Source organism: Haematobia irritans, chromosome 3 (genome assembly GCF_050003625.1).
Source record: "Haematobia irritans isolate KBUSLIRL chromosome 3, ASM5000362v1, whole genome shotgun sequence".
Taxonomy (NCBI): Eukaryota; Metazoa; Arthropoda; class Insecta; order Diptera; family Muscidae; genus Haematobia; species Haematobia irritans.
The window spans coordinates 155227899-155299987 of NC_134399.1; the positions used below are offsets into that span (position 1 = coordinate 155227899).

A 72089-nucleotide genomic window follows, 5' to 3' on the forward strand; every position below is an offset into this window, starting at 1 on the left:
ATATATATGGGAGCTATATCTAAATCTGAACCGATTTCTTCCAAAATCAATAGGGATCTATTCTATACACATACTTGTACCAAATTTGAAGTCGATTGGACTAAAACTGCGACCTAGACTTTGATTACAAAAATGTGTTCACGGACAGACGGACATCGCTATATCGACTCAAGAGCCCACCCTGAGCATTTTTGCCAAAGACACCATGTATCTATCTCGTCTCCTTCTGGGTGTTGCAAACATATGCACTAACTTATAATACCCTGTTCCACAGTGTGGAGCAGGGTATAAAAATATTTCTATAGTAATAAAATTTTAAATAAAATTTTTATAGAATTAAAATTTTGACAAAATTTGCTATAGAAATAAAATTTTGACAAAACTTTTTATAGAAATAACATTTTGACAAAATTTTCTATAAAAACAACTTTGAAAAAATGTTCTGCCAATATTCCACATATGTATATTGCCTTAAAATAAAATAAAAATAATATCGATTGTTCGAAACATTTCAAATAAATTGATATTGGCATTAAAATGGATCGATCCAGCCCATCTGCTAGTCAAACATTCTAGGAAACATAAAAAGATAGCCGTAATTGGAAGTTGATTTTCATTTACAATCATGCTGTACATTGATCGAATGAATAACGCAATGGAAACTAATTTGCGTAAAAACTTGCTTAGTTACAAATATGTGAAGTGTTTTAAAAAATTTGGTTCAGCCGGAGTCGGAGTCGAGCAAAATTTTTACGACTCCGAATCCGACTCCAGCAAAATCTTCAGACTCCGACTCCACAGCCCTGGGATTTACATTTACGAAAATTGGACAATAGGTTCGTATGGGAAATTTTCGAATAAAAGTTATTCAGTATAAACTTGCAAGACAGTTATAATGGGTTTTATTCTCTTGGGTAATATTAGGAGAAGTGTACACGTTCACGAATTTATCATTAATTCAGTTAAAACGAAATATATGGATATTTTCTAATGCAGTTCTATGTGACATTGGACTTGTTGATGATTAACCAGCTGATAATTGCAAGTTTACCGGGACAAAAGTTTTTACTAGGAAATATAAATGAAGGACTTCCAGTAAAAATTTGTGATAGTAATCAAAATGTATCGAGTACGCAAACAGAGCTAATATGACTAAAATTTTCTTACAGTCTCACAGAAATGGAAATAAAATGAATACAATTAAAATAATATGCATTTTAAGTGAAATAAAGCCTTTAAGATTGTTAAATTTCAATCAAAAATGTGACTTTTGATACAAAAAAATTAGCTTTTTATACCCTCCATCATAGGATGGGGGTATATTAACTTTGTCATTCCGTTTGTAACACATCGAAATATTGCTCTAAGACCCCATAAAGTATATATATTCTGGGTCGTGGTGAAATTCTGTGTCGATCTAAGCATGTCCGTCCGTCCGTCCGTCCGTCTGGTGAAATCACGCTAACTTCCGAACGAAGCAAGCTATCGACTTGAAACTTGGCACAAGTAGTTGTTATCGATGTAGGTCGGATGGTATTGAAAATGGGCCATATAGGTCCACTTTTACGTATAGCCCCCATATAAAGGGACCCTCAGATTTGGCTTGTGGAGCCTCTAACAGAAGCATATTTCATCCGATCCGGCTGAAATTTGATATATGGTGTTGGTATATGGTCTCTAACAACCATGCAAAAATTGGTCCACATCGGTTCATAATTATATATAGCCCCCATATAAACCGATCCCCAGATTTGGATTGCGGAGCCTAAAAGAGAATCAAATTTCATCCGATCCGGCCGAAATTTGGTACATGGTGTTGGTATATGGTCTCTAACAACCGTGCAAAAATTGGTCCATATCGGTCCTTAATTATATATAGCCCCCATATAAACCGATCCCCAGATTTGGCTTGTGGAGCCTCTAAAAGAAGCAAATTTCATCCGATCAGGCTGAAATTTGGTACATGGTGTTGGTATATGGTCTCTAACAACCGTGCAAAAATTGGTCCATATCGGTCCTTAATTATATATAGCCCCCATATAAACCGATCCCCAGATTTGGCTTGTGGAGCCTCTAAAAGAAGCAAATTTCATCCGATCCGGCTGAAATTTGGTACATGATGTTGGTATATGGTCTCTAACAACCATGCGAAAATTGGTCCATATCGGTCCATAATTATATATAGCCCCCATATAAACCGATCCCCAGATTTGGCTTGCGGAGCCTCAAAGAGAAGCAAATTTCATCCGATCCGGCTGAAATTTGGTACATGATGTTGGTATATGATCTCTAACAACCATGCAAAAATTGGTCCACATCGGTCCATAGTTATATATAGACCCCATATAAACCGATCTCCAAATTTGGCTTGCGAAGCCTCAAAGAGAAGCAAATTGCATCCGATCCGGCTGAAATTTGGTACATGGTATTGGTATATGGTCTCTAACAACCGTGCAAAAATTGGTTCACATCGGTCCATATATATATATATATATATAGCGCCCATATAAACCGATCCCCAGATTTGGGTTGCGGAGCCTCAAAGAGAAGCAAATTTCATCCGATCCGCCTGAAATTTGGTACATGATATTGGTATATGGTTTCTAACAACCATGCAAAAATTGGTCCACATCGGTTCATTTGGCTTGCGAAGTCTCCAAGAGAAGCAAATTTCATCCAATCCGGTTGTAATTTGGAACATGGTGTTTGTATATGATCTTTAACAGCCGTGGCAGAATTGCTCCATATCGGTCCATAATTATATATAGCCATCATATAAAACGTTCTCCAGATTTGACATCCGGAGCCTCTTGGAGGAACAAAATTCATCCGATTCAATTTAGGAACGTGGTGTTAGTATATGGTCGCTAACAACCATACCAAAATTGGTCCAATCACACAAAATATCGGTTGATAATCATGGTTGCCACTAGAGCCAAAAATAATCTACCAAAATTTTATTTCTAGAGAAAATTTTGTCAAAATTTTATTTCTAGAGAAAGTTTTGTTAAAATTTTATTCGGTTCATAATAAAATTTTCATCTTTGTCAAAATTTTATTTCTATAGAAAATTTTGTCAAAATTTTATTTCTATAGAAGATTTTGTTCAAATTTTATTCGGTTCATAATCATGGTTGCCACTCGAGCCAAAAATAATCTACCAAGATTTTATTTATATAGAAAATTTTGTCAAAAGTTTATTTCTATAGAAAATTTTGTTAAAATAATATTTCTGTAGAAAATTTTGTAAAAATTTTCTTTCTATAGAAAATTTTGTCAAAATTTTTATTTCTATAGAAAATTTTGTGAAAATTTTATTTCTGTAGAAAATGTTGTCAAAATTTTATGACTACTTTGTCAAACTGAATTATATACGTATTGCACGCAAAAAAATAATTCTTTCCTCCCAAACGAAATTTTAGACAAACAAAGTTCGTTTCTCATTTGCTTTTCGTTGAAACGAAGTGTATTTGGAAGAAAAGTATATTCTTTTTGTGATAAACGTTTATTCTTTTCCAGGATGTAATAACAATTTCATAAAGACTAACTCAAACAAATTTTTTTCTGGCTAATTGCATTTTCCCTCACATCTTTCTCACTTCCACGAAGTTTTTTATTTCTTAGCACCTTTTTCTGTAATACAAGCAATGTAGAAGAAATTATACGATTTTATAAATTTTAAATTTTTTTTACCTTTCGCCTGGACGGAGAATCGAACCGCGGACCATGCAATTTGTAAGCCAACACACTATCCACTGAGCTATGTAGCCGTTATAGTCATCAATAGACAATTACCCATATAAGTTATATTTATATAGCATAGCTTGCGGCGCCCACGAGCCGATTAAACAAAGTTTAGTTAACAGAAAAATACATTTAGTTGGGCACCGTGGTGCAGTGGTTGCTACGTCCGACTTGCATGCCAAGGGTCGTGGGTTCGATCCCTGCTTCGACCAAAGTTTTTTTTTTTTGTTTTTACATATATTCCAGAGATGGTCGAAAGATTCCGAAAAAATGTTCAACATTACATTCTACTATATTAAATTTTACTATGAACTTTAAAATGTGTCTTATTAAAGACCTAAAGTCAGAAAAGAACAGTGTTTGAGATAAACGAAATGGACTGTGTTTTTGGTTCAAAAATAACTTTTTTTATTCAAAAAATAAAAATTTTGTACCAAATGAATTTTTTTGGTGATAAAAGTGTATACTTTTCGAAGCAATTCAAAAAACTCTAACAAAAGAAAAACGTTTTCGGTACACGTTTTCCAAACGTTTTTTTTCTTTGCGTGTGGATCGATCTTTTTTGATTTAATATATATCACGTATGGACTTACATCAATTTAGAAGATGGTGTTAGGAGGTTTTAAGATACCTTGCCATCGGCAAGCGTTACCGCAACTTAAGTAATTCGATTCTGGATGGCAGTGTTTAGAAGAAGTTTCTACGCAATCCATGATGGAGGGTACATAAGCTTCGGCCTGGCCGAACTTACGGCCGTATATACTTGTTTCTAGCTATTTTTTAACATTTTTTAGCTAGTTTTTTGGACAAATCTAGCGGTTTTTGGTGAAACAATTCTGGCAACGCTGTATAACATACACATATAAATTCGATGAAAAACTCTATTCCTCAAATAATTGAAGTCAGTATTCATTTGGAAGAATTAGATTATATGACACTTTGTAACCTGTTGCACAAAAAAAAAAAATCAGGTAAATTCATCAATAGCCTGTGAAAATAAATTTCATGTTAGTGCATTATTGCAGTAACAACAAGCTATACGGCCGTAAGTTCGGCCAGTCCGAATCTTATGTACCCTCCACCATGGATTGCACAGAAACTTCTTCTAAACACTGCCATCCACAATCGAATTACTTAAGTTGCGGTAGCGCTTGCCAATGGCAAGGTATCTTAAAATCACTTAACTAATTGGAAAAATTTTCGTGAAATTTTTTTCTGTATACACTCAAAAAAAAGTTTACTTGGATCCAAAGATTTTGACCTTCCTTTAAGGATTTTAGGTATTGATTCCGAGCCAAACGTGCGGCTTCTTTAAAATAAAGACATTTTTTACAGACCTCCCTGGCTTTAAATCTAGGATCGACAAAATTAAAATTGGATACAGATCTCATTTATCGAATTTTTATTCTCAGATTGCGACATATTAATAAAGGTATTCATGTACAAACAAATTCCAGTTTCAAAATTCAAATTATGCCAAGTACCTCAAAGTAAAAACTGTTTTCTTAATGCTAAAAAAAAAACTTTAAACCAAAGATGCAAATCCTTAAAATAAATCTTAGCCTATATTTGAAGCGTTTTTATCTTAAATTTAAAAATTCAATATGTCAGTAGAGTTAAAGACGATTTCTTTATATTGAAAATGTTTTTCCTTATTTTAAGGAACATTTGCCTTACTTCAAAGATCTACAACTTCAACAGAGGGACGCAAAATTTCAAGATTTGTGTCCTAAATTAAATAAAAAAAATTTTGAATCAAGGATTATAAACTTTCTTTTAATTAAAATATCATTATTTTAAAGAATTTTGTCCTTATCATTGCGTAAATTTCGAGTCCTAAAATTTAAGATACATAATCTTCCTTATTAGGTCAATATTTTTTTCAGTGTACCGAAAATCAATTTTATTCGACATTGAAGCGAAATATTAAATTTTCCATAAGTCGATGTGTATGAAATTAGTTACTATTGTATCGATCATTTTTCCATATTCCCCCCAATTATTAGCTATTACTGATTAATTCATTTTTTCTTTATAAGTATAAAATTGGTCAATACGTACCCAAATATTTGGCAGTTGAAGATTGTATGAATTCAGCATGTAAAATTAGTGGACTATTGCCTCGACGTACATATAATGCGCTGAAAATGTATCTCTATTTATATTTTGCAGGGACCACTAATGCCACAACAATTGCCTGCAAGAGGCAAATGCACTTACAAACACATAACACTTTTGCAATCACTCACACACACTTACAGGCATTTTTGTTGGTTATAGCCTAGGGTACATGAATATAACATTTAGCATAAACCAAAACACCTTTTATGGTTTACTTGTATGTCGAACATCCGATGTATAAACCACCAAACAATATCTGCTCCATATTCAAAAACCAAAATTTTCTGTTACGATTTGCTTCGTTAGTTCATGGATGGTTCGTATAACAACATCCGGTGAAAAAAAAAAAGAATCCTCCCAAAATCACTACAATTTGATAATCACTGGTGAACGTTGATAATATTTTTCTAAAGCGGGAATTTGTATGGAGTCCCTTCGCCTAACTCAGTTTTTCGACATGTCCATGTGAATAATGACCCTTAGGGTATGCGTACGCGTAAATATCCGCTTATGAGAGGCTTTAAAGCATTTAGTGCTATGCATGCATTTCCTGTTTCCGTTGTAAATTATGTTGGCTCACATTTATGTTGAGAGCATGGCACGCACACACACACACAAATATATTCACAAACGCGCACACACACTCATTCACTCACTAATATCCTCTAAATAAACTTTGCGTTTTTGGGGGCAAAAAACGGAAGGAAATTGTCCCCTTCCTAACACAAATAACACGAACAAAACAAAACCGTTTAGAACATTTGCTAAATGTCACCGACAATAAAACTAAAAGACCGCAACGAAACCATAACGACATACAATGAACATAACAATTAAAACTAAAAGTTTAACTTATTTCGTTTTTGCACTTTGCTTTTAGCGGATGACTGTTGTCGTGTGGTAGATTATTTTTGCTTTGGTGCATTAGTCAAGTGGTTGAGAAAATCTTTTAATGCAATTAGGGGTCAATGTATTGTCGTGAGAATAATGAATTTAAGCAGTTACCAAGAATGCCATCACTATTAAGTAGATTTGCGAATTGCGCGCTTTTTCTTCATATCCGGTTTAACGACCATTATTAAAGGTCCATAATAAAGCTTACGCGCTTTTTATTTAATTGATTTTTCATATCAGTCCTCTTTCACAATTTCCTTGTTACCTTAGCATAGTCCTTTACACTTAAGTACTCATAATTAATGGAGCTAATCAATTTGTTTTGATTTCGACTTCCTTGGAGGGTGTTATTATTTTTCCATTCATTTGTTACCATTGATTTTTATTTGTTGTTTTTTTTTTTTTCTATGCCTCACTATTTAATGGGTTGACCGAGTAAGTTTTTGTTTTGTTTTCCTCACTTCAACACCTCCAACTCCAGTTAAGGACAAGGTAAACATTCCTTTACAATAAACCAAAACCCCTATGGAAATTCACCAAAGTCGTAAAGCAATTTCACTCCGTTTTATTTAAGCGCTATAAACGTCCTTTCATTGGCAATACCGTTTATGAACTAAACACTTGTTATCCTTAGATATCCTGTGTGATATCGTAACTTACAATTCGTGTAGTGTGTTGGTGTGTGTGCGCGCATTTTTGTTAAAAGGAATCTACGTTCATTCGTTGTTGTGTGTGCCTCGTAAGGTCTTACGACCTTTCGAACGAATACCACTGGCTGGCCGAATGTCACATCTGTTTACTTGTGGTTAGGTAACGCATGCTCATTTAATCGAACTACAACTCACCACACTTTCCTATGGGCCAATTTAGCTAAGCTATTGTCTTTGATTCTCTTTGTCCTTATAAATGAGAGTGTTCCGGAGAGTGTGTTTATGTTTTCTCTTTTTGGAATACGAGATTGTTGAAGTTGTCCATTGGAAACATGTGCGTTTTCCAATGTCTATTGCAATGCAGGGAAATTTGGAAAGTTTTTTTGTTGTTTCATGCCGTTGACTTTAGTTAAAGTTGGTTATCTGAGGAGATAAATTGTTGGTTAGTCTTGTTTTGTTATACCCGCAACCATAGGAATGAAATTGAAATTTTATTTGTAAAATATTTGTTTCCAACCATACGAGCATTGCCTTTTATATTTCGGGTTTAGAGAACAGAAATAAATTTAAATCTTCGAAAATTGCTTAGTTTTTCCAAAATATTCATTCCAGAATATTCAGCTTTCAGCTGAAAATGTATATTCGTTTGTTCATCCCAAAATCGGCAATTTAAAACCAAAATGTTTTAAAAAGTTCTCATTTGGCAAAACGCTGATTACCACTAACTAACGGAAAAAGGTTTAAACACCCTGTCGATGATATATATATATATATATATATATATATATATATATATATATATATATATATATATATATATATATATATATATATATATATATATATATATATATATATATATATATATATATATATATATATATATATATATATATATATATATATATATATATATATATATATATATATATATATATATATATATATATATCCCATAGAAATATTGCTCTAACACCCCATAAAGTATATATTTGCTATATAGTGTTGGTATATGGTCTCTAATAGCCATGCAAAAATTGGTCCACATCGGTCCATAATTATATATAGCCCCCATATAAACCGATCCCCACATTTGGCTTGTGGAGCCTCTAACAGAAGCATATTTCATCCGAACCTGTTGAAATTTGGTACATAGTGTTAGTATATGGTCTCTAACAACCATGCAAAAATTGGTCCACATCGGTCTATAATTATATATAGCCCCCATATAAACCGATTCACAGATTTGGCTTGCGGAGCCTCAAAGAGAAGAAAATTTCATCCGATCCGTCTGAAATTTGGTACATGATGTTGGTATATGGTCTCTAACAGCCATGCAAAAATTGGTCCATATCAGTCCTTAATTATATATAGCCCCCATATAAACCGATCCCCCGATTTGGCTTACGGAGCCTCTAAGAGAAGCATATTTCATCCGATCCGGCTGAAATTTGGTACCTGGTGTTGGTATATGGTCTCTAACAATCATGCAAAAATTGGTCCACATCGGTCCATAATTATATATAGCCCCCATATAAACCGATCCCCAGATTTGGTTTGCGGAGCCTCAAAGAGAAGCAAATTTCATCCGATCCGCCTGAAATTTGGTACATGATATTGGTATATGGTCTCTAACAACCATGCAAAAATTGGTCCACATCGGTTCATAATTATATATAGCCCCCATATAAACCGATCCCCAGATTTGGCTTGCGAAGTCTCCAAGAGAAGCAAATTTCATCCAATCCGGTTGTAATTTGGAACATGATGTTAGTATATGATTTGGCTTACGGAGCCTCTAAGAGAAGCATATTTCATCCGATACGGCTGAAATTCGGTACATGATGGTGGTATATGGTCTCTAACAACCATGCAAAAATTGGTCCACATCCGTCCATAATTATATATGGACCCCATATAAACCGATCTCCAGATTTGGCTTGCGCAGCCTCAAAGAGAAGCAAATTGCATCCGATCCGGTTGAAATTTCGTACATGGTGTAGGTATATGGTCTCTAACAACCGTGCAAAAATTGGTCCACATCGGTCCATAATTATATAAAGCGCTCATATAAACCGATCCCTAGATTTGGGTTCCGGAGCCTCAAAGAGAAACAAATTTCATCCGATCCGCCTGAAATTTGGTACATGATATTGGTATATGGTCTCTAACAACCATGCAAAAATTGGTCCACATCGGTTCATAATTATATATAGCCCCCATATAAACCGATCCCCAGATTTGGCTTGCGAAGTCTCCAAGAGAAGCAAATTTCATCCAATCCGGTTGTAATTTGGAACATGATGTTAGTATATGATCTTTAACAAGCGTGCCAGAATTGGTCCATATCGGTCCATAATTATATATAGCCCCCATATAAAACGTTCTCCAGATTTGACCTCCGGAGCCTCTTGGAGGAGCAAAATTCATCCGATCCGATTCAAATTTGGAACGTGGTGTTAGTATATGGTCGCTAACAACCATACCAAAATTGGTCCAATCACACAAAAATTGGTCCATATCGGTTCATAATCATGGTTGCCAAAAATAGTCTACCAAAATTTTATTTCTATAAAAAATTTTGTCAAAATTTTATTTCTATAGAAAATTTTGTCAAAATTTTATTTCTAGAGAAAATTTTGTTAAAATTTTATTCGGTTCATAATAAAATTTTCATCATTGTCAAAATTTTATTTCTATAGAAAATTTTCTTTAAATTTTATTCGGTTCATAATCATGGTTGCCACTCGAGCCAAAAATAATCTACCAAGATTTTATTTCTATAGAAAATTTTGTCAAAAGTTTATTTCTATAGAAAATTTTGTGAAAATTTTATTTCTATCGAAAATTTTGTTAAAATTTTATTTCTGTAGCGTTACCGCAACTTAAGTAATTCGATTGTGGATGGCAGTGTTTAGAAGAAGTTTCTACGCAATCCATGATGGAGGGTACATAAGCTTCGGCCTCTCCGAACTTACGGCCGTATATACTTGTTTTTATTGTTGTTTCATGTCGTTGACTTTAGTTAAAGTTGGTTGTCTGAGGAGATAAATTGTTGGTTAGTTTTGTTTTGCTATATACCCGCAACCATAGGAATAAAATTGAAATTTTATTTGTAAAATATTTGTTTCCAATCATACATTGCCTTTTATATTTCGGGTTTAGATAACAAAAATAAATTATAATCTTCGAAAATTGTTTTATTTTTTTCAAAAATATTCATTCCAGAATATTCAGCTGAAAATGTATATTCGTTTTTTCATCCCAAAATCGGCAATTTAAAACCAAAATGATTTAAAAAGTTCTCATTTGGCAAAACGCTGATTACTAAGCCGATTTCTTTTCTAAAAAGCCTCGTAATTCCTCTAAATAACGGAAAAAGGTTTAAAATATAGCGTTTTCTTAAAATATATGTCCCCACTTTGGGGATTTTTGATACGACTTTCAGGAATGTTATATTCAAACTAGTTTCGCTGCAAACTCTATAAAAATCGTAATGATAACATAATTTGATCAAAAGTTTAAATTCATATTTTTAATTCCCAAAAACTTTTTGTAAAAAAATGGTTCCTTGCACCAAAACCTTTCAATTTTCGGATTTTTTTTTATGATTACATAATAAGAAAATTCTCTGAAATACCGTTCACTATACCTCACTAACGCGGGTGAATGAATACCCAAATCTTAACCGCTTCGTACCAAGTTTGGTACACTTGACGATACCCTCACATATATTCCTAGTGCAAAATTTGAATTTGCATATTGTGCGAACATTTGGTCTCGGATGTTCGTATGAGTCTAACTCAGGCAGAAGATTTATATGGGAGCTAGTTATACCTAAATCTAAAATGAAGTCCACTAAATTTAGCACACTTAATTATATTACTAATTGTACTGTAAAATATATTTTCTATTGAAATAAAATTTTGACAATATTTTCTATAGAAATAAAGAAACAAAATAAAATTTTGACAAAATTTTCTATAGAAATAAAATTTTGATAAAATTTTCTATAGAAAAAAATTTTTGACAATATTTTCCATTGAAATAAAATTTTGATTAAATTTTCTATGGAAAAAAAAAAATTAACAAAATTTTCTATATATAATCTTGACACAATTTTGTATATTTTTTTTTACCAAAATGTTCTACGTAGAATAAAATTTTGACGAAATTTTATATAGAAATACAATTTTGACATAATTTTTTATGAAAAAAAAAATTGTCAAAATGTTCTACATAGAATAAAATAAAGAAAAAAAATCTACAGAAATAAAATTTTGACGATATTTTCTATCGAAATAAAATTTTAACAAAATTTTCTATAGAAATAAAATGTTGATAAAATTTTCTATAGAAATAAATTTTTGATAAAATTTTCTATAGAAATAAAATTTTGATAAAATTTTCTATAGAAATAAAATTTTAACTATACAATTATTTTTCGAGCTTTATGGACAGATATAGATTAAGGAACATGGTTCTATTAACCATGTTCCTTAATCTATATCTGTCCATAAAGTTCGAAAAATAATTGTATAATTAGATATAATGCATTTGGACGTCAATTGCCTGTTTCGGTATCAGGCTAACATGTAATATAATAAAATTTTAACAAAATTGTCTATATGTATAAAATTTTAACAAAATTTTGTATGGAAAAATTGTTTAATCAAAATGTTCTACATAAAATAATATTTTGACAACATTTTCCATAGAAATAAAATTTTGATAAAATTTTCTATAGAAATAAAATTTTAACAAAATTTTCTATGTATATAATTTTGACACAATTTTGTATGGAATTTTTTTTTATTAAAATATTCTACATAGAATAAAATTTTGACAAAATTTTAAATAGAAATAAAATTTTTACAAAATTTTCTATGAAAAAAAAATTGTCCAAATGTTCTACATAGAATACCATTTTGAAAAAACTTTCTATAGAAATAAAATTTGACAGAATTTTATATAGACATAAAATTTTGGCAAAATTTTTTATAGAAATAAGATTTTGACAAAATTTTCTATGAAAAAAAATTGTCAAAAGGTTCTACACAGAATACCATTTTGAAAAAAATTTCTATAGAAATAAAATTTTCGTTTTGTTTGTTATTGTTGGCTTCTCTTCAATCGTTATTGTTGTTCTTGATCTCAGCTTAAAGCCATGCATTGACTAAACTACAAGTGTAGCTTAACCAACAGAGGAAAAGTATGCTTGTCAAATTTATTTGGGCAAAGCCCTATAGGCTGCAAGATTGTTGGATGTAAAGGAAAAGAGATATGCTGGCAAATTTGTTTAGGCAGTAGCGGACTATCAAATCCTTTTTCGGGAGGTTCAAGTGTAGTTCACTTTGGGTTGAGTGAATTACCCGAATTTATTCTGATAATTGGTTGATAGTTTTGCTGCAAGTAGAGGATGCTGATGTGGAATGTGGTAATTCCGAAACAGCTGTACATCGAACCATATTGCAGTCTATAGGGCTTTGCCCAAATAAATTTGACAAGCATACTTTTCCTCTGTTGGTTAAGCTACACTTGTAGTTTAGTCAATGCATGGCTTTAAGCTGAGATCAAATACAACAATAACGAAATAAAATTTTGACAAAATTTTCTATAGAAATGAAATTTTGACAAAATTTTCTATGAAAAAAAATTGTCAAAATATTCTACATAGAATAAAATTTTGACAAAATTTTCTATAGGCAGAAAATATTGGCAAAATTCTCTACAGAAATCAAATTTTGACAAGATTTTCTGTAGAAATAAAATTTTGACAAATTTTTCTATAGAAATAACTTTAACAAAATTTTCTACAGGAATACAATTTTGACAATATTTTCTATAGAAATAAAATTTTTAAAAAAAGTTTCTATAGAAATAAAATTTTCACAAAATTTTCTACAGAAATAACATTTTGACAAAACGTTCGATAGAAATAAAATTTTGGCAAAAATTTCTATAGAAATAAAATTTTGAAAAAATTATCTATAGAAGTAAAATTTTTACAAAATTTTATATAGAAATGAAATTTTTACAAAATTTTCAATAGAAATAAAATTTTGACAAAATTTTCAAAAGAAATAAAATTTTGACAAAATTTTCTATAGAAATAAAATTTTGACAAAATTTTCTATAGAAAATTTTATATAATTAATACATTTATATAATAAAATTTTGACAACATTTTCTATGAAAAAAATTGTCAAAATTTTCTACATAGAATACCATTTTGAAAAAAATTTTCTATAGAAATAAAATTTTGACAAAATTTTCTATAGAAATAAAATTTTGACAAAATTTTCCATAGAAAATTTTATATAATTAATACATTTATATAATAAAATTTTAACAAAATTTTCTATATATATAATTTTGACACAATTTTGTATGGATTTTTTTTATCAAAATGTTTTACATAGAATACAATTTTGACAAAATTGTTTATAGAAATAAAATTTTGACAAAATTTTCTATGAAAAAAAATTGTCAAAATGTTCTACATAGAATAAAATTTTGACAAAATTTTCTATAGGCAGAAAATGTTGGCAAAATTCTCTACAGAAATCAATTTTTGACAAGTTTTTCTGTAGAAATAAAATTTTGACAAATTTTTCTATAGAAATAACTTTAACAAAATTTTCTACAGGAATACAATTTTAACAATATTTTCTATAGAAATAAAATTTTTAAAAAAAGTTCCTATAGAAATAAAATTTTCTCAAAATTTTCTACAGAAATAAAATTTTGACAAAACGTTCAATAGAAATAAAATTTTGAAAAAAATTTTCTATAGAAATAAAATTTTCACAAAATTTTCTACAGAAATAAAATTTTGACAAAACGTTCGATAGAAATAAAATTTTGACAAAATTTTATATAGAAATGAAATTTTTACAAAATTTTCTATAGAAATAAAATTTTGACAATATTTTCTATAGAAATAAAATTTTGACAATATTTTCTATAGCAATAAAATTTTGACAAAATTATCTGTAGAAATACATGAACAAAAACTTTAAACAACATTTTGTATAGAAATAAACAAATTTCTAAGAAATAACATTTTGACAATTTTTTTTTTCCAAAATGCAAAATAAGATTTTTTCTTGTTTGGTAGTTTTTGGTAGAATTTACTTCCAATTTTGGTAGATTATTTTTGACTCGAGTTGCAACCGTGGTTCCAATGCGTCAATTGAAGCTGGCTTGTCTTTATAGACATGAGGTTTAACATAGCCCAACAAATGTCCAAAATGTCCAATGGCGTTACATCGCACGGTCAAGGCGACAAATTGATCGGCTCCCAACGTGTTCACCGAACTTGCCTCTCAATAAGATAACACAAAAATTTTCACTTTCAGTTTCATTTGTTTTTCACTTTTGTTTATTAATCAATAAAATTGTGTCATCTTCACTATTTGGTGGTGGAATCAATGAATTTGAGATGCTGTTTCGCAAAACTATCACTTATTAATTCATTTATTTTGATAAGTGCTTTTTGTGTTGCCTTTCGGGGAAAAAATGCAAACATGTCAGGTATATGGCTGCAAACATGTAAAATGTAGCCATTTAAGTTGAGGTCTATTTTGTACATGAACAACAATTGCGGTAAATATAAGGCCTTTGCAAATGACATTTTGACACAAATTCTTCGAAAGGAAATTTTTCACGAACAAAAAAGTATTTTCGTTAAGTCAAGTATTAAATATTAATGTACGACAGAAGGTGGGTCTGGCCGAATCTTGAATACCTACTACCATGAATCGAATATAATAGTTTCCTTTGAAAACTCATCATCGTAGCGGATTTCTTTCAAATAGATATTTTAATATATTTCCCTGATCGAGAATATATAAACGCTACAGCTGTTGCAAAAACTCGTCCCTTTTCTACAGAGAAGTTAAGTTCGAAGATAGGTTATATCGGTCCAAGTTTCGACATAGCCCCCATATAGACCGATTTCCCTTCAACTATACTAACCAAGAATATTTCGGTTGGGAAATTTTGTGATAAACGAAAGATTTGAGTTAATTTGATTTGATCCCTCAATCCGAATTTGATTCTTTTCCAATTATATTAAGTCCATTAATGTAACTCATCTTTATAAAGGCCTCATGAATCGAATTTTTGCCAATTTATATAACTAATACCATTCCACACGCTTATAATGTCCCATGTTTGCCATTGTGTTCCTTCTTCATCTAGATATTCTATGTTTTGGTCACTACCAAATTCACCAAATTCGAAGAGGACTACAACGTAAACTGCGAAAATATTTTTTCAAGTTTTAGTCAAATACACTTCAATTCCATAAAATGTTCTAAAGCAAACAATATAATACATTCACATAAAGTTGAACTCATGTACACACACACACACACGCGCACAGTCACACACATATATTGCCTAAATGAAGAAAAATATTTTATTTTCAGCGAAAGTAGAAAAACCGAAAGCTTCCCTATAATTGAGGTGTTTTGAGCACAAATATGCTTAGCTGCAGTAGGGAGAAATGTAAAATGAATTGCAATTGGTATAGCATTCTGCCGACGAAGTTGATGGTATGCCGGCTGGTCTCCGGTAACCCATCACCTCCAAACCATATGTACAGCAAACAAAAGTATGTATGTTTAGTTACTAACTTCAAAAAAATAAATTGCCAACTGGATTCCCTGGGGGTGGTATGGTCCAGTAGGTTTATTGAGCTTCACATATTAAAAGGAATATAAAACAAGTGAGTAAAGAAGAAAGTCGGGCGGGGCCGACTATATCATACCCTGAATCACCCCTACTGAATTATTAAACATTGTTTGGGGGGTATGAGTGGTATAGAATTGGGAGATAACCCGCATTTCCATATGTAAAAACATGGTTATGGGAGTTTTATCACAATCTCAATAGAAATGTCTGATATTAGGAGCTATAGTTGATTCTGAACCTACAGAGTTTGTATGCCACTAATATTGCTTCCATTATTAAACAAGTAAGTAAAGTAGAAAGTCGGGCGGGGCCGACTACATCATACCCTAAACCACCATTACAGAATTAGTAATCATAAGCATTTGTGGGGTAAGATATAGGTCTGGGAGATAAATCGCAGTTGCATATTTAAGAAAATTAAGGGGTACATGTCTATGGGTGCTTTGTGTCAATCTGACTGTAGCTCATAGTCAATGTTGCCACGGAAAATGTTCGGTTTACCCTACAAGGGCAAAAAGTTCCCTACTTTCCCATACATTCCCAAACAATTTTCCCTACTATATTTTTCGTTAATTTTAAAAAATTTTACAAAACAAAAATGGTTCTAAGTACTTTATTACCTTAAAACATGAATATGCAACGTATATAACTTAGAATATAAATTTGTATTACCACCACGGTTGCCACAGTTTGTAGAATTCTACCCAAATTAGTAATCTTTTTTGCTAAATCTCTATAAAAATAAAATTTTGGAAAAAAGTTTCTATAAACAAATTTTTGTAAGAAATTTTTCTATAGAAATAAAATTTTGACAATAAAATCTATAGAAATAAAATTTTGAGACAAAATTCCACAGAAATAAAATTTTGAGAAAAAATTTTATAGAAATAATATTTTGAAAAAAATTTCTATACAAATACAATTTTGACAAAATGTTCTATATAAATAAAATGTAAATGTAAAGTTTACCACACATTGTTAAAGATCAAGCCTTGCCGGCTTCTAATTTCATCCTCTAGAGCCACCAAAATATAAAACGTATTACAAATTGTGTTGAGTGAAAATGTCCTACATTGTGGCCCTACGTCCCTACAAGACGCTAAATATTGGAAAACCCTACATATAGGGAATTTCCCCTACTTCTACTTGAGCCCATTATTAAAAAAGAGAAAATCGTTAAATTAGTGTGGGTAATAAATACAAATTTGTAAAAATCGAGCAACATTCTTATGTAAGAGCTACAAGTACATATAAGTACGATCGGCTAGTACATCAAAATTTGAAATTTGAGTAACATTGGTTAATAAATAAGAGTACTATGGCCAAATTTGGGAAAATGTGGAAGCTATATCTAAATCTGAACCAATTTGCATAATATTTTGCGGGTTTGATTAATACTACCTTGGTTACCTTGTGCAAGATTTGAGTAAGATCAGTTAAGAAATGAGGCCTGTATGGTCAAACATAAGGTTATTAGAGGCGAATTTTTCAAAATCGGGTGATACATATATGGGAGCTATATCTACATCTGAACCGATTTCGATGAAATTTTGCACATATAGTTAGTACTATAGAGGACTGGATCTAGCCAACTTTTAGTAAGATCGGTTAATAAATAAGGGTTCTATGGCCAAATTTGGGATAATCGGGCTATACATATATATGGGAGCTATATCTAAATCTGAACCGATTTCGATGATTTTTTGCACATAAAGTTAGTGCTAAAGAAGACTACATTTATTTTATAATTTGGGTAAGATCGGTTGATAAATAAGGGTTTTATGGCCAAATTTAGAAAAATCGGGCGGTACATATATATGGGAGCTATAGCTAAATCTGAACCGATTTCGATGATTTTATGCACATATAGTTAGTGCTGTAGAAGATTATATTTAGCCAACTTTGAGTAAGATCGGTTGATAAACAAAAGGTTTTGTGGCCAAATTTGGGAAAATCGGGCGATACATATATATGAGAGCTATATCCAAATCTGAACCGATTTGGATGAAATTTTGCAGACTTGAAGGGCGATGGAAAAGATTACCTTTTGCGAAATTTGGTGACGATCCGTTTGAAAAAACGCGCAACGTGACCCCATTTGTCGAAATGGGGCGATACGTATATATGGGAGCTATATCTAAATTTGATCCGATTTCTTCTAAATTCAATAGCGTTCGTCCTTGTGCCCAAAAAACTCCCTGTACCAAATTTCATCAACATCGGTTAATAATTGCGACCGGAATCGTGTGAACAACAAATACATGGACAGACGGACGGACGGACACCAAGCGTTAGATCGGCTCAGGAGGTGATTCTGAGTCGATCGGTATATATTTTATGGGGTCTAAAATCAATATTTCTGGTAGGCACATTTTTTGGCCGATCAAACTTATTATACCCTGACCACTATGTGGTTTAGGGTATAAAAAGAGGAAATCGCTCAATTAGTTTGGGTAGCAAATCCAAATTTGTGCAAATTGGCCAATATAAAAGGTTGGCTGATAAGTCCCCGGTCTAACAAAGAAAAACATACTTTTTTTTTGTCAAAATTCGTTTTTATTATTCAACATAGTTCCCTTCAAGAGCGATACAACGATTATAACGACCTTCCAATCTTTTGATACCATTTTGGTAGTACTCCTTCGGTTTTGCCGCAAAATAGACCTCAGTTTCGGCGATCACCTCTTCATTGCAGCCAATTTTTTTTCTTTGCGAGCATCCTTTTGAGGTCTGAGAACAAGAAAAAGTCACTGGGGGCCAGATCTGGAGAATACGGTGGGTGGGGAAGCAATTCGAAGCCCAATACATGAATTTTTGCCCTCCTTCTCAATGACTTGTGGCAAGGTGCGTTGTCTTGGTGGAACAACACTTTTTTCCTCTTCATATGGGGCCGTTTTGCCGCGATTTCGACCTTCAAACGCTCCAATAACGCCATATAATAGTCACTGTTGATGGTTTTTCCCTTCTCAAGATAATCGATAAAAATTATTCCATGCCCATCCCAAAAAACAGAGGCCATTACTTGCCAGCGGACTTTTGAGTCTTTCCACGCTTCGGAGACGGTTCACCGGTCGCTGTCCACTCAGCCGACTGTCGATTGGACTCAGGAGTGTAGTGATGGAGCCATGTTTCATCCATTGTCACATATCGACGGAAAAACTCGGGTCTATTACGAGCTATCAGCTGCAAACACCGCTCAGAATCATCAACACATTGTTGTTTTTGGTCAAATGTGAGCTCGCGCGGCACCCATTTAGCACAGAGCTTCCGCATATCCAAATATTGATGAATGATATGACCAACACATTCCTTTGATATCTTTAAGGCCTCTGCTATCTCGATCAACTTCATTTTACGCTCATTCAAAATCATTTTGTGGATTTTTTTGATGTTTTCGTCGATAACCACCTCTTTCGGGCGTCCACTGCGTTCACCGCCCCATGCTCATTTCACTCCGCTTGAATTTTGCATACCAATCAATTATTGTTGGTTTCCCTGGGGCAGAGTCCGGAAACTCATTATCAAGCCAAGTTTTTGCTTCCACCGTATTTTTTCCCTTCAGAAAACACGAAATTCCTTTTTTTCCATTTTTTCACAATAACAAAAGTTGCTTCACAAAAGACGATCTATCTCACAAACTAATTGACTTACAGACGTCAAATTTTGACACGAATCATTTGAAGGTTGGTACTATATAAAAATAATATGCATTTAATACTAGCGACGCCATCTATGTGTCAGACCGGGGACGTATCAGCCAACCTGTTATTTATGTACATGCTACACGTATGGCTAAATACTGTCGTCTAATATATCAAAATTTGAAATTTGGTTAACGTTGGTTAATAAATAAGAGTATTATGACCAACTTTGAGAAAATCGAGCGATATGGGAGCTTTATCTAAATCTGAACCAATTTGGATAATATTTGGCAAGATTGCTTGATACTACATAAGGTTACCTTGTGCTAAATTTGAGTAAGATCTGATAATAAATGAGGCCTCTATGGTCAAAAATATAGTTATTAGGTGCAAATTTTTCAAAATCGTGTAATACCTATATGTGGGAGCTATATCTAAATTTGAACCGATTTTGATAATATTTGGCAGATTTGATTGATGCAATAGAAGGTTATCTTGTGCTAAATTTTAGTAAGATCGGGTAATAAATAAGGCTATTTTGGTACAAAATAGGGTTATTAGGGGAATTTTTTGAAAATCGGGCTATACATATATATGGGAGCTATATCTAAATCTGGACCGATTTAGATGATATTTGGCAGGTTTGATTGATGCTACGTAAGGTTACCTTTTGCTAAATTTGAGTAAGATCGGGTAATAAATAATGATTTTATGACCAATTTTTTGAAAATCGGGCGAATCATATATATGGGAGCTATATCTAAATCTGAACCGATTTAGATGATATTTGGCAGGTTTGGTTGATACTTCGTAAGGTTACCTTTTGCTAAATTTGAGTAAGATCGGGTAATAAATAATGATTTTGTGGCGAGATTGGTGAAAATCGGGCGATACATACATATGGGAGCTATATGTAAATCTGAACCGATTTCGATTAAATTTTGCACGCTTGAAGGGTGATGAAAAAAGATTAATTTGTGCCAAATTTTACGATAATCGGTTAGTAAAAAAACGCAACGTAACCCCATTTGTCGAAATCGGGCGATACATTTATATGGGAGCTATATCTAAATTTGATCCGATTGCTTCCAAATTCAACAGCGTTCGTTCTTGTACCCAAGAAACACCCTGTACCAAATTTCATCAAAATCGGTTAATAATTGCGACCGGAATCCTGCGAACAACAAATACAAGGACAGACAGACGGACGGACACCAAGGGCTAAATCGACTCAGGAGGTGATTCTGATATTTCTGATTCAATATTTCTGGTAGGCACATTTTTTGGCAGATCAAAGCTAATATAACCTGACCACTATTTGGTTTAGGGTAGAGGTGTGCGCGTGACTGAAATTTCACTCACGCACATTCACGAAGCATAATGTTTATTCACACACGCTCACGCACGATATGTGTGGTAGCCAATCCCACTCACGTACATTCACGAAATGAAAATCAGTACTCTCGCACGCTCACGTACGAACTACTTTTAAAGACTCACGTTCATGGACGATTTACGACAATTCACGTGAATCACGACAAATTCACGAGACTTACCACATTTTCTAAACGGAAATCAGCAAATTCAAAAGAAGTAAGGAAAGTCTAAAGTCGGGCGGGCCGACTATATTATACCCTGCACCACTTTGTAGATCTAAATTTTCGATACCATATCACATCCGTCAAATGCGTTTGTCCCAAATACATACATTTAAATATCACTCGATTTGGACAGAATTTGATAGACTTTTACAAAATCTATAGACTCAAAATTTAAGTTGGCTAATGCACTAGGGTGGAACACAATTTTAGTAAAAAATAACTTATAATACCCTGTTCCGCAGTGTGGCGCAGAAATCAGAAAAACATATATATGGGAGCTATATCTAAATGTGAACTGATTTCAATAAAATTTGGCACACATGACTATATTACTAATTGTACTCCTAGTGCAAAATTAGCATTGTTGCTATGCGTGCCAAATTTGGTTGAAATCGGTTCAGATTTAGATATAGCTCCCATATATATGTTTTTCAGATTTCGACAAAAATGGTCAAAATACCAACATTTTCCTTGTTAAATCGCCACTGTTTAGTCGAAAAGTTGTAAAAATGACTCTAATTTTCCTAAACTTCTAATACATATTTATCGAGCGATAAATCATAAATAAACTTTTGCGAAGTTTCCTTAAAATTGCTTCAGATTTAAATGTTTCCCATAGTTTTTTACTAAAATTGTGTTCCACCCTACTGCATTAAATAGCGAACTTAAATTTTGAGTCTATAGATTTTGTAAAAGTCTATTAAATTCTGTCCAAATCGAGTGATATTTAAATGATATTGATATTTAAACACATTTGACGAATGTGATATGGTATCGAAAATTTTGATCTACGAAGTGGTGCAGGGTATAATATAGTTGGCCCCGCCCGACTTTCCTTACTTGGTTTTTTAATAAAATAATATTTGCCATTAAAAATAAAATTTTGTTCGGAAATAATTAGTTTATACATAACTACTATTCATTAGTTAATTACAGTTTGATTGAAATCCCAAGAAAAATTCTTAAGAGAGTACTAGATCGTATAAATTAATATAAAATTATAAGAAAATTATGTCATCTAAAAGTAAAGTAATTATAAATAATCATAATACAATAAATAATTTTATCTATTAAATATTTAATTGAGTTTTGTGACCAAAAGCAACTAAACTTTTAACTGATATAAGGTGCCGATTAAATATATTATTTGTGTAATCAAGAATAGTTTTTATTTCCAATTCATTCTGGTGCTATATTCTTCATGATTAAAGCAATTTCAATTAAATTAAATTAATTGAATCAATTACTTCCGTGGTTGAATCGGGAAAAAAATCTGTGTATCGATAAATAAAAATCATATGGATTTAATTATCGTAGTCGGAGCGTGAATCTTTCAGTGGACTTATTATTAACCCTTTCACTACCGATGTCCACTACAGGAGACATTTGAAAAATTAGTTTCGTATGACCAGTTGGTCACAATTCAATAATAAAGTTTACAGAACAAACGCATATAGCTTTATAAATAATTGAGGTAGGCCTTCCAAATTGAAATATTTTTATACTTGCTGTTAGTACAAGTAGAAGCAGAGGAAAAATGAAAGTTTTTAACATTAGGTTTAATTCGGTAGTGAAAGGGTTAATGGATGCCATAGCCACCATACCTAACCAAAGTCCCTCTTATATTATCCCTGTATAAAGTAACCGATATGTGTATTGCCGATTTAATGTTGTTTCAAATCGTATCTTGATTTCCTACTCTTCCTATTTTGATCATACTACCCCATATTCTAATATCCCAAAGAGGATCGCCACTTAATACAAAGATATTTTTGAATGTTAGTAAAAAGCTAACAAAACTTTTCAAAACGAAAAAAAAAATAATAATGTGACTGCACACAAACTTTGTTGTACGATTTTGTTGTTTTTGCATTGCTTTTCGTCTATGTTTGGTGATTGTGCTTAAATCAAGTGTTAGAGTATGAGAATGTGATTGTGGAGCCAGTCTTCCAGTCGGCCAACTATTCAGCCGATTGTGAGCCCGCATTTGAGTGGGCTTTGTTTGAAATTGTGTCCATAATGTACAATTGTTGGTTTTCATTAAAAAGCACTCAGACACACGCACACATTTGGAGATGATTACATACCCTTCAGTTCTTGGGACTGGTCCCAAACCGGTCGATTCACCTGTCCTTTATAGCCGGTATAGGTCCTTTAACTGGTTAGGTGACCGGTGAAATTAACATGGGGTTGTCATAGGAAGGGTCAATTGACCCCCACATAGATACCTACAAACCAATCCTTTAACCGGTTGTTTTCAACCCACCAATTAACCGGTTCAAATAGACTTGTTAGAGAGACAGTTCTAAAAAAACAAAATTTTCCACCAATTTTACTTCTTATTTCTATCAATGTTTTTTTTTATTTGTCTTATGTTATTTTATCTAATTTTTACAATTTGAAAAACTTTTTCGCTCCGGCCAGGTTTTGAACCTGGGTTTACTGGCAGCATAACAAAACGCCTTAACGCATTCAGCCACAAACGCCATTGAACACCCAGCGTTGAAACGTCAATTTAAATGTTTGTGATATTGGTAGAAAATGAACAAATGTAGGGAAAATATAACTGAAAAAAAATCTAAAAATAGAACTGTCCCTGTTATAGATGCAAAAGGGCCAGAAATGTGTTAATTAACCCTGTGATAGAGACACTTGAACCGGTTAGGGGATGGGTTCATTGTGGTCTAGAGACAAATTCATGAAGTGGCTACCAATTGGCTAAATACAACCAGTCCCATGACCGGTATAAAATTCCAATTGCTTGGAAAAAGGGGTCAATTGGCACCAAAAAAACTGAAGGGTACTTCTATACATGCTCACACACACACATCCATTCAAACAAGTAACAGCGTTTTGGTATATTTCATGGAGGAATGTTCATTTCTAGGTTCGTTTCAGGTCCTGGTTAGCTGTTGTTTTTTTTTTCGATTTGCTGCATAAACGCAAGAATCCCGAACAACCGACCAGTGGTCAATGCTAAAGCAACAGTCGTTTGGTATATGAGAAATTGAATATGAAAAAGAATGTAGCCCAAAAAAACAAGGGCATACGAAAAGTCGGGGGACCCTTGGAAAGCTCACACATGTTACAAGGAAAGAAAAAAAGCAACAAATATATACATCCGTAAGTTCTGCCACGCCGAATCTTAAACACCCTCAAACATGAATCGAATGAAAAGAAAATTTTATCAAAAAAATTATCTCCATAGAAAATTTTGTCAAATAAAACAGTTCAAAAAACCATAAAGTTCGATTGAATTTCAACCTGGTGAGCTCTTTTCATATGAGCCAATTTATCGATGGCTGGAAAGCTTGGTAGTTGACACGATACAAAATGCACATAATCAAAATTTATTTCTAAAGAAAATTTTGTCAAAATTTTATTTCTATAGAAAATTTTATCAAAATTTTGTTTAAACTTTATTTCTATAGAAAATTTTATCAAAACTTTTATTTCTATAGAAAATTTTGTCAAAATTTTATTTCTATAGAAAATTTTGTCAAAATTTATATCTACAGAAAATTTTGTCAAAAATTTATTTCTATAGAAAATTTTGTTAAAATTTTATTTCTATAGGAAATGTTGTCAAAATTTATTTCTATCAAAGCTTTTATTTCTATAAAAAATTTTGTTAAAATTATATTTCTGTAGAAAATTTTGTCAAAATTTTATTTCTATAGAAACTTTGTCAAAATTTTATTTCTATAGAAAATTTTGTTAAAATGTTATTTCTATAGAAATTTTTATTAAAACTTTTCTTTTTATAGAAAATTTTGTTAAAATTTTATTTCTATTGAAAATTTTGTCAAAATTTTATTTCTATAGAAAATTTTGCTAAAATTATATTTCTATCGAAAATTTTGTCAAAATTTTACTTCTATTGAAAATTTTGTTAAAATTTTATTTCTATAGAAAATTTTGTTAAAACTTTATTTCTATAAAAAATTTTATCAACCCTTTTATTTATATAGAAAATCTGGTCAAAATTCATTTCTGTAGAAAATTTTGTTAAAATTGTATTTCTATAGAAAATTTTATCAAAACTTTTATTTCTATAGAAAATTTTGTCAAAATTTATTTCTAACGAAGATTTTGTCAAAATTTTATTTCTATAGAAAATTTTGTCAAAATGTTATTACTATAGAATATTTTGTCAAAATTTATTTCTATAGAAAATTTTGTCAAAACTTTTATTTCAAAATTTATTTCTAACGAAGATTTTGTCAAAATTTTATTTCTATAGAAAATTTTGTCAAAATGTTATTACTATAGAATATTTTGTCAAAATTTATTTCTATAGAAAATTTTGTCAAAACTTTTATTTCTATAGAAAATTTTGTCAAAACTTTTATTTCTATAGAAAATTTTGTCAAAATTTATTTCTATAAAAAATTTTGTTAAAATTTTATTTCTATAGAAAAGTTTGTCAAAATTTATTTTTATAGAAAATTTTGTCAAAATTTTATTTCTATAGAAAATTTTGCAAAAATTTTATTTATATAGAAAATTTTGTCAAAATTTTTTTCTCTAGAAAAAATTTTCAAAACTTTATTTCTATACCAATTTTGTTAAAACTTTTATTTCTATAGAAAATTTTGTCAAAATTTACTTCTATAGAAAATTTTGTCAAAACTTTTATTTCTATAGAAAGTTTTGTCAAAACTTTTATTTCTATAGAAAATTTTGTCAAAATTTATTTCTATAAAAAATTTTGTTAAAATTTTATTTCTATAGAAAAGTTTGTCAAAATTTATTTTTATAGAAAATTTTGTCAAAATTTTATTTCTATAGAAAATGTGTGTGTGGCAACCGTGGTGCTAAGCATTAGTTATGGTGCCAACAAACGCTAGTTCAACCCCTAGTCGGAAAAAAATAGGTTTCAAATTATGAAAGATAATAAGAAAATAAAAATGTAAAAATGTTGGTAAATTAAAAATGTTAATTGGTTAAAAAATTTAGTTTTTTTTTTTAATTTCTTCGTAAAAATGAACTTTCCAGACACAACTTCTAAAGCAATGGAAATGATCCGAAAAAGGAGGGTACATGAAAAAGGAGGGTACATGATATTTATTTTTATAGAAAATTTTGTCAAAATTGTATTTCTATAGAAATTTTTTTAAAATTGTATTTCTGTAGAAAATTTAATCAAAAGTTTTATTTCTAATTTTGTCAAAATTTATATCTATAGAAAATTTTGTCACAATTTTATTTCTATAGAAAATTTTGTTAAAATTTTATTTCTATAGAAAATTGTTTTAACATTTATTTCTATAGAAAATTTTATCAAAACTTTTATTTTTATAGAAAATTTTATCAAAATTTTATTTCTATAGAAAATTTTATAAAAACTTTTGTTCCTATAGAAATTTTTTTCAAAATTATATTTCTATAGAAAATTTTGTCAAAATTTTATTTCTATAGAAAATTTTGTCAAAATTTTATTTCTACAGAAAATTTTATCAAAACTTTTATTTCTATAGAAAATTTTTTTAAAATGTATTTCTATAGAAAATTTTGTCAAAATTTATTTCTAAAGAAAATTTTGTCAAAATTTTATTTCTATAGAAAATTTTGTCAAAATTTTATTTCTAAAGAAAATTTTGTCAAAATTTTATTCCTATGGAATATGTTGTCAAAATCTTATTTCTATAGAAAATTTTATCAAAATTTAATTTTTATAGAAAATTTTGTCAAAATTTTATTTCTATAGAAAATTTTGTCAAAATTTTATTTCTATAGAAAATTTTGTCAAAATTTTATTTCTATAGATAATTTTGTCAAAATTTTATTTCTATAGAAAATGTTGTCAAAACCTTATTTCTATATAAAATGTTGTCAAAATCTTATATCTATAGAAAATTTTGTCAAATTTTTTTTATAGAAAATTTTGTCAAAATTTTATTTCTATAGAAAATGTTGTCAAAATCTTATTTCCACCAAACAGTAAAAAAGCCTACCATTTTTGGTAGATTCTACCAACTGTGGCAACCGTGGTGCTAAGCATTAGTTATGGTGCCAACAAACGCTAGTTCAACCCCTAGTCGGAAAAAAATATGTTTCAAATTATGAAAGATAAAAAGAAAATAAAAATTTAAAAATGTTGGTAAATTAAAAATGTTAATTGGTTAAAAAATTTAGTTTTTTAGTTTTTTTTTTTAAATTTCTTCATACAAATGAACTTTCCAGACACAACTTCTAAAGCAATGGAAATGATCCGAAAAAGGAGGGTACATGATATGCGGCCTGGTCGAACAATTAGCCATATATACTTATTTTGTTTTTTTTTTTGTTTTGTATGATATTTGCATTTTGTATCGTGTCAACTACCCAGCTTTCCAGCCATCGATAAAATGACTCATATGAAAAGAGCTCACCAGGTTGAACCTCATTCGAACTTTGTGGTTTTTTGAACTGTTTTATTTGGCCAAAATGTTCGCATATCCGCTTGATTTACTCACGCCATACACATTCAAATACACACTCACTTACTCATAAAACCAAAACAACAATAACAAAATACTTGACAATGCAGCCGGGATAGGAAACTCAGTGTGTGTGTGGCTGGCTATAACTTTCGATGCCAGAGTTTTGGTTCGCATCTCACCAATTTGCAATTGCCAGGATTTTGATGATCATCACCGAACATAGACATTATGATGATGCCCTCATATTTTCCATTCTCGTATTGTGGTGTATTGGCCATTTATAAATGCGGTTACATTGCAGACACTCTGTCTGCCTAGTGTGTGTATGTGCATTCGCGTATCTCTGTGTGTGGGTAAAAAGCCTAAATAAGAAAACCACAGGTCCTCAAACTCAAAGGGCTATTTCATAAGGTGCCACCCAAACTCGTTATTAAAAATAACCATGTGAAGCATAGAACCTACCATTCGACTGCATTTTACAACTGGACTTCGGTCATTAGGGCTCAGTTTTTATTCGCTGCATACAGGCAGTCCATATACTACTACGATAGCCTGTTGTTCTATGATTTTATGTGACTTTTACAAATTTGTGAATGAAATTTCTAAATGTGTAGACTAGTCGTCTTTTTCCTGTCACTATTTACTGTTTATAACTTCATTTAGGTGAGAGTAAATCGTAAGGTACCAGCAAACTCAAATATGTCATGGAATACAGGGAAGTCCAGTACAAATAGGGATTACATTTCATAAAGTGGACGATGAAATCTTCAAAATGTGATCTTGCGAATTAAACACTTTGGTATTTTGTTGTGCCAGCATTAGCTTAGTTAGGTTAGTGTCTTCCCTTTGTTTTTTAGACTCACTTAGAGAATGACAAGGGACCTCCGAAATCCTAACCACTTAGAGCAGCTTTGGAACATTCAGCAATGTCACCATCATTACTGAGTGGGTTAATTCACTGCTGAAAAACTTTTTTGGTATTCGGTATAAACTGTGATTGAACTCATGACCCTTTGTATGCAGGCGGGCATAGTAAACATTGAACAACGGTGGCGGAAGAAATAAAAACCTAAAAATATATGAGTACATTTTAACCCAAAGTTGTTAATTTTTTTACTTGTTGGTAAAATTATATTTTGTATACCCTGCGCAACACTCTGGACCAGGGTGTTATAAGTTAGTGCATATGTTTCCAACACCCAGATGGGGACGAGATAGACACATGGTGTCTTTGGCAATAATACTCAGGGTGGGCCCCAGAGTCGATCTCACCATGTCCGTCTGTTTGTGAACATATTTTTGTGATCAAAGTCAAGGTCGCAGTTTTAATCCAATCGAGTTCAAATTTGACACAAGAATGTGTTTTACATCAGAATAAAACCCTATTGATTTTGGAAGAAATCGGTTGAGATTTAGGTATAGCTCACATATATATATCTTTCACCCGATATGCATTTATAGGAATCCAGAAGGTAGAGTTTTACTTCGATTTATGTGATATAGCTCCCACATATACATACTCGTAGCATTCGCCCGATTTACACTCACATGACCACAGAAGCCAATTGTTTACTCCGATTTACTTGAAATTTAGTACAGGGTATATAATTAACATCCTAACTGCTTATGTCAAATTTGGTTGAAATCGGATCAGATTTAGATATAGCTCCCATATATAGGTTTCACCCGATTTACACACACAGAGAACAATTTGGTTGGAAATCGGTTCTGATAATGAAAATTCTACATTTAGAATTATATATTAGGTGTGTCAACCTATTTTCTTTAATGCAATCGTCTTTTCATGCTTACTATAATTTGGCAATCATTTCAATAGAATTTCGTTTGTGATACAAGACTAATGGTTGAAGCAACAAAATCTATATATTTTGAAGCATTTGTTTCGAATTCTGTTGGCACAACCAACTTTAAATAAATTTCGTAACTGCCATCTAGCAATCAGAACTGACATACAGTATTCACAACCGAATCCTATTTGAAATATTTTTAAATGTCACTTCAATTTTTGTTAATTACTTGGTTCTCAAAGAAGATATTTTTTTGTTTGTTTTTCAATTAAACGTAACAAATGACGATTTTTAAAGCGCTACAAAGTGGCATCCACAATGTTGTTCAAAGCATTATTTTGAGGACGTAAGTAAAAGATACGTAACGATATAGGAGTGGATCATTTATGTTGGGTATATTATAGGGCATAAAAATCATACGTACCCCAATCGGATTTAATGACATATCTCCAGGATGCTTTGTGTACTTGGAACCTCACAGAGATGTCATTGTGAATAAATTGGTAGGTTCTGAACTGTTTATATAAAAATGAGTGCACCAAAATCTAACTAATCTTATTTGATTTATTTTTAAACAATAATCCAATATGTCAACGTTGTACAACAGACCCAAGTGGATACAAAGGGCCATGGGCCAGATTATTTTTCATAATGCCTAACACACTATCGGGACGCACTCAGCAATAAGAAGAAGTTCATCACTTGTGGTTTCAAAATTGGCTTGCTTGTCCAAACGTGTCTGTAGGCACAGACCAAAATAACTTATAGCGACCAAAAATAACTTATATGCAAAAACTAGTAATACGGGTCAATTTTTATGCATTTTAATATTTAAAAAAGTCGACTTTCAACTGAAGGTCATAATGGAATGTGTATCAAATTTTGTTTGCCCAACCGCCAAAACATTTTAAGGACATTAATTGTTATCATACATTGTATTTAGCTATACATCTTTAATACAAATATTTAAACGTATTTAAACCAAATAAAAAAAATAAAATTTAAATGAAATTAATTTGTAATTGGGGATGGGTGACACAACCAAATGAAGGGAACAACGAAAAATTCCATCGTCTGATACAACCAACTCCATATATAGTATTAGTTGGAGTTCCCATAATTCGATTGAGTCGACCGAATTTGTCGGGTGACACAACTGCCAACTGATAGTTGGTGCAACTGCCAAAAGGAGGTTGGCAATAAATTCGGTTATCACAACCAATCTGTATTCTCTGTGCACTAGTATGACCATGGAGGCGAATTTTGTACTTCGATTTACTTGAACAGGGAGTAGAAATAATAATCTAACTGTGCATGACAAATTTGGTTCAAATCGCTTTAGATTTAGCTCCCATATATATCTTTCGTCCGATTTGCCTTATATGGCCTCAGAGGCCAAAATTTTACATGATAAATGTGGTTGAAATCGGTTCAGATTTAGATATAGCTTCAATATATATCTTTTGACCAATTTTCATTCATAACAGGTTGGCTGATAAGTCCCCGCACGGATGAAAAAGACTGTTTTTCATATGTTTGGCTATAAACATTATATGTTTGGAACACAAATTTTTAAACACAATATTTTTGAGTGCAAGCATATAATGTTCATAAACTAGCGTAACATGTTTGGGACATATATGTTGATATGTTAGAACATATTATGTTTGGGACATAAAATGTTTGTAAATATAATATGCTTGGATGCAAACATATATTAATTTAGAAATAGCCTATAAACATATATGTGTTTAGTAGCTTGGAGCGCTATTTAACAGGGAGCGATATTGAACTAAGTTGGTGGTTGTTGCTTGTTATTACAAAATTAACATTTTATTTTTCCTTGGGCAATTGATCAGCTACTTCTTTGATTCTTACAAACTGTGTGGTCCGCTGTTCGAATCCCCGTCCGGCAAAAGGTAAATTTAAAATAAAAAAAATCATAAAATTGAATAATTTCTTCTACAATGTATTACAGAAAAAGGTGCTAAGAACTAAAAAATCTCGTGGAAGTGAGAAAGATGTGGGGGAATATACAATTAGGCAGAAACAAAATTTTGAGCATTCAGGCCTGTTTATTTTCATAATTCATTATGATTGTAAATATATAAATAAATAAAAAAATTTTGAGCACAATATTGTTTGGGAGAATTTTTTTTAAGCATATAATATTTTTGGGTGCAAAATGCTTCCAAACATATTATATGTTCACATAATAACATATTGTTTTTTGGAAGACAACATTATTGAATTTGGATGCAAAAATACAAAATGTTTGGAACTTAGACTACCCAAACATATATTGTTTAGACCAATATGCTTTCAAACATATTATATATTGGAAGAGATCAAACATATAAATGTTTGGGCAATACCCAAAAATATATATGCTTGAAGCAAAATATGTTTGGGAGTATATGTTACAGAAGCGATTTTTTGTGAGCGTGCGGTCTAACAAAGAAAACCACATTTTTTTTGTCAAAATTCGTTTTTATTATTCAACATAGTTCACAATGATTATAACGACCTTCCAATTTTTTGGTACCATTTTTGTGGTACTTCTTCGGTTTTGCCTCAAAATAGGCCTCAGTTTCAGCGATCACCTCTTCATTGCAGCCAAATTTTTTCCCTGCGAGCATCCTTTTGAGGTCTGAGAACAAGAAAAATCGCTGGGGGCCAGATCTGGAGAATATGGTGGGTGAGGAAGCTATTCGAAGCCCAATTCATGAATTTTTGCCATCGTTCTCAATGACTTGTGGCACGGTGCGTTGTCTTGGTGGAACAAAACTTTTTTCTTCTTCATATGGGGCCGTTTTGCCGCGATTTCGACCTTCAAACGCTCCAATAACGCCATATGATAGTCACTGTTGATGGTTTTTCCCTTCTCACGATAATCGATAAAAATTATTCCATGCGCATCCCAAAAAACAGAGTCCATTACTTTGCTGGCGGACTTTTGAGTCTTTCCACGCTTCGGAGACGGTACACCGGTCGCTGTCCACTCAGCCGACTATCGATTGGACTCAGGAGGGTAGTGATGGAGTCATGTTTCATCCATTGTCACATATCGACGGAAAAACTCGGGTCTATTATGAGCTAACAGCTGCAAACACCGCTCAGAATCATCAACACGTTGTTGTTTTTGGTCAAATGTGAGCTCGCGCGGCACCCATTTTGCACAGAGTTTCCGCATATCCAAATATTGATGAATGATATGACCAACACGTACCTTTGATATCTTTAAGGCCTCTGCTATCTCGATCAACTTCATTTTACGGTCATTCAAAATCATTTTGTAATTTTTTTTATGTTTTCGTCGGTAACCACCTCCTTCGGGCGTCCACTGCGTTCACCGTCCTCCGTGCTCATTTCACCACGCTTGAATTTTGCATACCAATCAATTATAGTTGATTTCCCTGGGGGCAGAGTCCGGAAACTCATTATCAAGCCAAGTTTTTGCTTCCACCGTATTTTTTCCCTTCAGAAAACAGTATTTTATCAAAACACGAAATTCCATTTTTCCATTTTTTTTCACAATAACAAAAGTTGCTTCACAAAAGACGCTCTATCTCACAAACTAATTGACTTACAGACGTCAAATTTTGACACAAATCATTTGAAGGTTGGTACTATATAAAAATAATATGCATTTAATACTAGCGACGCCATCTATGTGTCAGACCGGGGACTTATCAGCCAACCTGTTATGACCACAGAAGTCAAAATTGTAATCCGATGTACTTGAAACTTTGTAGAGGGAGTAGAATTAACGTTCTGGATATACATACCAATTTGGATTGAAATCGGTTCATAATAAGATATAGCTCCGATATATATCTTTCGCCCGATTTACATTCATTTGACCACAGAGACCAAATTTTAACTTCGATTTTCTTCAAACTTTGGACAAGAAGTAAAATTAACATTCTTACTATGCATGCCAAATTTAGTTGAAATCAGTTCAGATTTAGATATAGCTCCCATATATATGTTTTTCCATTTTGGACAAAAATGACCAAAATACCGATAAAATCGCCACTTGTAAATGGAAAAATAATGGCTGAAATTTTCCTATACTTCTAAAACATATCTACGAGTATTGACCGATAAATCGTAAATAGACATTTGCGTTGTGCTTTTAACTCCAGGGCATTAGCCGACTTAAATTTTAAGTCTAGATATTTTGTAGAAGTCTAATGGCGTTTTCTTTTCTTGTATAAAATGCGCACTTTTTTTGCATATTGCCCGGAAAATGTACTTTTTAGGTTCTTTTCTAAAAAAAACAGGCAAAAGTGCGAAAAGGCTTCGAATTCTGTTGTGAAAATAGCGCCACGCATAGAGGCAAATTACGGGCATTTTCAGCACTGCCAACAAACGAGAGTGCTGCGATTGCCCTGTTTCCTTCTTTGAATTCTTTTCTGCCCGCTGAAATGATAGCATTTTTTTAGGTTTCTGGTAACATTTTAAAAATGCGCATTCTGTACAGACAAAATGAAGGCAAAGCACTTTTTTCAGAAAAGAAAACACCATAAACAAATTTTGCCTAAATCGGGTCAGATTTAAATATATGTATGTATATTAGAACATAACCGTTTAACAAATTTGATAACTTAAGATGGTATCAAAAATATATATCTACAAAGTGGTGCAGTCGGCCCCGCCCAACTTTAGACTTTACATACTTGTTATACCCACCACCATAGAATGGTGAAGGGGGTATAATAAGTTTGACATTCCGTTTGCAACACATCGAAATATCGATTTCCGATTATATAAAGTATATATATTCTTGATCAGGGAGAAATTCTAAGACGATATAAGCATGTCCGTCTGGCCGTCTGTCTGTCTGTTGTAATCACGCTGCAGTCTTCAATAATGGAACTATCGTCCTGAAATTTAGCACAGAATCTTTTGTCTTTTGTCTGCACGCAGGCCAAGTTCAAAGATGGGCTATAGCGGTCCAGGTTTTGATATAGCTCCCATATAAACCGATCCCCCGATTTGGGGTCATGGGCTTATAGAAACCATCGTTTTCTAATATAATTTGCCTGAAATTGGAAATCTAGAGGTATTCCAGGACCACAAAGAGGTGTACCGAAAATGGTGATTATCGGACCATGTTTTGATATAGCCCCCATATAGACCAATCTCCCGATTTTACTTCTTCGGTTTCTAGAATCCGTAGTTTTTATCCAAATTGCTTGAAATTGGAAATCTGGAGGTATTCTGGGTCCGGAAAGAGGTGTACCCAAAATGGTGATTATCGGACCATGTTTTGATATAGCCCCCATATAGACCGATCTACCGATTTTACTTCTTGGGATTCTAGAATCCGTAGTTTTTATCAAATTTGCCTGAAGTTGGAAATCTAGAGGTATTCTAGGACCGTTAAAGAGGTATGGAGAATACATAACAGGTTGGCTGATAAGTCCCCGGTCTGACACATAGATGGCGTCGCTAGTATTAAATGCGGGAGCCACCGTGGTGCAATGGTTAGCATGCCCGCCTTGCATACACAAGATCGTGGGTTCGATTCCTGCTACGGCCGAACACCAAACAGTTTTTCAGCGGTGGATTATCCCACCTCAGTAATACTGGTGACATTTCAGAGGGTTTCAAAGCTTCTCTAAGTGGTTTCACTGGAATGTGGAACGCCGTCCGGACTCGACTATAAAAAGGAGGTCCCTTAGCTTAACATGGAATCGGGCAGCACTCAGTGATAAGAGAGAAGTTCACCACTGTGATATCACAATGGCCTGAATAGTCTAAGTGAGCCTGATACATCGGGCTGCCACATAACCTAACCTAACCTAACCTAGTATTAAATGCATATTATTTTTATATAGTACCAACCTTCAAATGATTCGTGTCAAAATTTGACGTCTGTAAGTCAATTAGTTTGTGAGAAAAAGCGTCTTTTGTGAAGCAACTTTTGTTATTGTGAAAAAAAATGGAAAAAATGAATTTCGTGTTTTGATAAAATACTGTTTTCTGAAATAAAAAAATACGGTGGAAGCAAAAACTTGGCTTGATAATGAGTTTCCGGACTCTGCCCCAGGCAAATCAACAATAATTGATTGGTATGCAAAATTCAAGCATGGTGATATGAGCACGGAGGACGGTGAACGCAGTGGACGCGCGAAAGAGGTGGTTACCGACGAAAACATCAAAAAAATCCACAAAATGATTTTGAATGACTGTAAAATGAAGTTGATCGAGATAGCAGAGGCCTTAAAGATATCAAAGGAACATGTTGGTCATATCATTCATCAATATTTGGATATGCGGAAGCTCTGTGCAAAATGGGTGCCGCGCGAGCTCACATTTGACCAAAAACAACAACGTGTTGATGATTCTGATCGGTGTTTGCAGCTGTTAACTCCCGAGTTAATACACCCGAGTTTTTTCGTCGATATGTGACAATGGATGAAACATGGCTCCATCACTAGACTCCTGAGTCCAATCGACAGTCGGCTGAGTGGACAGCGACCGGTGAACCGTCTCCGAAGCGTGGAAAGACTCAAAAGTCCGCTGGCAAAGTAATGGCCTCTGTTTTTTGGGATGCGCATGGAATAATTTTTATCGATTATCGTGAGAAGGGAAAAACCATTAACAGTGACTATTATATGGCATTATTGGAGCGTTTGAAGGTCGAAATCGCGGCAAAACGGCCCCATATGAAGAGGAAAAAAGTGTTGTTCCACCAAGACAACACACCGTGCCACAAGTCATTGAGAACGATGGCAAAAATGCATGAATTGGGCTTCGAATTGCTTCCCCACCCACCGTATTCTCCAGATCTGGCCCCCAGCGACTTTTTCTTGTTCTCAGACCTCAAAAGAATGCTTGCAGGGAAAAAATTTGGCTGCAATGAAGAGGTGATCGCCGAAACTGAGGTCTATTTTGCGGCAAAACCGAAGGAGTACTACCAAAATGGTATCAAAAAATTGGAAGGTCGTTGTATCGCTCTTGAAGGGAACTTTGTTGAATAATAAAAACGAATTTTAACAAAAAATGTGTTTTTCTTTGTTAGACCGGGGACTTATCAGCCAACCTGTTATCTAACTATTCCCAATTTTCTCCACTTCAATACATTTTAAGACACACATCCCTAGCAAGCGCTGTAAATAGCGGTTATATTTGCTTTCCTGTGGTTTTTACCATTCTGATGGCTTTTCAAGAATGTTTGATTTGTTGCAATCGTTGGAGCTTTTGTGGGTTTCTCAAAGTGTGCGCGTATGTGTGGAGATAGAGTTTGTGTGTGCCTATATCGTCAAAGCGAATACATTCAGTATGAACAGCTTTGTCTCACTTCCGTTTCCTACCGGCACAAGTACCGTTACCAACTTCTATAGGAATGCCATTGTTACCATCACCACCTGCACTACCACTACAGCCAGAAAAATAAAAGAATCTGCTCTCCCATTAATAGAGAACATTCCATTTTGGTATAACCAAAAAAAAATGTTCGTCCAAAAAGCGAAAAAACGAGCAGTAGGGCCAGGCCGAATCTTATGTACCCTTCACCATGGATTGCGTAGAAATTTCGACTAAAGACTGTCACCCACAATCGAATTACTTGGGTTGTGGTAACAGTTACCGATGGCGAGGTATATTGAACCTATTTAACATTTAACATATAAAAGAATCTACGGATTCTATTATAGATAAAATAAAGGCAGAACCTAAAAACCTATATATGCCTCTTTAGTTATTGATAGTTATATGTAGAGGAGTCCATAAATAATTATGAATGGTTACGAGAGTGCCAAATTTCAACTGGATCGTATGATATTTGCTCTTTCAAGAGGCTTTGATAGTCAAATTTCGGGTTCGGTTTATATATGAGCTATATATAATTATGGAAAAATTTTTGCATGGGTGTTAGAGGACGTATACTTACACCACGTACAAAATTTCAACGAGAACGGATGAAATTTGCCCTTCCAAGAGGCTACAGTGATCAGGATAAGGTGATATCCACATATGGACGAACAGCAGGACAGATGGACACACATCGCCACATCGACTCGGAATTTCACAACGACCCAGAATATATACTTTATGGGGTCTGAGACCAATATTTCGATGTGTTACATACGGAATGACAAATTTAGTATACCACCATCCTACTGTGGAGGGTATAAAAGCATTACAAAAGGTTTTTATGTTGGCTACTTCAACGGCAGCCTTTGTTTGCCTTCGATCTCCACACATCAATTGCAATTTAGTGGTCATTTTGTTAAATTAAATTTCATTTTTATCACAAATGCAAGCCAACTAACTTTGCTGCATATGCTTGCCTTGGCTTTGGCAAATAAAGATTTTTTGATTAACTTTCAACATAGAACAATGATTTGTGTGTTGATTTAAAGAAAGGAAATTGGGTTGGTTGGCATGAAAGTTTGTTGAAACACACAAATAGAATGTTTTTCTAAGTAAGAAATGGTAATTTTTACAATTTTAATCCTTTATATCTCTTCAAACTCTTGAAATTGTAAAGAAATTGATATAAATTGTATATTTTGCACTCCATGTGGGGAAGATATTAAAATAATTGCAACTAAGTATTCTTATATTTTTGTGTCTCTCACAATAGAATAAGAAATCATATAAAATGATTCCGTTTCCGTTTGTTGGACATAAGTACTTAACAATAAAAAATACACCCATCGAAAAACAATTTTTTTCCGGAACGAAATTTTAGACAAACTTTTAATGTGAAGTATTTTCTGCAGGAGCTACTACTTTTGAATTTCTGACAAAGTGTGATTTAGGGTATGATATAGTCTTACTTACTTGTTTTTAATATAAAAATGTACGTCCTCATTATCATTTTGGTTGTGTTTATTACTTCTTAGAAATGAAAACTGTAATGATTTTTAAAAAACGTACGTACTCAACACAAGTGAATATTCCAGGGTACTAAAGTGAATTTAACTCTAGTTTGTGGAAATTATTAGGTTTTAGTTCAAATTTCTCCAATATTCAAAAATTATCTTGACTTTAATAATTTTTTGCATACGTTAGTTAAATTAACTTCAAAAAGGCGAAAATTATACACAAATAAAAATTTACTATATTCGTATTTGAGAGTTGAGAGTTTGAATATTTTGCTCTTATTTTGAACTTTGTATGGCGCTGAAGACATTTTTTGCAATTTTGAACTCCAATTTTTGCTTTCTACTACGACATTTGCAAACGAAACAAAGATAGTTATGTCTAATAAATGTTTTTGAATTTGTCGAAAAATATTTACTTATTTTTGTGTTATCGACGTTATATTTAAAATTTTAAAATTAACCCAAATTTTCTAAAATTATCAAAATTGTTCTGTACTGGTAGGATCACACTTAAGTGCAATAAGAATGGGACGAAGCACTTTTTTTAATTAACTAAAATGTTCATTCCTGGTGGGTTCGCTGTTTTTTCAGTGTGGGAGCTATATCTAAATTTCAAGCGATTTCTTACCAAATCGAAAGTGTTACCTTTCATATGTGCCAAATTTAAAATCGATTGGACAAAAAAAGATACTTTTACAAAAATTTGTTCAAGACAGACAAACATGGCTAGATCTGGGGCCAGCCTAGAGCAATATTGCCAATGATATTATGTATCTATCCCGTTTCCTTGTGGATGTAGCAAACATATGCACTAATTTATAACAGCCTCATTCACATAATTATGTTAAGAGCATAATTACGCAAAGTTTCAAGTAAAAATATCTTAAAAAAAATTTTTGAAGACATCTCTTATTTTTGAACGATTTTTAGCTATAGCCCAAAAAAGCAAACGATATTTTTATAGCCGATTTAAGTTTATGAAACTATGTTGACTTAAGTTAATTTTTGCGACTTACTTTTATTACATGAACCAAAACTGATAAAAAACTTTATTACAAATGAAGTAGGGTGAGTGCAGCAAATGTGGTACAGGCTGGTAAAGTGGTATAGTAGCTTTTTTCTCTATCTAACAACATAGGAATATGTTAACTAAACCAAGCTGAATGAAGCAATCAAAGATCAGTTTGATTTTTGCAACTCTTTCTTTGTGCCAGTTGAAAGAATTCACATTTACCCATGTTCGATTGTTTTGTTTTTTTTTTTTTGTGGTTCTTAATCATTTCGTTTTGTGTGAAGGTATATTTTCAATTTATTAATTTTCGAATGTAAATAACTGACGAGTACTAAATAAGCATAAAAGGTATGCAATTGGGATTTTTTTACAAAAAAAAAATCTACATTATGGTATACCACATTACCTGCAAATTTTATGAATTCGGGCTTAATGTGTTTTTTTTTTAAATTCGCAAATATATCCGAAATTATGGGGTTCTTATTTTTAGCTCATAGTTGCGTGGATGACTAACATTAGTAAAATGAATGTGGTAAATTCTTAGCCGCGTCGGAGAAAAGCAAAAAAATTAGCTATCGAAAAACAAATGGGTATCTACATTTATTGCACTCACCCTACACAATTTTACTAAATTGGAAAATATTTCACAATTTACTAAAATGGGTAAAGTTTACTTAATTTGCATTCAAACGTTTATCAATTGAATAAATTTTTCTAAAATTGCATCTGTCTTCAACTTCATATAGCTTTAGAGATATTTTAATAATTTTTAAGTCCAAAATTTGTCGTTCCAAATATTACATTTTCTTAAGCAACAGACAACAATTTATTATTTTTAATAAATTTTCCTTAATTTGACAACAAATTATTAACCTATTTGTATCTTGTTGCAATCAGTAAAATAGTTTTGTTAAATTTTTCTACGCCCTCAAAAAAAAATCGCTTCTGAAACATATACTCCCAAACACATTTTGTTTCAAGCATATAAATTTTTGGGTATTGCCCAAACATCTATATATTTGATTTCTTCCAATATATAATATGTTTGAAAGCATATTGGTCTAAACAATATAATATGTTTGGTTAGTCTAAGTTCCAAACGTTATGTATTTTTCCATCCAAATTCAATAATGTTGTCTTCCAAAAAACTATATGTTATTATGTGAACATATAATATGTTTGGAAACATTTTGAATCCAAAAGTATTATATGCTTAGAAGAATTTTCTCCCAAAGAAGATTGTGCTCTATTTTTTTTTTTCTGCCACATTTTTCTCACTTCCATAATTTTTTTAGTTCTTAGCACCTTTTTCTGTAATACAAACATTGTAGAAGAAATTATTAAATTTTATAATTTTTTAAATTTTACCTTTTGCCGGACGGGGATTCGAACAGCGGACCACATAGTTTGTAAGCCAGCACACTAACCACTGGGCTACGTAGCTGTTATGGTCATCAAGAGATAATTATCGTTATAAGTCATATTTATATAGCATAGCTTGCGGCGCCCACGAGCCGATGCAAACATAACATTGTTTAACAACATAACATTGTTAAACATACATTTGTTGGCGACGTGGAGCAGTGGTTGGTACGTCCGCCTTGCATGCAAAGGGTCCTGGGTTCGATCCCTGCTTCGACCGACACCATTTTTTGTATTTTTTTTTTACATATATTTTTTTACGTATATTCCAAATACGTTCGGAATATCCCGAAAAGGTGTTCAACATTACATACTACTATATTAACTTTTTACTACGAAACTGTAAAGTGTGTCTTATAAAAGACTTAAATTCAGAAAAGAACAGTGCTTGGTATAAACGAAATGGACTGATTTCAAATCATATATTATTTTTTATTGCAAAAATAAAAAATTTGTAACAAAAAAGGGTTTTGTACACAAGTTTGAAATTTTCGAAGAAATTCAAAAAAACTCTTAATATAGAAATATTTTTCCATCGAATCCTAAAGTTAACGATAACCATTCAAAAGCACATTATATTTAAATTCGAAACAATAATTTTACAACCAACACATAAATTTATTTAGGTGTGAACAATTGTTTGCTCTCTTTAATAATTTATTCTAAAGAAAATAAACTTATTCAATTGTTGCTTTGGATCATTCCCCACCAACACCGAAAAAAAAGTTTACTATTTTTTATGAAAAATGAACTAACCCATAGTAAGATTGACCATGATTTGGCGCCAAAGATTTTTTTCATCTAGATAAGTTCATGATTTTCTTATAAATTAGTTCATTTATTACATCGTATTTTAGTTCATTATTACTATGCTGTGGGAAGAATATAGTTAAACTCATTCAAAATATTCCTGCTATCCGGAAAAATTAACAATTTTTTGGGAAACATGTATTAAGAAATTGGTTTGAAATAAACTGTTTGTCGGTATAATTTTCAAAAAAGTAGAGAAATTGAGGAATCAAAAGTACAAAAAGCCTGTATACAACTAAGAAATTTTTCGTACAAAACAAGTCAATTTTCTATAACCACCAGTATTTTATTTCAAAGAATTATTATTATATTACACAAAACTATGGTTTATGATATACAATAAAGGAAATATTTTTATTAGTACGTTGGACGCATTTACTTGTCGGTAGTTAGTAATTGCTTTTTCAAAAGAGTAATATTCTATGTTATTAGGACTAAACTAATTAATTTAAATGTCCATGTTTTCTATCCATATGAAAGATATATGTGGCATAAGTTGCTATATTCAATTGAATTGTCCAATTTCATCGATTTTGGCTAACTTTTGTTGGGCGGATTTGGCTTAGAGGCATCTGAAGTTATACAAAATATAAGAAAAATATTATTAATTAATTAATTCTATCGTTCATATTGATCTTTAACTTACGGTTTTCAAGAGTATTTCCTAGAGCCAATAAGGATATCAGCTTAATTAGTATTAAACAGTAAGAATATTCAAAAAATTACCATTACGAGACCTGTCTACCTGCAAGTGAAAAAAATAATTTTTAATAAATTGAAATTTTGGTTTTATTAAAAACGGACAAAATACCGTTTACAGAAAAACTTACCACATTGAAAAATCCATCCAGTAGGTACATTATTGGAATCATATCCATGGACAAATGGGACGTTATTGAAATTATTCTCAGAATATAATTGAAATAAAAAATATTATAAAATTAGACATAATTTCCACTTGTCAGTATAGCATTTAGTATTTAAGGTGGATATTAAGTTCGAGTTTAGCGGCTAAAATTGCAATTTCCATGATAAGTTTTCTTTAATAATCCATTATAAAAAATAATCTTTATAAACAACTTGATTTGGGCTATTCTCCATCAAGTTATATTTAAATTTGTATCGAAGACGTATAATTTTATACTTTTCTTAGTGATTTATTTTTAATTTTAGCGGCTAAACTCGAACTTAGTACTCACCTGTAGGAATTGCTGTAACATAAAAAATATAGATTCAAAAAAATGGTTGCTTCTCAACCTGTGATCCAGATGTAGAGTAAATATAAATCATCCTATTACCACTCATGTTGTATATTTTTTATGTAAATCAATTTAAAATCCGCACTAATTTTAAACTAACATATTAACAGAAATATACAGTTCCTTAATCTGTTATTTGTTTTTTTTATCAATAAAAAGCGTTTTTGATTCCTCTAACATCACATCATTCACTTCTCAGTTTCTAAAATGTTTCGAAATAAATGTATTTTCATTAATAAACACCAATACCGCACGTACAATTTTGCAAAATTAAATCCACGTGTGCACTTCATAAATGCATCAACATAACTGAATGCAACAATAAAACTGAAAGACACAAATAGTCATAAGGGATACATACCTGCCGTAAAGAAAAACAACTCCACACACACACACGTTCCCTTTCTGATCTTGCTATTGCAAAAAAACAACTCTCACCACAAAAGATACCAACAACACACAAGGAACATTCCATTGTCTCTAGAATCAAAACAACCAACAACAGCATAAATGACTCAATAACAAACACGAACAATCATACGAGATATACACAAAATGTCTCTAAAAACTCCCTCGCATGATGCACTCACATTTTCCAGTAGCACGTTTATTGATTAGTAGGAATTCTATCTATAAGTTAAGGTAAAATATATACCAAATCTATGAGGAATCTATAAAAATTATATACACCTGTCAAGGATTATATTAACTAATTTTTATTCTATTTCAACTAAAATTTTCAATGTGAGTAAAAACACTCCAACATATAATAAAAAGGGAAATAATCTGTAGGTAGTCATCGTACGAATCGGTAATGTCGTTAAGTTAATTTTTACTACAAAATTTTTTTTCCATACAAAATTTTGTCTTAGTAAATTGTCCACATTTCGTAGTAAGATTTTTATATTGCCCATGTATTTTTATAATAGAATCAACGATGCATTAACTACTGTGTTGGAAATTTATTTAAGGAAAAATCCTTCCCATTTCGTAGTTAGTGAACTAAAAAACATTTACTGAATTTTTATAAGTTTTGCTTTAGCTAAGTTAATTTTCGTTGTGGTTACGAAAAATGAACTATATTACAGTAAATTTGTTGAACTATGTGGAAGTCAAAATGGTCCTTAAATTTATAAGACACTTTTTTTCTGTGAAGTTATAATACAATTTGCCTAAAAAAGTTATAATGTTATTCTGGTTTTACCGATGCGAGTTTTGCCGTTAAAATGAGAAATAATTTTAGTGGCAAAACTCAAACTCAATGTTCGCTTTTATTTTCGAAAGGATCCGTCAACTCCTCTTGGACTTCTTATTAATAAAGAGGAACTAAACTTTGTTTTTATAGATCTTACTGTTTAATTTTTCACTGTTTCCCAATGTTTTCATTTTACTGTAACACTCTAAAAAGAGTACACTGAAAAAAATATTGTCGTGTGGCCAAAGATTTCATGTCCTTAAAATAAGAATACAAATTTTGCTTAGATTAGACGACGCATTTCTCTAATATAAAGTTTTTTCCATGTTCAAAAGTCGATAAACTTTTCAATGAAGTCGTGTTGTCCTTATAATTAAGTGATTTGACTTGAAAATGGGTATCATAACATGAAAGAAAAAAATTTTGAACTAAGGTCAACTTGACTTTAATAATTCAGAAAAAAATCTTTAAAACTAATGAAATTGTCTTTAAATTTGTTGCATTTTTGCATCTTGACTACAAAGCAAAAATCGTTAAGAAATAGGACATGTTTTTCAACACTTTATTTTAAAGACGTTTTTACTTGAAACATAGCATAATTTCTACTGTCTTGTTTTTAACGGACTTTTTATAGCATATGAAAAAGCTGAAAAAGCGAAAAAATAAAATTTGCTTCATAGAGTCAAATACACAAAATCCACATTTAAAAGAGAATTGTGTCTTAAAAGTATCCTTACTTGAATTCTCGGCTTCATTGGCTCGGAATCAATACCAACATTTTTAAAATAGAGACACAATCTTTGGAACCGGGCATGCTATTTTTCAGTGTATAGTGCCCTTTCGTTAGTTTTTATGAAGATTCCTTTAATTACCTTTGTTTGAATATTTTGACTTACTCGTCCTACACTCAAAAAAAAGTGAACTCTCTATTTCACTAAAGCCAATTTAACTTTATTTTAGTTCATAGAAATATTATGTTTGGAGAAAGTTTTCTTTACTCTAATACTTTTTTGTGTACGTTAGTTAAATTAACAAAACCCGAGGAAAAAATATACTCAAATGAAGCATCAAGATTAACTAAATTAGTGTCTTCCACAAAAAAGTTCAGAATTTCTTTAAATTTGTAAATTTTACCAAAAATGCGTCCATCGTGAACTTCGTATGTCACTAAAGACATTCTTGCAATTTTGAACTCCAAGTTTTTTCTTCAAACTTTAACAAGTGAAAAAACTTAGTTATGCCCAGGGCTGTGGAGTCGAGCCAATTTTGCTCGACTCCGACTCCAGCATTTTTCATCAGCTCGACTCCGACTCCGGAGTCGACTCCGGGTAATATAACTAAATTTCATTTTAATACCATTTATTTGTAGTTCTATTGTGGGGGTACCGTAAGTGGTCGATATAAAGTATCGTATTTGTTTATGTGTGCAAAAAAAGGTCTTAATTTCACATTAGATGCCAATTGAACTCTATATTTCAAATTTAGGGCAACGTTTAATTAATAAAATAATGATATAAATACCCATCATAATATGAGAAGATACCAACAGTATATGTATTTGTGGATCAAAATTATTGATACTATCTCAAATCCTTTAAATTTGTTGCGAGCTATATAAAGGTTTATATTCCCATATGCATGAATTTGAATCTGAATCTGAATCGATTTAGACAAAATTGTATATACTTCTACAAAATCTATGTACTTAAAATTTACATCTAACGTTATGGGACGTAACACAATTTTAACAAAAAATAAAAATGTAAGGAAAGTCTAAAGTCGGGCGAGCCGATTATAATATACTCTGCACAACCTTGTATTTAGGTCTACATTTTTATAAAATCTCAAATCAGGCTTCTACAAAATCTCGGGCAATATTTGGGAAATATTTATAATTGTTTAGACAATTTCGCAAAAATGCATTTATGATTCATTCATTGAAAAATTTGAAATTTTGAGTCATTTCTACAAGTTTTCGACTTAGCAGTGAGTATCAGTGAGCATAAAATTTTGGAAAAAATTTTGTCTAGTAAATAAAATTTTGCAAAATTTTATATAGAAATAAAATTTTCTACAGAAACAAAATGTTGACTAAATTTTCTATAGAAATAAAATTTTCGCAAAATTTTGTATAGAAATCAAATTGACCAAATATATAGAAATAAAATTTTTATAGAAATAAAATTTGGCAAAATTTTTTTAGAAATAAAAGTTTGAAAAAATTAACAATAGAAATACAGTTAAAAAAAATTGTGTAGCAAACCAAATTTTGCTAAATTTTCTATAGAGATAAAATTTGCAAAATATTCTATAGAAACAAAATTTTGACTACATTTTCTATATCTAATTATACAATTATTTTTCGAGCTTTATGGACAGATATAGATTAAGGAACATGGTTAATAGAGCCATTGAAAAGAAAACGCCAGATACCAATCTATACACGCCTGGACTGTACATGTTTCGGTTCGGGCGAATGAACCTTTCCACAGCCTTTAGTATAGATCTGGCTGGGAGAGATAACTCAATTTTGGGCCCTTTATGCTAACTCCTTATGGAGAAAACATTTGGGAAATTTCCTCTTACAAATTGAATCATCTTTTCTCCCACTGTACATCATCTTTTCATATAACTCACAAGTCCCTTAATCTTATTTTTATTTCGTTTTGTTACATAGTAATGCAACAACACGAAATTTATTTTTAGAAAGCTAATTTGTTAGAATTCACCTAAGTGGTGAACAGTCGAACAATGCTTATTGTTTCTACAGTCAACTACAACATATGACAATTAACAGAAACTGGTTTCCAGGATACAACAACAATTCTAACGCGTACATTAGTCGTGTTTTTCCTAGTTTTACGACGGGCTCATCGTTGCTTATTATATTACATGTTAGCCTGATACCGAAACAGGCAATTGACGTCCAAATGCATTATATCTAATTATACAATTATTTTTCTCTTGTGGGAGAAAAGATGATTCAATTTGTAAGAGGAAATTTCCCAAATGTTTTCTCCATAAGGAGTTAGCATAAAGGGCCCAAAATTGAGTTATCTCTCCCAGCCAGATCTATACTAAAGGCTGTGGAAAGGTTCATTCGCCCGAACCAAAACATGTACAGTCCAGGCGTGTATAGATTGGTATCTGGCGTTTTCTTTTCAATGGCTCTATTAACCATGTTCCTTAATCTATATCTGTCCATAAAGCTCGAAAAATAATTGTATAATTAGATATAATGCATTTGGACGTCAATTGCCTGTTTCGGTATCAGGCTAACATGTAATATACATTTTCTATAGAAATACAATTTTCAATAAATTTTATATAAATATTTCTATAGTAATAAAATTTTGAATACATTTTATAGCAGTGAGTACCAGTGAGCATCAGTAAAAAAAAATCAGTAAAAAAATTTGACAATTTTTTCTTATAGAAATAAAATTTTGAAAAAAAATTATCAATAAAAATACAATTTTAGAAAAATTGTTGTGTAGTAAATAAAATTCTGCAAATATTCTACAGAAACAAAATTTTTACTAAATTTTCTATAGAAATAAAATTTTGACTTAAATTTTTATAGAAAAAAAATTATCAGTAGAAATAAAATTTTGAAAAAATTTTTGTGTAACAAACAAAATTTTCAAAATTTTCTATAGAAATACAATTTTGCCAAATATTCTATAGAAACAAAATTTTAACTCAATTTTCTATAGAAATAAAACTTTGACTAAATTTTCTATAGAAAAAAATATTTCTATAGTAATAAAATTTTGAATAAATTTTTCATAGAAATAAAATTTTGAGAAAATTTGCTATAGAAATAAAATTTTGACAACACTTTTTATAGAAATAACATTTTGACAAAATTTTCTATAAAAAACAACTTTGCAAAAATTTTCTGTCAATATTCCACATATGTATATGGCCTTAAAATAAAATTAAAAAAAAAAACTAATTTCGATTGTTCGAAATATTTCAAATAAATTGATATGGGCATTAAAATGGATCGATCCAGCCCATCCGCTAGTCTAACATTCTAGGAAACATAAAAATATAGCCGAAATTGGAAGTTGATTTTCATTTACAATCATGCTGTACATTGATAGAATGAATAACGCAATGGAAACTAATTTGCGTAAAAACTTGCTTAGTTACAAAAATGTGAAGTGTTTTAAAAAATTTGGTTTAGCCGGAGTCGGAGTCGAGCAACATTTTTACGACTCCGACTCCAGCAAAATCTTCAGACTCCGACTCCAAGACTCCGACTCCGGCTCCACAGCCCTGGTTATGCCTAATAAATTTTCTTGTATTTGTCGAAAAATATTTACTTATTTTTATGACATCGGCGTGATGCCAACGTTTGTAATACTGTTTAGTTAAAATTTTCTACAAATATTCAAAATTTTCTAAAATTAACCGAAAGTTTTCTTCCTGGTGGGTTCACTGTTTTTTCAGTGTACGTTCTGATTTGTTTTGACGAAACAAAAAAAAGTGCCTGTAATGCGAAAATGATAAACAAAACTCATGCTGTTTTTAATGTCTTTTCTCTTGGTTCCGAATGAATTTTCTCTCCGAATACTCATTTTAATCTTTTTACTTAAGCATATACAATTTTTGGCGGTCTTATATCACAAGATGTATATGTTTACTCCAAATTTGTAAATTTATACTTGTTTATATTTGCACATAGTATTTTTCCAATCTTTAATGAAATTTTCTTTGTGTATATATGTTTTTAAGACGCCAATTGGTTACTTTAATTATTTTACTTCCAGCATACACTTTATGCCTCTCTTTCTAAACACATATATGTTTATAGTCTATTTCTAAATTAATATACGTTTGATTTGTGTTTAAATTAATATATATGTTTGGGACATAAAATGTTTGTAATATACAAACATTTTATGTCCCAAACATAATATGTTCTAACATATTAACATATATGTCCCAAACATATTATGCTAGTTTATGAACATTATATGCTTGCGTTTAAAAATTTGTGTTCCAAACATATAATTTTTACACCCAAACATATGAAAAACAGTATTTTTCGTCCGTGTAAAATAAACCTACATTTTCTTCCATGGTTGTGCACTTTTTTTCTGGGCATAGTCAAGATAGGAAAAGCTTACAACTTTGAACATGGCTTCATTAATTTTGATGCAATTTTCAGAATTATCAAACCTTAGTTATTTACAATTTTTTGTATGTAAAGATACACATTATTAACATTTGGCCCCACGATAATATTTTTTTTTTCAGTGTATGCGACAAATGTACGGTAATATATAAACATTTATTCAACTCTCCAAAATTCAGGAAAATGTGTCGTCATTCTGTTTGTAAAACATTTAAACGAGATCTTTCGATTGACCAAAACACAAAAACCGCTGAGTTTTAGTTATAAATGCATCTTAGTCGAAGGAAAGAGTTCGCTTGAATAGATTGCGAAAAAAAATCCCAACAAAATCTCCGAACTTCTTGGAATTTCCCAATCAAATCTCCAAGCCCCCTCCCACCCCATAAATATTGTCTTCATTCACGAAAAAAAACATTCAAATACAACATAAACCCAAATGAAACAAAAAATCAAGTTCTCATTAAAACTCTTAAATCTTACTCTCTTTATTCTCCCTCAATAAAATCTTAGGTGGCTCTTATAAATTGTTGTTGTTTACATATATTTCTCTCATAGTAGCAGCAATAACATCAATAATGGTGAGAGCCCAAGATTTTTTGGCGGGATTTGTTTTTTTTTTGCTTTTGGCACATAGCAAACACACACACACACACACAACTAAAAACATTGCAAATGTACTAAGCATATTGCAAAGAAATACAAAAATACATAATGACATGCGTTTTTACACCCAATAAATGATAGAATACCAATCAGTTTAAGCAAACAAATAATAAAATGAGCGTAACTGTACAAGACATATTCAAGAAAACATCAAACTTACATATTTTTAATAGTTCGATGCATTTATCGAAGAAGTGTTTTTGAGGAACGATAAAGAAAACAAACAATATTAGGTAATTATTTTACATTATTTTTTCACTGATCGAAACAATTTGTGTAATTAACACTTGAATATAAATAAGCAAACACAAATATGACATGAACACTAAAAACTCAACCGAAAACGAGATCGCAACAACGAAACGAAAATCAACCATTCATCGCAAGAGTAATTACCGAACTGCTTTGTTGTGTTTGAGGATGTCCAAGATAAACCTGTTGAGTACCGAGAGCTGTCGGATATGAATTTCGTTCAACGTTAATTGATGGAAACGGAAACTCACTCAACTTTAGTTTGTAAACAAGAGGGAACAAAGAGAAAAATTTAATTCTCCCTACGTTATTGCATTCTCTTCATTTGCTTTCAGGGATGATAAAAAAATCTTAAGTACGTGTTTTCTTTTATTGTCCCATTTATATGACTTATTAGAGTGGGCGGAGAAAATGTGCCTACACTAAAAAAAGTTTACGGATCCAAAGATTTTGATCTTCACTAAAATGGGTATTTGGATATCGATTACGTTTATACACTCAAAAAAAAAAAGCATGTCCGGATCCAAAGATTTTGTCTTTACTTTAAAAATGTTGGTATTGATTTCAAGCCAAAGAAGCGGAGAATACAAGTAAGGATACTTTTAAGACACATTTCTCTTTTAAATTTGGTTGAATTCCGCTGAGTTTCCTGCTTCCTTGTCCAAATTTTCTCCATACAAGGTTATGTTAGGTGGCAGCCCGATGTATCAGGCTCACTTAGACTATTCAGTCCATTGTGATACCACATTGGTGAACTTCTCTCTTATCACTGAGTGCAGCCCGATTCCATGTTAAGCTCAATGATGAGGTCCCTTCTCCTTTTTATAGCCGAGTCCGAACGGCGTTCCACATTGCAGTGAAACCACTAAGAGAAGCTTTGAAACCCTCAGAAATGTCACCAGCATTACTGAGGTGGGATAATCCACCGCTGAAAAACTTTTTGGTGTTCGGTCGAAGCAGGAATCGAACCCACGATCTTGAGTATGCAAGGCGGGCATGCTAACCATTGCACCACGGTGGCTCCCGTATACTTTTACGTATAGCCCCATATAAATCGACCCCCAGATTTGACTTGCGGAGCCTCTTGGAGAAGCAAATTTCATCCGATCCGGTTGAAATTTCGTACGTGGTGTTAGTATATGGTCTCTAACAACCATGCAAAAATTGGTCCATATCGGTCTATAATTACATATATCCCAAATATAAACCGACCCCCAGATTTGATGGCGGAGCCTCTTAGAGAAGCAAATTTCATCCGATCCGGTTGAAATTTGGTACGTGGGGTTAGTATATGGTCTCCAACAACCAGGCAAAAATTTGTTCATATCGGCTCATAATTATATATAGCCCCCAAATAAACCGATGCCCAGATTTGACCTCGGGAGTCTCCTAGAGGAGCAAAATTAATCCTATCAAATTGAAATTTGGTACGTCGTGTTGGTATATGGTCTAGAAAAATCATTCAAAAATTGGTGCATATCGGTTCGTAATTATATATAGCCCCCACATAAATCGATCCCCAAATTTGACCTCCGGAACCTCTTGGAGGAGCAAAATGCTTCCGATTCGGTTCAAATTTGGTACATTACTCTAGTATATAGCCGCTAACAACCATGCCAAAATTGGTCCATATCGGTCTGTAGTTATATATAGCCGATCCACAATCACACAAAAATTGGTCCATATCTCCAAAAATAATCTACCAACATTTTATTTCTATAGAAAATTTTGTCAAAATTTTATTACTATTGAAAATATTGTCAAAATTTTATTTCTATACAAAATTTTGTCAAGATTTTACTTCTATAGAAAATTTTGTCAACATTTTATTTGTTTAGAAAATTTTGTCAAAATTTTATTTCTATAGAAAATTTTGTCGAACTGTTAAGAAGTTTTAAGATACCTTGCCATCGGCAAGTGTTACCGCAACCCAAGTAATTCGATTGTACATGACAGTCTGTAGTAGAAGTTTCTACGCAATCCATGGAGGAGGGTACATAAGATTCGGACTGGCCGGATTTACGGCCGTATATACTTGTTTCTCCTAAATTTAAAGCAAGAAATTCAAGATTTTTTTTTAAATTGAAATGTTTGTCCTTAGTGTTGTGTAAATTGCGTTTTCTAAATCCTAACCTTTAAAACAATAAAAAAATAGGCAAATATTTATTTTGAAAGTTTCTGAGATTTATTGACACCAAGTTGTCCAAGTGTTGACTAGTTTTTTTTTGTGAATATACCTAGTTTAAAGTCGGTGAATCCACGAGACAGAAAGAAAATTTTGGTTAATTTTTATTAATCAACATTACAAACGCCCATATCACGGAAACAAAAAAAAAGTAGACATAATTATTTTGTTTCACTTGTTAAAGAAAATTTCGAAGTTTGAAGGGAAAAATTGTTGTTAAAGATTGCAAAAATCTCTACATTGCCATACGAAGTTCGAGATAAGAGCATTTGTGGCGAATTTACAGAAATTCTGAACTATTTTGTACGAAAGACGAATTTAGTAAACCTCTATGCTTAATTTAAATATCAGTTTTCCCTCTATTATAGTTCAATGTCAAGGAAACTCTCTCAAAACATAATACGGTACACTCGCGGTAACGTGAACTAATTAAAGTTCACGTTAGCGAACTTCGGCGAATTTCAGAACAAAACATAGCCATATTCGGGAGGTTTACACGTTCTAGCGTGATAGTCTTTTATTTTTGTTATCAGTAATATTATAAAACTTATTTTAATTTCATGAAAAAATTGGAAACAAGAGATCGGAAAAATATCAGTGGGTATGGAATTATAAAGCAATTTAAATTAATAAATAAAATTCGCGAAAAAAGCCAAACTAGCTCACTAAAAAGTTCCGTATGTTTATTTGAAATTGTACTTGGCATTGTGAATCCGCCTTTAATGTAAAATTTCATGTTTTTTAGCATTACGGAGTAGTTAGTGTATGAAAAAGAGTGTACACGTTAAGCGGTTTTTACGTTACCGCGAGTGCACTGTAATTCCAAAATAAAAATGGTGAGTCCGCTTTTTTTTTTGAGTGTAAAAGCAAAACGCCTTCGGTGAATTGTTTATAAATTTTTTTGGCAAGTAAAATTCTACCAAATATTACAACAGAATTAAAAAAATCATTTTGAAGAATATGATCAAATTTTGGTTATTTTTGTGAAAAAAAAAACTAGTTTTCTTTTTAATTATTGTTACATTGTCATAGCTTTGCAAAAATGTATAATTATGATTCATTAAATAAAAATTTTAAATTATATATGAATATTCCATGAAATTTAGAAGTTGGGCAAACTTCCCCTTTCAAAAATAAAGAAATTACCGCGAGGAATTGCAATGGATTTTTATAGTTTGTTACAAAATACATAAATATTTTTGAAGATATTGACTTACTTTTTCGATAATTCTGGAGCATCGACGGAAAACATTTCGAAAATACATTGGCAGTTAAAAAATCGCCTCGTAAATTACAGTACACCGAAAAAACAGTCCGTTGTTAAACCAATTTTCCCCATAAAACAGTTTACTTTTTTCTGTGTATAAAAATGTCAAAAAGTCTACCAATCGACAATAGCTATGATTGTGTTCACCCGATACATATTTTAGTTTCAAAAGTACTTTTTCTACTTCAATTAATCTTTTGCTCATCCCTGACTCAGGGCTAATAGCGACAGAAGGTAGAAAAAACCTAGAGAGAGACAATCATCATTATCTTGTTGTCGCTCGTTTAAAATAAACTTGAGTGAATTTCCGTTTCTATCTACTTAAGTAGAAAGAGAGTTATATCCGTATCCTCTCTTTACACAACAGGTTCTATTAACATATCCAGCAACATAAAGACACAGTCTGGTATTAACTCTTGCGCCGTCTAGATGATTTTATAAATTGCAAATTTGTTTTTATGAAGTGAAGTGTTGTGCAAATCTGAAGTGTGTTTTAATTAAAAATACATAAGAAACATTTTAATATCAGATAAACGATCGTGTATTTTTATATATCTATCTTTGTGTTGTTCTGTGATTGAAGCCTGAAAAGAAATAAACAAACAATGAGGTAAGTGTGTTTAAATTCACTAGAGTGAATTAGTACAGTTGTTATTTGCATAAGCTAGCTGCTATGTGATTAGTTTACTTGTCAAATACACATGTATTTTCATTTATTATTGTTTTTGCTTTCATTTTGTGTGAGTATTTTGATCCATGTTTATTTGTACTCGCAAATTTATTTCTTTATGCACATGCATTTCTATGTTCTCAGGGTTTAGCGTATTTACTGTGATTTTAGTTGTTGTTGTTATTTTATTCGCCAAAAACAAAAGCAAAGCGCCACAAATATTGGGTACACACATAGTATATGCATTGCTATGTAAATGAGTGAGAGACATTAAAAATAAGAGATGCACAATAAGCAAAAATAAAACGAAAGAGAGAGAATTTTGTTTTCTTACAACAACAACAAAGAGTGTGTGTTTTGTAAATCGAATGTCATTTAAGCATACATAAAATCAGATTATTATGCATTAGAGAAAAAAAGTTTCGCTCTCAGAATATTTCTGAAATCATTTTGTGGTCGATAAGAGAGTTATCTACGAACGTGGAATTGTAGTTTTTTTATTCCAGCTTAAAATGCGTTGAGATGCCAATAATACAGTTTAGCCATATTTTCCTTAAGCAAGAAAACTTTAAACAATCGATAATGGTGTATCTTCGAATAATAGCAAAAAGCAATATATCTATATAGAAAAACCCAGTTGTTTGTTTGTATGTTACGGGTAAGCTCGGGGCGATTAACATGAAATTTTCAGAGATCATGCGGCCAAAATAGTGTAAGAGGTTGGCTGATAAGTCCCCGGTCTAACAAAGAAAAACACATTTTTTTGTCAAAATTCGTTTTTATTATGCAACATAGTTCCCTTCAAGAGCGATACAACGATTATAACGACCTTACAATTTTTTGATACCATTTTGGTAGTACTCCTTCGGTTTTGCCTCAAAATAGGCCTCAGTTTCGGCGATCACCTCTTCATTGCCGCAAAAATTTTTCCCTGCGAGCATCCTTTTGAGGTCTGAGAACAAGAAATAGTCGCTGGGGGCCAGATCTGGATAATACGGTGGGTGGGGAAGCAAGTCGAAGCCCAATTCATGAATTTTTGCCATAGTTCTCATGGACTTGTGGCACGGTGCGTTGTCTTGGTGGAACAACACTTTTCTTCTTCATATGGGGCCGTTTTGCCGCGATTTCGACCTTCAAACGCTCCAATAACGCCATATAATAGTCACTGTTGATGGTTTTTCCCTTCTCAAGATAATCGATAAAAATTATTCCATGCGCATCCCAAATAACAGAGGACATTACATTGCCAGCGGACTTTTGAGTCTTTCCACGCTTCGGAGACGGTTCCCCGGTCGCTGTACACTCAGCCGACTGTAGATTGGACTTAGGAGTGTAGTGATGGAGCCATGTTTCATCCATTGTCACATATCGACGGAAAAACTCGGGTGTATTACGAGTTAATAGCTGCAAACACCGCTCAGAATCATCAACACGTTGTTGTTTTTGGTCAAATGTGAGCTCGCGCGGCAACCATTTTGCACAGAGCTTCCGCATATCCAAATATTGATGAATGATATGTCCAACACGTTCCTTTGATATCTTTAAGGTCTCTGCTATCTCGATCAACTTCATTTTACGGTCATTCAAGATCATTTTGTGGATTTTTTTTTTTATGTTTTCGTCGGTAACCACCTCTTTCGGGCGTCCACTGCGTTCACCGTCCTCCGAGCTCATTTCACCACGCTTGAATTTTGCACACCAATCATTTATTGTTGATTTTCCTGGGGCAGAGTCAGGAAACTCATTATCAAACAAAGTTTTTGCTTCCACCGTATTTTTTCCCTTCAGAAAACAGTATTTAATCAAAACACGAAATTCCTTTTTTCTATTTTTTTCACAATAACAAAAGTTGCTTCACAAAAGACGCTCTATCTCACAAACTAATTGACTTACAGACGTCAAATTTTGACACGAATCATTTGAAGGTTGTTGCTATATAAAAATAATATGCCGTTAATACTAGCGACGCCATCTCTGTGTCAGACCGGGGACTTATCAGCCAACCTGTTAGTCAGTTTGTTGATATATAACTACACCCTCAAAATATCGCTTCTGTAACATCCCTACCGGAAATAGGTGCAAATTGCCACTGACGGACATATCACAGAATTGGTACCTGTGCACTAGTTAGTTGCAATTTTTTAATAGTCTTAATTTATTTATTTCCGTACTCGTTTGATATTAAAACCTTAGATCCATTAAGATTTAATATCAAGCATTTTCACATTTAGTAAAATAAAATTATCAAAATATCCTGTTTCAAAAGTTTAGATTGGAATGGCCAAATTGAAACAGATTTCTAAGAGTTTGTCCTGAGGACCTGTCTATGGGGTGCTCACGTTAAATTGTCCCAGGACGTGTCCTTTGGGATAAGTCCAAGACGAGTCCCAAAATGTAAATTTACCCCGTCAATGACAAACCCATGTTAAAGTGACTGGCCCCTTCCATACGTTGTGACCAGAACTGGGACTGGTCCATACACACCAGGCTCTAGCCCTGTACCAGTTCTGTGGTTGCTCCATTTCCCGTAGGGATATACCCCAAACATATTTTCCTTCAAGCATACATATATATTTTCAGGATTGGTCCAAACAAAATATTGTTTGTATTGTTCAAACATATTATGTTTCACTCTAGGCCCGTGTTGCCAGTATTGCGGATTTTCTCCCATATTGGGAATATTTTTTTGTGAATGGGGACGAAATTTTTGAGTTGGGGATTTCGAGATTTCGGTTTAATCTTTTTTAACAAAAATTTATTTCTAAAGGAAATTTTTCCAAAACTCTATTTATATAGAAAATTTTATCAAAATTTTATTTCTATAGTAAATTTTGTTACAATTTTATTTATATAGAAAATTTTGTCAAAATTTTATTTCTATAGTAAATTTTGCCACAATTTTATTTCTATAGACAATGTTGTCAAAATTTTATTTCAATACAAAGTTTTGTCAAAATTTGATTTCTATAGAAAATTTTGTAAAAATTTTATTTCTATAGAAAATTTTGTAAAAATTTTATTTCTATCGAAAATTTAGTCAAAATTTTATTTCAATAGAAAGTTTTGTTAAAATTTTATTTCTATAGAAAATTTTGTCAAAATGTTATTTCTATAGAATATTTTGTCACAATTGTATTCCCATAGAAAATTTTGTCAAAATTTTATCCCTACAGAAAATTTTGTAATGTTTTTTTCTATGTATAATTTTGTCACAATTTTATTTCTATAGAAAATTTTGTCATAATTTTATTTCTGTAGAAAATTTTGTCAAAATTTTATTCCTATAGAAAAGTTTGTCACAATTTTATTTCTATAGTAAATTTTTCCACAATTTTATTTCTATAGACAAATTTGTCAAAATTTTATTTCAATACAAAGTTTTGTCAAAATTTTATTCCCATAGAAAATTTTGTCAAAATTTTATTCCTATAGAAAATTTTGTAATGTTTTTTTCTATATATAATTTTGTCACAATTTTATTTCTATAGAAAATTTTGTCATAATTTTATTTCTGTAGAAAATTGTGTCAAAATTTTATTCCTATAGAAAATTTTGTCACAATTTTATTCCTATAGAAAATTTTGTCAAAATTTTATTCCTATAGAAAATTTTGTCAAAATTTTATTTCAATAAAAAAAATTTGTAACAATTTTATTTCAATAAAAAATTTTGTAACAATTTTATTTCTTTAGAAAATTTTGTCACATTTTTATTCCTATAGAAGCCACCGTGGTGCAATGGTTAACATGCCTGCCTTGCATACACAAGGTCGTGGGTTCGATTCCTGTTTCGACCGAACTCCAAAAAGGTTTTCAGCGGTGGATTATCCCACCTCAGTAATATGTGAGTGCTTCAAAGCTTCTCTAAGCTTCTCTAAGTTTCACTGCAATGTGGATCGCCGGCTATTAAAAGGAGGTTCCTTGTCATTGAGCTTAACATGGAATCGGGCAGCACTCAGTGATAAGAGAGAAGTTCACCAATGTGGTATCACAATGTACTGAATAGTCTAAGTGAGCCTGATACATCATGCTGCCACCTGACCTAACCTAACCTATTCCTATAGAAAATTTTGTAAATTTGTTTTCAATAGAAAATTTTGTCAAAGTTTTATTTCTATATAGAAAATTTTGTCAAAGTTTTATTTTTATACAGACAATTTTGTCAAAATTTTATTTCTATATAGAAAATTTTGTCAAAGTTTTATTTTTATACAGACAATTTTGTCAACATTTTATTTCTATAAAAACAATTTTGTCAAAATTGTATTTCTATATAGAATATTTTGTCAAAAATATTTTTTTTTCTATATAGAAAAATTTCTTAATTTTTTTCTATATAGGAAATTTTGTCAACATTTTATTTCGATATATAAAATTTTGTCAAAATCTTATTTCTTTATTCATTCATAAATGCGAGCATTTGGAAGACGATCACCAAAATTGTCAAAAATGTATTGTGGATTTTTGTGAGGAATTTAAATTTAAGGTGGGGACGAAAACATCATAATTTGGGGACAAGTGCTAGAAAAATACTGGCAACACTGCCATAGAAATACACATATGTGATTGGAAAATCCAGTACAGCTTATCCAAAATGTGCACGTTAGATTGGCAAGACCAAAATTGGAACCCATTTTGCGTTGCACATTTAAACAGTTTTTGAAGACACTTTTTTCTTCGGCCAGAATAATAGCGTGGTTGAAAATACAAAGGAAAGTGCATGGCTGAACAAGAAGGTTAAATCATGGGCCATATGATTACAATTTTTTTATTTCGACAAAATTTTAAGATGTCAAAATCATATGTTTATGGTGATTGCAGCTCTCCAAATGACACTGCATAGCAAATGCATCTCAAACAAACTCGCGCATTCATAGCTGGAGAATTGTTCAAAGATGACTTGAGTATCTTGATAACATATTCCAGACCCAAAATATCAAGCACCAGCGTTGCCAATTTAGCTTTTCTCCCGCTAGATTTGGCTTTTTTTGAAGACGTTTAGCGGGGAAAAAAAATGCATTTAGCTTTTAGCTTTTTTTCTGGCTTTTTTTCATGACCCTTTTAGCTATTTTTGGCTTTTTTTATTTTCGAGATGTTCTTATTGCAATATGGCTTTTTTTTGGCTTTTTTTATTTTCGAGATGTTCTTATTGCAATATGGATAAAACTTCGATTTTATCTAAGCCTTGCAGCAAATACACCTTGTTGTAAAGTTTTTTCCTCGTATTCATAAAAGTTATCGTAAACTTTAAATCTACTATTACCATACAAATTCCTTATATAAAATGTCAGTAAATTATTAGGAATATTAGCATTTGACTCGTTTATTCTTTTTATGTTATTATAATATTTCAAAGTTATTATGATATTACTAAATTAAAATAGTAGATGTGAATTGCTTTGTATACTGAAAAAATATTGTCGTGAGACCAAAGATTTCATGTCCTTAAAATTCGAACGCGAATTTTGGTTATAATAGCATTTGTGAATTTCTCTTATATAAACTGTTTTCCTTGTCCAAAAGCCGATAAAGTCGTTTTGTCCTTATACGAGTAGTTGTGATTCAACTTAAAAATCGGTATCTTTTCATGAAAGAAGACTAGGGTCAAATCTAAAAATTTCTTAAAATTAATGATATAGTCTTTAAATTTATGGATTTTTTGTATCTTGACCACAAACTAAAATAGCGTTCAAAAATAGAAGAGGTTTTTCAACATTTTATTCTTATTAAAGTCGAGTCTGAATTTGGAAATTTAAGTTGTCGTTAGCACGTTTTTAAAGCACTGTGATAGCTCATGAAGAAAAAGTGAAAAAAACGAATGAATTAAAATTTGACTCAGAATCAATACCAAAATCATTAGTGTACAAAATCTTTGGAACCGAACATAGAAATAATAAGGGAAATAAAGTTTTGAATGTGGTATTATTTTTTTAACATCAAAAAAATGCAATAAAAAAATTCGTAGTGATAGGATCAAAACAAATCTGCTATTTATTAATGAAATGGATTTACATTTACGAAAATTGGACAACAATAGGTTTGTATGGGAAGTTTGCGAAAAAAGTTATTCAGTATAAACTTGCAAGACAGTTAGAATGGGTTTTATTCTCTTGGGTAAAATTAGGAGAATTGTACACTTTCACGAATTTATGATTAATTCGGTTAAAATATATAATATATTGATATTTTCTAATGCAGTTCTATGTGAAATTGTGCAATATATCACACATTGGACTTGTTGATGATTAACCAGCTGATAATTGCAAGTTTACTGGGAAAATGTTTTTACTAGGAAAAATTTGTGATAGTAATCAAAATGTATCGAGTACGCAAATAGAGCTAATATGACATAGATTTTCTTACAGTCTCACAGAAATGGAATAAAAATTAACACAATTAAAATAATATGCATTTTAAGTGAAATAAAGCCTTAAAGTTGGTTAAATTTCAATCAAAAATGTGACTTTTGATACAAAAAAATTTAGCTTTTTTTCTAGCTATTTTTTTAAATTTTTTAGCTTTTTTTGGCTAGTTTTTTGGACAAATCTAGCGGTTTTTGGTGAAACAATTCTGGCAACGCTGCCAAGCATATCAGTTTTTAAACTGCATCATATACTGGTTTTGTTAATAGATGGCGAAGATCCATTTGACTGACTTTCATTCTTAAATTTGGTGGGTATTATAGTCTTATGCATATCGGCGTTCCTCGGATGAATTATCCACTTCACAATCACTCATAGGTGACGCAATTAAATTTGAACCTTTCTTTTTCTCTGGATTTGAATTATTTTTTCAGGCCAATTGAAAGAATAAATAATTGCCACTTTTACCAATGCCATACAATTCTTTTATCAGCTGATTTTGCCTTTTTAAAATGTAAACAACATATTGAAATTTGTTGTTTTTGTTATCCTGATTCAACCTCCTTATTCAGCCATGGGAAAGTGTATGACGCGTGTATTGTGATTGCTTCTCAATTTCTTCCCCACGACTGATTAAATATATCTAAAATAAAAGAAAAAAGCAAATGCATTTTTCTAATGATAGTTGTTCACAGCGTTGCCAGAATTGTTTCACCAAAAACCGCTAGATTTGTCCAAAAAACTAGCCAAAAAAAGCTAAAAATTTAAAAAATAAAAAAAGCTAAATCTTTTTGTCACATTTTTGATTGAAATTTAACCAACTTTAAGGCTTTATTTCACTTAAAATGCATATTATTTTAATTGTGTTAATTTTTATTCCATTTTCTGTGAGACTGTAAGAAAATCTATGTCATATTAGCTCTATTTGCGTACTCGATACATTTTGATTACTATCACAAATTTTTCCTAGTAAAAACATTTTCCCAGTAAACTTGCAATTATCAGCTGGTTAATCATCAACAAGTCCAATGTGTGATATATTGCACAATTTCACATAGAACTGCATTAGAAAATATCAATATATTATATATTTTAACCGAATTAATCATAAATTCGTGAAAGTGTACAATTCTCCTAATTTTACCCAAGAGAATAAAACCCATTCTAACTGTCTTGCAAGTTTATACTGAATAACTTTTTTCGCAAACTTCCCATACAAACCTATTGTTGTCCAATTTTCGTAAATGTAAATCCATTTCATTAATAAATAGCAGATTTGTTTCGATCCTATCACTACGAATTTTTTTATTGCATTTTTTTGATGTTAAAAAAATAATACCACATTCAAAACTTTATTTCCCTTATTATTTCTATGTTCGGTTCCAAAGATTTTGTACACTAATGATTTTGGTATTGATTCTGAGTCAAATTTGAATTCATTCGTTTTTTTCACTTTTTCTTCATGAGCTATCACAGTGCTTTAAAAACGTGCTAACGACAACTTAAATTTCCAAATTCAGACTCGACTTTAATAAGAATAAAATGTTGAAAAACCTCTTCTATTTTTGAACGCTATTTTTAGTTTGTGGTCAAGATACAAAAAATCCATAAATTTAAAGACTATATCATTAATTTTAAGAAATTTTTAGATTTGACCCTAGTCTTCTTTCATGAAAAGATACCGATTTTTAAGTTGAATCACAACTACTCGTATAAGGACAAAACGACTTTATCGGCTTTTGGACAAGGAAAACAGTTTATATAAGAGAAATTCACAAATGCTATTATAACCAAAATTCGCGTTCGAATTTTAAGGACATGAAATCTTTGGTCTCACGACAATATTTTTTCAGTATACAAAGCAATTCACATCTACTATTTTAATTTAGTAATATCATAATAACTTTGAAATATTATAATAACATAAAAAGAATAAACGAGTCAAATGCTAATGTTCCTAATAATTTACTGACATTTTATATAAGGAATTTGTATGGTAATAGTAGATTTAAAGTTTACGATAACTTTTATGAATACGAGGAAAAAACTTTACAACAAGGTGTATTTGCTGCAAGGCTTAGATAAAATCGAAGTTTTATCCATATTGCAATAAGAACATCTCGAAAATAAAAAAAGCCAAAAATAGCTAAAAGGGTCATGAAAAAAAGCCAGAAAAAAAGCTAAAAGCTAAATGCATTTTTTCCCCGCTAAACGTCTTCAAAAAAAGCCAAATCTAGCGGGAAAAAAGCTAAATTGGCAACGCTGGTTGTTCACAACAATCAAAAAAATTAGGGATTTTTTTTTTTTTGTTTACAAACCACTTGGTTTTTTGGATTATGTATCATTGTTGCACATTTGTGTTCGCAGACAGTGTGATCTTTGTAGGGGGTTTCGGCAACATTGTGGTAACACCATGAAACGTGTTACCATTTTTATAGAACACTTTTTCCCAAAAGAAATCACCATAAGCTAATTAATTTTTTATACTTCACCTAAAGCATGCTTTGATGCATTTTCCATAAATTCAAGAAAAGATATAAAACAAAACAGATTCATTTGATTCGCTGACCAAAACAACTTAATATCCGTTTTTTGTTTGTTTCGTTCAATATGTGATATCTTGAGCTGTTCGTGAGCTTAATATAAACTAGCCACTCTTGCAACTTCAAGCATTAATCATAAATATGTCAGGCAAAATAGATGTGCGTCATCAGTAGCATCATAAATCGATTTGATCTGCAACCAAAAATGAAGCGAACATAAAAACTTGACCACACCAAACTTTAATTTCCTTTCCATTTTCATTCGTTTTTTTTTTCAGCGAAGTCTTGCTGCAGTTTTTCTCTGTAATGTTTCCTTGCTGTTTTTGCAGTGACAATGTCATTGTAGTTTGGAATTTGATTTGACTAATGGCAAACTAGCCTAGGAACGTTAATGCAAAATGTTGTCATTTGCTTGTGGGTCACAAATGTAGTACGCGAGTTGAGGCAATAGCACAGTGGAGGAGTATGGTTAGGTTAGGTATAGTGGCAGCCAGGGAGCAAGCAAGCCCTTTTTTGCCGGAGCGGGAGCGGAGCGGGAGCGGCATTTCTTAAAATCCGGAGCGGAGCGGGAGCGGAGCGGTTTCCAAATGAAAAACCGCTCCGCTCCGAATAAAATATTACTTGAATGAAATGTGTAACTTTGAAATTACACTGTGTAGGTAATTTCAAATTTAGCTAGTACTTAGCGTAGTGTGAGTAAACGTTTAAAATGTACGATATGTATTTTTGTACGTACGTACATTGGGGAAAACACAACGTGTTTTTAGTAATTGTTTTCAAAAACGGCGAATGTCAAAATATATATCTAGTATGTGTTGTAAAAGTAACAACAGTACTTTCGATCAATTTCATCCCGTATTACTACAATGATGTTTGTAATGAACGTCAAATAAATGCAATTAAACGATCTTATTTATATTTAATTTTTTAGTTTTCTACACTGAAAAAAATATTGTCGTGAAGTCAAAGATTCCATGTCCTTAGAATAAGAATGCAAATTTTGCTTAACATGGAAGACGCATTTCTCTAAAATAAAGTTTTTTATACCCATCACCATAGAATGGTGACGGGGGTATAATAAGTTTGTCATTCCGTTTGTAACACATCGAAATATCGATTTCCGAATATATAAAGTATATATATTCTTGATCAGGGAGAAATTCTAAGACGATATAACGATGTCCGTCTGTCCGTCTGTCTGTCTGTCTGTCCGTCTGTCTGTCTGTTGTAATCACGCTACAGTCTTCAATAATGAAGCAATCGTGCTGAAATTTTGCACAACCTCGTCTTTTGTCTGCAGGCAGGTCAAGTTCGAAGATGGGTTATATCGGTCCAGGTTTTGATATAGTCCCCATATAAACCGACCTCCCGATTTGGGGTCTTGGGCTTATAGAAATCGTATTTTTTATCCAATTTGCCTGAAATTTGAAATCTGGAGGTATTTTATGACCGTAAAGAGGTGTGCCAAAAATGGTGAGTATCGGTCTATGTTTTGGTATGGTCCCCATATAAAACGACCTTCCGATTTGGGGTCTTGGGCTTATAGAAAGCGTATTTTTTATCCAATTTGTCTGAAATTGGAAATCTAGGGGTATTTTCGGACCATAAAGAGGTGTGCTGAAAATGGTGAGTATCGGCCCATATTTTGGTATAGCCCCCATATAGACCGATTTCCGATTTTACTTCTTGGGCTTCTAGAATCCGAAGTTTTTATCCTATTTGCCTGAAATTGGAAATCTAGAGGTATTTTCGGGTCATAAAGAGGTGTGCCGAAAACGGTGAGTAGCGGTCCATGTTTTAGTATAGCCCCATAAGAACGATCTCCCGATTTAACTCCTTGGGTTTCTAGAAACCGTAATTTTTATCTGATTTGCCTGAAATTGTAAATATTCTGGTATTTTAGGCTCGGTCCATTTGGTAATGCCTCCATATAGACCGACTTCACTTGAATTGCTTGAAACTCAATGTAAAATTTCCAGATTTTACTTCTACATATTTAAGATTTCAAATCAAGACGTTATTTTATAATTTTCTTGCACACTTACAAGAGATGTTAATGATTCCTCTAAAACTCAAACAAAAATGGTTCTTATAAATCCAGAATCTGATATAGTCCTCATAGGTGAAATCTTTAAATTTATCTTCGGGAAGTGTCCTCAAGTCCTCAAGCCCTCCTAAAATTTCAAAGGAAACCCTAATATTTGGTTCATGGTGGTGGGTATTTAAGGTTCGGCCCGGCCGAACTTAGTGCTGTATATACTTCTTTTCTTGTCCAAAAGGCAATAAACTTTTGAATGAAGTTGTAATGTCCTTATAATTAAGTGATTTTACTTAAAAATGTGTATCATAACATGAAAGATAAAATTTTTGACTTTAATAATTGTCTTTAAATTTGTTTCCTTTTTGCATCTTGCCTACAAAGCAAAAAATCGTTAAAAAATAAGACATGTTTTTCAACACTTTATTTTAAAGACGCTTTTTACTTGAAACATAGCATAATTTCTACTGGAAGTGGAGTCTTAATATGGAAAAAAATAACTCGTTAACTCGTTTTTAAGGATTTTGATAACAACTGACGAAAAAAATCTAAAAAAATGAAAAATTAACATATGCTTCCTAGAATGCTTCCTTTAATGAAGTAAAAATGGATTTAATATTTCTAAAAAAATCTTCAAAATTAATAAAATATTTCAACACATTGTTTTAAAGTCATTATACCCTAAACCACATAGTGGTTAGGGTATAACAAGTTTGATCTGCCAAAAAATGTGCCTACAAGAAATATTGATTTTAGACCCCATAAAATATATACCGATCGACTCAGAATCACCTCCTGAGTCGATCTAGCGCTTGGCGTCCGTCCGTCCATCCGTCCGTCTGTCCATGTATTTGTTGTTCACAGGATTTCGGTCGCAATTATTAACCAATTTTGATGAAATTGGGTACAGAGAGTTTTTTTGGGCACAAGGACGAACGTTACTGAATTTGGAAGAAATCGGATCAAATTTAGATATAGCTCCCATATATATATGTATTGCCCGATTTCGACAAATGGGGTCACGTTGCACTTTTTTTACTAACCGATCGTCGTCAAATTTAGCACAAAATAATCTTCTGTATCACCCTTTAGGTCTGAAAATTTCATCGAAATCGGTTCAGATTTAGATATAGGTCCCATATATATGTATCGCCCGATTTTGTCAAATTAGGTCATAAAACCCTTATTTATCAACCGATCTTACTCAAAGTTGGCGAAATGTAATCTTCTATAGCACTAACTATATGTGCAAAAAATCATCGAAATCTGTTCAGATTTAGCTATAGCTCCCATATATGTACCGCCGATTTTTTCTAAATAAAATAAAACTCAATTGAACAAATAATACAATGTTTGTACTATAATTTTCTCGAAGAGGAGCGGAGCGGAGCGTGGAGCGGAGCGGAGCGATTTTTTTTTCTCGGAGCGGAGCGGTTTTTTTTTCTCCGGAGCGGGAGCGGAGCGGAGCGAAAAAAATGGACCGCTCCGGATCCCTGGTGGCAGCCCGATATTTCAGACTCACTTAGACTATTCAGTCCATTGTGATACCACTATGGTGAACTTCTCTCTTATCACTGAATGCTGCCCGACTCGATGTTATGCTCAATAATAAGGGACCTCCTTTTTATAGCCGAGTCCGAACGGCGTTCCACATTGCAGTGAAACCACTTAGAGAAGCTTCGAAACACTCAGAAATGTCACCATAATTAACATACTGAGGTGGGATAATCCACCGCTGAAAAACTTTTGGGTGGAAACTGGGTTCGAACCCACGACCTTGTATATGCAAGGCGGGCATGCTAACCATCAGAGAATGAAGCCGACCCATTTTTGTCGGCGGCGGCTTGACGGCTAAGCCGATATAAATAAGTCTCTTCGGCGGCGGACAATTATCCATTATAAAATCAATTTGAAGTTATTCGAATGGTAATGAGATTGGTTGTACAACCAATCTTACAATCAAATTTACATTTCATTAAAATTTTCTGAACTAAATGTTTGCAAAATAATTATAACACTTTGAAATAGCTTGATTGGGGGTGAAATGCTCAAATTTTTGAAAAAACTACGACAATTATTAATACATTTTTTTTATTTAAACCGATATTTTCGATTAATTGGCGGCTAAATTTGAGTCGCGATGAGTCGACATATTCGGCGGCGGCGACGACTGGCAAAAAATGGTCGGCGGCGCGACTCGGCGGCTTCATCCTCTGCTAACCATTGCACCACTATGGAGGAGTATGCTCTAATACTTAATAGAGTCGCAGAGTGTTAGATTGAATAGAGATGGGATCATAGGACCCTCTTTTTAATTTGCTATACAACAACGGCTTCCAAAAAGTTTTCTGTTAACACACATGATTTTTTTTATACCCTCCACCATAGTAACACATCGAAATATTGCTCTAAGACCCCATAAAGTATATATATTCTGGGTCGTGGTGAAATTCTGAGTCGATCTAAGCATGTCCGTCTGTTCACATCACGCTAACTTCCGAACGAAACAAGCTATCGACTTGAAACTTGGCACAAGTAGTTGCTATTGATGTAGGTCAGATGGTATTGCAAATGGGCCATATCGGACCACTTTTACGTATAGCCCCCATATAAACCAACGCTCAGATTTGGCTTGTGGAGCCTCTAAGAGAAGCAAATTTCATCCGATCCAGCTGAAATTTGGTACATGGTGTTAGGTTAGGTTAGGTTAGGTGGCAGCCCGAAGTATCAGGCTCACTTAGACTATTCAGTCCATTGTGATACCATATTGGTGAACTTCTCTCTTATCACTGAGTGCTGCCCGATTCCATGTTAAGCTCAATGACAAGGGACCTCCTTTTTATAGCCGAGTCCGAACGGCGTTCCACATTCCAGTAAAACCACTTAGAGAAGCTTTGAAACCCTCAGAAATGTCACCAGAATTACTGAGGTGGGATAATCCACCGCTGAAAAACTTTTTGGTGTTCGGTCGTAGCAGGAATCGAACCCACGACCGTGTATACAAGGCGGGCATGCTAACCATTGCACCACGGTGTAGCTTACTACATGGTGTTAGTATATGGCCTCTAACAACCATGCAAAAATTCTACATCGGTCCATAATTATATATAGCCCCCATATAAACCGATCCCCAGATTTGGTTTGCAGAGCCCCTAAGAGAAGCAAGTTTCATCCGATCCGGCTGAAAATCGGTACATGGTGTCAGTATATGGTCTTTAAGAACCATGCAAAAATTGGTCCACATCGGTTCATAATTATATATAGCCCCCATATAAACCGATCCCCAGATTTGGCTTGCAGAGCCTCTAAGAGAAACAAATTTCATCCGATCCGGCTGAAATTTGGTACGTGGTGTTAGTATATGATCTCTAAAAACCATGCAAAAATTGGTCGACATCGGTCCATAATTATATATAGCCCCCATATAAACTGATCCCCAGATTTATTTTTATATTATTGACGCATGGTATTATTTTTATACCATGCGCCTACCTGTGGAATGGGTGCTTGCAACACCCAGAAGGATACGATATAGACACATGGTGTCTTTGGCAATAATGCTCAGCGTGGTTCCCTGATCGTCCATATGTCCGTCCGTCCGTCTGTCTGTGAACACATTTTTGTGATCAAAGTTTAGGTCGCAGTTTAAGTCCAATCGCCTTCAAATTTTGCACAAGTTCCTGTTTTGGGTCAGAATAGAACCCTATTGATTTTGGAAGAAATCGGTACAGATTTAGCTATAGCTGCCATATATATGTTTCGCCCGATATGCACTTATATGGCCCCAAAAGCCAGAGTTGTACCCTGATTTGCTTGCAATTTTGCACAAACATAACACTTGGTCGTATAGTCAAGTGTGCAAAATTTGATTGAAATCGGTTCAGATTTAGATATAGCTCTATATATGGCATATATATCTTTTTCCCGATATGGACTTATATAGCCCCAGAAGCCAAAGTTTTACCCTAATTTGCTTGAAAATTTGCACCTATAGTCAGGTGTGCCAAATTTGATTGAAATCGGTTCAGATTGAGATATAGCTCTCATATAAAGGGTGATTTGTTAAGAGCTTGATAACTTTTTAAAAAAAAAAAACGCATAAAATTTGCAAAATCTCATCGGTTCTTTATTTGAAACGTTAGATTGGTCCATGACATTTACTTTTTGAAGATAATTTCATTTAAATGTTGACCGCGGCTGCGTCTTAGGTGGTCCATTCGGAAAGTCCAATTTTGGGCAACTTTTTCGAGCATTTCGGCCGGAATAGCCCGAATTTCTTCGGAAATGTTGTCTTCCAAAGCTGGAATAGTTGCTGGCTTATTTCTGTAGACTTTAGACTTGACGTAGCCCCACAAAAATAGTCTAAAGGCGTCAAATCGCATGATCTTGGTGGCCAACTTACCGGTCCATTTCTTGAGATGAATTGTTCTCCGAAGTTTTCCCTCAAAATGGCCATAGAATCGCGAGCTGTGTGGCATGTAGCGCCATCTTGTTGAAACCACATGTCAACCAAGTTCAGTTCTTCCATTTTTGGCAACAAAAAGTTTGTTAGCATCGAACGATAGCGATCGCCATTCACCGTAACGTTGCGTCCAACAGCATCTTTGAAAAAATACGGTCCAATGATTCCACCAGCGTACAAACCACACCAAACAGTGCATTTTTCGGGATGCATGGGCAGTTCTTGAACGGCTTCTGGTTGCTCTTCACTCCAAATGCGGCAATTTTGCTTATTTACGTAGCCATTCAACCAGAAATGAGCCTCATCGCTGAACAAAATTTGTCGATAAACACATTTCGAACCGAACACTGATTTTGGTAATAAAATTCAATGATTTGCAAGCGTTGCTCGTTAGTAAGTCTATTCATGATGAAATGTCAAAGCATACTGAGCATCTTTCTCTTTGACACCATGTCTGAAATCCCACGTGATCTGTCAAATACTAATGCATGAAAATCCTAACCTCAAAAGAATCACCCATTACATCTTTCGCCCGATATTCACTTATATGGTCCCAGAAGCCAGAGTTTTAGTCCAAATTAGTTGAAATTTTGCACTAGGAGTACAATTAGTAGTGTAGTCAAGTGTGCCAAATTTTATTGAAATCGGTTCAGATTTAGATATAGCTCCCATATATATCTTTTGCCCGATTTTCCGTCATATGACCACAGAGTTCAAAGCTTTAGTCCGATTTACTTGAAATTTTGCACAGGCAGTAGAATTAAAATACTAAGTATGCATGTCAAGTTTGGTTGAAATCGGTTCAGATTTCGATCTAGCTCCCATATATATGCTTTTCCGATTTTCCTTTTAAAAAAACTTGTAAAAGTGACTCAAATGTTCCTTTATTTCTAATACTTATCTATCGACCGATAAATCATAAATACGCTTTTGCGAAGTTGCCTCAAAACTGGTGCAAATTAAAATGTTTCCCATATTTTTATACCCTGCGCCACACTGTGGAACAGGGTATTATAAGTTAGTGCATATGTTTGTAACACCCAGAAGTAGACGAGATAGACACATGGTGTCTTTGGCAATAATGCTCAGGGTGGGTCCGTAAGTCGATATAACCATGTCCGTCTGTCTGTGAACACATTTTTGTGATCAAAGTCTAGGTCGCAATTTAAGTCCAATCGCCTTGGTTGAAATCGATTCAGATTTAGATATAGCTCCCATATATATCTTTCGCCCGGTATGAACTAGTATGGGCCTAGAAGCCAGAGTTTTGGGCCAATTTCCCATATATAGTTTCGCCCGATTTACACTCATATGACTAAAGAGGCCAATTTTTTGCTTCGATTTAGTAGAAATTTTGCATAGGAAGTAGAATTAGCATTGTAGCTATGCATGCCAAATTTGATTGAAATCGGTTCAGATTTAGATATAGCTCCCATATATATGTTTTGCTGATTTCGACAAAAATGGTCAAAATACCAACATTTTCGTTGTAAAATCGCCACTGCTTAGTCGAAAAGTTGTAAATATGACTCTAATTTTCCTAAACTTCTAATACATATATATATATATATATATATATATATATATATATATATATATATATATATATCGAGCGATAAATCATAAATACACTTTTGCGAAGTTTCCTTAAAATTGCTTCAGATTTAAATGTTTCCCATATTTTTTTTACTAAAATTGTGTTCCACCCTAGTGCATTAACCAACTTAAATTTTGAGTCTATAGATTTTGTAAAAGTCTATCAAATTCTGTCCAAATCGAGTGATATTTAAATGTATGTATTTGGGACAAACCTTTATATATAGCACCCAACACATTTGACGGATGTGATATGGTATCGAAAATTTAGATCTACAAAGTGGTGCAGGGTATAATATAGTCGGCCCCGCCCGACTGTAGACTTTCCTTACTTGTTTTTTACTAACATAGTTACCATCCCAGGGCATTAGCCGACTTAAATGTTAAGTCTATAAATTATAAATTTTGTTCAGATGGAGTCAGATTTAAATGTATGTATTTGGGACAAAAGCTTTTATAGATAGCAACCAACACATTTGACGGATTTGATATAGTATCGAAAATGTGGATTTACAAAGTGATGCAGGGTATAATATAGTCGGCCCCGCACGACTTTAGACTTTCCTTAATTTTTTTTTTTACATTTCTCCCATTGTCCACAAAATTGCTTGACAATACAAATGATGACCATATTGATGTGGTCAACTCACTCCAACAGAGTCTGACGAAACTTAATGACGGTCAGAAAATTACATCAACTTCCGTAACAACTGGAGCAACAACACATCATCTGTGATGATGATGATGACCAAATGGTGATGCCCAACGAAAAGGAGTGACT

The 72089-nt window shown here is 32.4% G+C and overlaps 2 long non-coding RNA genes across 2 annotated transcripts; one reads left to right on the forward strand and one right to left on the reverse strand.

Annotated features, from left to right (window-relative positions):
* Window positions 1-29831: 29831 nt before the first annotated feature.
* Window positions 29832-30430, forward strand: LOC142232058 (uncharacterized). The gene is made up of 3 exons (XR_012721001.1): window positions 29832-29930; window positions 29989-30087; window positions 30192-30430. It is a non-coding gene; the product is annotated as an uncharacterized LOC142232058 (long non-coding RNA).
* Window positions 30431-42081: 11651 nt separating this feature from the next.
* On the reverse strand, window positions 42082-42721 carry LOC142231538 (uncharacterized). Its single transcript, XR_012720820.1, has 3 exons — window positions 42502-42721; window positions 42318-42416; window positions 42082-42243 (listed from the first exon to the last, which is right to left on the reverse strand). It is a non-coding gene; the product is annotated as an uncharacterized LOC142231538 (long non-coding RNA).
* Window positions 42722-72089: the final 29368 nt, after the last annotated feature.